At 40.9% G+C, this 72089-nt stretch overlaps 2 protein-coding genes and 2 non-coding genes across 4 annotated transcripts in view; 2 read left to right on the forward strand and 2 right to left on the reverse strand.

Annotated features, from left to right (window-relative positions):
- The window catches only part of MYO5B (myosin VB), a 385029-nt gene extending 364069 nt beyond the window's left edge, over positions 1-20960 (forward strand). The window contains exons 34-40 of the mRNA XM_025364941.1: positions 874-1025; positions 2794-2883; positions 4965-5115; positions 6457-6742; positions 7363-7537; positions 8822-8902; positions 17179-20960. Of these exons, the coding sequence (XP_025220726.1) occupies positions 874-1025; positions 2794-2883; positions 4965-5115; positions 6457-6742; positions 7363-7537; positions 8822-8902; positions 17179-17331 (1088 nt within the window). The 3' untranslated portion in view covers positions 17332-20960. The remainder of the gene's footprint in view (positions 1-873; positions 1026-2793; positions 2884-4964; positions 5116-6456; positions 6743-7362; positions 7538-8821; positions 8903-17178) is intronic.
- A 5007-nt stretch (positions 20961-25967) lies between these two features.
- On the reverse strand, positions 25968-26050 carry LOC112611749. The gene has a single exon (XR_003116729.1).
- Positions 26051-26134: 84 nt separating this feature from the next.
- On the reverse strand, positions 26135-26278 carry LOC112611754. Its single transcript, XR_003116732.1, has one exon.
- Positions 26279-26474: 196 nt separating this feature from the next.
- On the forward strand, positions 26475-55407 carry ACAA2 (acetyl-CoA acyltransferase 2). The gene is made up of 10 exons (XM_025364943.1): positions 26475-26957; positions 38411-38577; positions 41757-41885; positions 43430-43546; positions 44883-45030; positions 46837-47012; positions 47560-47689; positions 51818-51888; positions 53615-53769; positions 54995-55407. Exons 1-10 carry the CDS (start codon positions 26942-26944, stop codon positions 55077-55079), a joined length of 1194 nt encoding a protein of 397 aa, XP_025220728.1. The 5' UTR covers positions 26475-26941; the 3' UTR covers positions 55080-55407.
- The last annotated feature ends 16682 nt before the right edge of the window (positions 55408-72089 follow it).

Consider the following 72089-nt stretch of genomic DNA (forward strand, 5'->3'; position numbering starts at 1 on the left):
CAGTTCTCTGGCCTCCTACCACCACTTGTTACCTTAAGCCTGGCTCTCCTGGCATGGTCTGAAATAGAAAATGGTCTGACAGCTGCTTCCTGTCCCTCCAGGGCCTTTTGCAAGAAAGGGCCAAAAGGCTGAGTCTGCAGTTAATGGGGAGACTCACAAGGCCCGTCCAGTCCAGCCAGAGCAGCCCTTGCCCAGGCTGTATCTGTGGGATACAGAGGAGAGCAGTTGGGGGAAGTAGGATAGCGGCTGGAGAGATGCATGCTGAGCAGTGGCACTGGGGCTGGGGAGGGGGGCCTGCCTGATCTATTTGGCTGTGAGGCTGGGCAAGTACGGCTGGGTAATTTGTTCCTGAACTGATGGGCTAGAGGTTGTTCCAGCTTCCCCAGCCCTCAGCAGGCTGGCTCTGTCTTTGGGAACATACAATTTGTCTAATTCTGGAGCCAGCCCTTGCCTTCCGGAAGTGGTGGTGCCCACAAATCAGGAGTTCCTGCCCCCGTGTGGGAGCTAGGTCCTGTCCTCAGCCTTCCTCTTGCCATGGACCCCTGTTGACTGTGGACAAAGGCATCTATGTAACTTGCAGGCATTTTTCCTCCCTGTCGTTAGGCTGAGGCAGAAGCCTGTTTCAGTGTTGTAGTGCAAATAATTAGGAATGTGGTTTTGTGTTTCTAACCACAGTGTCTGAAACTACTGGTAGGTAGGCTCGGGAGTTCGGTTACCCTGGGTAGCTTCTCTCCCCATCCTCTTTGAGACATCTATTCCTAGATGAGCTATGGGGGAATACTGAAAACGTCTCTATTCAGATGAGGATTCTGACAGCCTCCACTGTTCCCCATAGATCTAACTCTTGCCATTTGCTGCTGTCATTGCCCTTAGACTTGAAGCCCCAGATGCTGTCGGGCGCAGTGCCCTGTCTCCCCGCCTATATCCTCTACATGTGCATCCGGCATGCGGACTACACCAACGACGATCTCAAGGTGCACTCCCTGCTGACCTCCACCATCAACGGCATTAAGAAAGTCCTGAAAGTAAGCAGCCCCTGCAGAGGGTCATGGTTTGTGGTGGGTGGAGCGAAGCCAGCCCCTCACTGTTGCTTCTCTGTGTCTGGATTTGGCTGTAGTGAATTCTCCCAAGGCTCCAACTTTGAAGGTAAATGAGCCACAGAAGCATCCATGTAACCGGGATGCCTGGCAGTTCCCAGAGAAGGATGCTCAGGCCCAGCAATGGCAGGAAGCCCAGGACTCTGGCGTAGGTAGCCCTCCAGCTCCTCCCTGCTGAGCCTCCAGACCTGCCCAGTGCTTACAGAAGTCTTGGCCTGCCCACTGCCAGAGGTGCTAGGGAGACATCCTGCTGCAGCCAAGGATGTGTGGTCCTCACCCTAGAGCAAGTTCAGGGACACCCCTGAAACACAGGCCCTCTCCACCTTTCCAAGGGTCCGGGTGCTTTCTTCCCTAGGGATAACACAGGGAGGGCTGTGACATTCCATCACCTCCCAAGGTGAGGCAGCCTGGGCCAGGACAGGGCTTGCCTCAAGGTGTTAAAGGTGCTCAGGAATGCCACCTGAAGGCCCAAGGCTCTTCTTGAATGCAGTGCAGACACTGCAGAAACAGACTGGCCTACAGGGAGGTGAGGCTGTCCACACAGGGGCGAGAGCCAGGCCGTGAAAGGTGAGATTCTTGAGGGAGATGAGCCCTCAGTGAGAGGGATTTCTGCCTGCTAGCCGGCCTGTGCCCTGAGTATTACTGCTCTTAGAGACCATCTTTAGTTCTCACACACTGCTGCTTCCAGGACGTAAGCCATTCTCAAAAGCTCTAGTCTGAACCAATTCTGGGGTCCACTGAGCTGCCGGTTACTGCTCTAAGAATTCCAGAGCCAGCCTGGTTTCCTGCCCTCAGTAGCTGCATTGCCCTCCACAGGCAATTTTATTCACTCATGGCTCTAAAACATGTATCTGCGTGCTAGTGGCTCTGAGATTTGTGTCTCCAGCGTTGACCCTCTTTCATGAGCACCATCCAGCTGGAATCTTGGGCCAGTCTAGGCCAATTTAGAGCTGATACAAATGTCACTTCCTTAGGAAAGCCTTCTCCAATTCTGAGCTAAAATAGCATGTCCCAGCCCCACCAGTCACTTTCTATTCAACCTCATTTCTTTTTTTTTTTTTTTTGTCGTATCTCATACCACTCTGTCATTTGATAACGATAACGCTTACTTGACAGCAGGAGCTGTGTGAAGTCATCAGTTTTAATGCAGCAGCTGTCTCATAGCTGTTTGGGTTGCTGAGCAGGCTTTTTCACCTAGTTCGGGTTTATAGCTGTTTTCTAGAGAGTTAAAGCCACGATGCGTCTGACGTCTAGATAAATGGGACACCAAACTATTTTGCTGTTGTGCTCTTTAGCATCCCTTGTGTTGGATAACTGGCAGTTGAGAAACAGAGCCAGCGAGCCCACGCAGTTAGACGAGAGCCCAGGGCTGCTGGGGCAGAGCCTCATCTGTCACTCAGCTTTGCATTCATTCTTCAGCCATAGAAGGCAGCCTGTCCTTTATGTGTGTCCCTGTATGTGCACCACTGATCAGGGGACCAAGACGGGGGTTCTGTGTACCATCCCTGGTGGCAGAGGAACACTCATGCAGCCTCAGCAATGGGTCTCAGCCCTGTGACTGGCAAGTGCCCTGCCCAGCCTCAGGGCTGCTCAGGAACACTAGGTAAGGGTAGGAAATGTGGGGAGAGAGGCACTGAGGAAGCATTTCACCAGACGGGAGCCACCTAGAGCTGAGGATGTCCTTTTCTTTTCACAGAAGCACAATGATGACTTTGAGATGACGTCATTCTGGTTATCCAACACCTGCCGCCTTCTTCACTGTCTGAAGCAGTACAGCGGGGATGAGGTGAGTGAAGAGCCGGGCACCCAGGAGGCGTTCCTGCTTCATCCAAATGCGGTTGAGAAGTGCTTTGTATCCCCTCAGAGGTCGGGGGGGTCTTCGGAGCACCCTTGGGGTCCTCAGACCGTGGGCACACCTTATCATACCTCGTGGCTGGAAGCAGGAATAAGGCCGGCCACAGTAGACCTGCCTCCAGGAGGCCTTGATGAGCCCAAGGGGCCCCAGAAAGCACTCCTGGGTTATGTAAGTAGAGTCTACATAACCTTTCATCATCAATAGAGGCCCTGGGAGTCTCCATGAAACTCTTGTAACCTGACATTTCTATATCAGCTCTAGAAGAGCCCCACTGCAATGGATACTGGCAGGAAGCTCAGTTGCCTACTGGGTCACCGTCTCTCCTAAGCCAACTGATTAATCTGTCCATTTCAAGATAGACAAAGATGGCCACAAGAAAAGAGGCATGCCGTAATCAGAACTATGTGTGTGCAAACTGACCTGGAGGCCCAGCTCCATGCATCTATCCAAATTGGATTCCTTGACCTGAGGCCCAACTAACCCCATCACTTCACAATCCACACCGGACCTGTAAGGCCCAGCTTTTTCTGGAACTCACATTCCCAGCTTTGGTCCCTGAAAGAACTTCTCCCATGCTCTGCACTCTGCCCAATGACCTAGTAATATGTAGCTTGTTTCCATTCTAGTTTCTCTGGTGAGAATCCCAACTCGTTCCAGACATACCCACTCACAGGTTCCTGTAGTCTTCCCGACTTTTCTTCCCCTTCCTTTCACATATCTCACCATCTACCCTTCCCAAGGTCAAGACATAGTGTAAACCAAAATAGTGCGACCATTTTTAAAGCTTTATTTCATCTTTTGTGCCAGAACCAATTTTGACAGACTCTTCTCCCTGGGTTAGTAAGAGGATATGCCCTTTCAGTCTTACCTTCTTTGCAGTTGGCTTGACTCCATCTCTCTCCTAAGAACCAGCACTTCATTTGATGGCCTGCTTTTATGATAAAAGGGATGGGCCAAAGGTTAAAGAAATGGCCATTTCAAACCACATGTCTTCTGTTACAAAATTGTAATATCCAAGCATTTACTTGAAGCATAGAACTACATGTAATGTTATTTCATTGAGGTCCATCACTTTTCCCAGTGTTATACACATTCTAAATTGTAGGTTATATAAGGCTAGAGCAGGACCTAGAACTCCATTACATTAGGCTGTGGTGCTCATGTTCTCTGGGTCAGAGAATATGAACCTGGGTCAAGACCTGAACCACAGCATAACCAGATCCATGTGGTCCAAATAACAAGGAAGAATGGTTGACTCTATCTTTATGATTACAATTATCCCCTTTTCTGCCTGCTTTTGTTTGTATTAAGATGGCTTTGTATTTGACACAGTACAACAGGCCTTGCTGAAGATGGTTGCCCTTTTGGGAGCACTAATGTTTTTGGCTGCTATTGGTTTCCCTCGGCCTCAATGAAAAGGACATTGGTCACATGAGTCCTCCTGATATCAGCAGTTGCGTTAACTTACGTGTTATTTCATCTGATTGATACAGAAAGCTAAGAGGACACAGTACTGTAGCTATGAAATCACTTTAGTTCATCTATTAATTCTGATACCCAGTGATAGAATCTATATAAACCTTCTCCTCATACAAGCATATAATCTGGCCCATGGCCACACTCCTGTAGAGGCTGCACATCATCTAACATTTTAGGGGGACTTGGTATATTGGGGAAAGCACTGGACAAAGTGAGAAAGCAGGGATCCCTTTCTCTGGACCTGGTACCAACCTGGGTTTTGCTACTGTAGGGAAATCACTTCGCCTTGGGGATTTGGACTGAGCGATTCAGGCTTTCTCTCTCATGTTGAGTTTTTCTATTACCTTCAAGTTCAAGGGTCATCAATGAGGCCTCAAAGAACTGACAGGGTTTTGTAAAACATCATCTACATAGGAAGGGCCTGAGTAGGCCCCCTGCCCACCAAATAGATGACTAAAGTTACCGGAGCCCCGGAAGTTGTGCTGGGCCCAGCAGACCACAGAACTCAGTAGTGCACGCCTCTCCCTCTGCAGGGCTTCATGACTCAGAACACTGCAAAGCAGAACGAACACTGTCTTAAGAACTTTGACCTCACCGAATACCGTCAGGTGCTGAGTGACCTTTCCATTCAGATCTACCAGCAGCTCATTAAAATTGCCGAGGGCATGTTACAGCCGATGATAGGTAAGCTGGCAGCAGGAGAGCTACATCACTCATCATGGGGTCTGAAACGAGGGGAAGGCGTGGTCAGCACCCTCTGCCTTTCGGGAACCAGATATATTAGCCATGACCTCCAGATAGCCAGAACCTTCCCAGTGAAGGCAGAACTGAGGTGTGCACATCATGCTTAAAAAGAGCAGTGAAAGTATTTGACACAGTGCCAGAAGCATAGACGACTTTCCCTTTATCTCTTTTTCTGTAATATGTTGTATTTTTTCCCAAATTTTCATACATAATAAATGTAAGCTCAAAAGGTACAAATGCATATACAGTGAAGAAACATAACTGTCTCAACCTATTATGAACTTGATTCATGGAAGAAAGCAGGAGTGTTCATGCTAAAGGACACAGCAGTAGGCACGATGCATCAGTATTTATTAGACATTTGCTTTGGGCCAAGCAGTGTACTTGGGCACTGAACATGAAATCAGAATTGAGAAATGAGAGCAGTTACATTTTCAATCGGAAGAAAAATGATGTGTAGATACATTACTCACTGTGCTCCACCAAGGCTGGGAAAGAAACTGTACCTGGACCCGTTCAAAATGCTTTCCCAAGGTTCTTACAATACAAGTAGGTTATGGGTGAATCCCAGGAAGGACAAATCTAGAAATACATTACTTGAAATGAGGTTTATTCCAAACCCTCCTTCCTGTCTGGAAATCTTTTTATAAGGCACCAGACAGAGGGAGAACTGACATATCAAGCTGGAGATACTCAGAATAATGAGAAGGTTAATAGCACCAGTTCTGGAGTCAGACAGACTTGGGTTGAAATCCTGGCCCTGCAACTCCCTATCAGTGTGACCCCAGACAAGTTATTTAACCTCTTTATGCCTCAACTTCCTCATAAAAATGGGTAGTACTTCAGAGAGTTGTTGGAAGATTGAGATACTGAACGTAAAGCCCCTGGTACATAGTCAATTGCTGCTTAGTAAGTATGACAGACCAATGAAACTCATATTTACATAGTCAGTGGCTAGGCCAGGATGACACCCAGGTTGCTCAATTCTCAAACTGTGGACTTCAGCACCGGTGATACTGAATCGAGCTGGTACATGCCCATCATCTTTGTCTAATCGTCAGTAAATTTAAGTGAAAATGCTGTCCACAGCTGTTTTGTTCCATACAGAAATCAACACATTAGAAATTCTTTGCCAAATGTTGTAAGTTCCTGAGCATGTCAACATTGCACATCTCTGGGTGGTATCATTGCTAAAGTCCCGGGCCCTAAATGATTTGAGTGGTCCAATCTTTGCATTGTTAGTGGGGAATGCAAGCTTCTCCAAGTGTGCTTTTCTTTCAGTATCTGCCATGTTGGAAAATGAGAGCATTCAGGGTCTATCTGGTGTGAAGCCCACCGGCTACCGGAAGCGCTCCTCCAGCATGGCAGATGGGGATAACTCATACTGCCTGGAAGCTATCATCCGCCAGATGAATGCCTTTCATACAGTCATGTGTGACCAGGGCTTGGACCCTGAGATCATCCTGCAGGTATTCAAACAGCTCTTCTACATGATCAACGCAGTGACTCTTAACAACCTGCTCCTGCGGAAGGACGTCTGCTCTTGGAGCACAGGCATGCAACTCAGGTAAGAGAGGAGCACCCCCCAACAACACAGATAGAGTGGGCCCTCACTGACTAGAATCAGAACACAAGACTGCTGTTTCTAAACATGAAATCCAAATCTAATTGACAGTCCTTGTCTCCATCAGTCTGTGACTCAAATCCATCACCTTTTTATCTGTTGGTGAAATCCATCAAACACTGAGATGGTTGACTTGGTAAACAAATTAGTTCAAAGCTTAAAGATATTGATTGACACACGCTAAGTTAAAGACTAAATACAAAGCAGATAGGTCAGAGAGAAAATGAGTTAAGAGGCATGAAGACTCACATAGAAGTATAAATACATTTGTGAATATTAAATATAAATACTTACAATTCAGTATATTTAATGCCTGTTTTTCCCCGTTAACTTAGACACTTCAGGTGTTTCATCTTTGCTTGATTTTAAGTACCCACTCATTCATTTGTTCATTCTTTATTCAACAAATAGTTCCTGAGTGCAAGGCACTTGCTGTGCTTTTTAACCATGTGAGATAAATAATGACACTAGCTGCAGCTGGCCTGCAAAACTCAACAGGTGTACCCTTCTCAGTGAATCAGGAGGACCGGCTTAACATGGCTTGCTTTCTACCTATGGCTAAGGTACAATATAAGTCAGCTTGAGGAGTGGCTTCGGGGAAGAAACCTTCACCAGAGTGGAGCAGTTCAGACCATGGAACCTCTGATCCAAGCAGCCCAGCTCCTGCAATTGAAGAAGAAAACCCAGGAGGATGCAGAGGCCATCTGCTCCCTGTGTACCTCCCTCAGCACCCAGCAGGTACAGTCACTCTGCACCTCTGTCAACCATGATATTCCAAGCAAGCCCAGCATCCATTCCAAGTCTGTTCTCGTTAGTGGTTGTTAGTGTTGCACTCCCACCCTTTATATACCCCTAAAGATACAATTTTGAAGTACAGCTAATGGGATATTCCTAGATGAACCAAAAACCATTTGGTCTGTGAAAAAGGATGCCACGGATACTGTTTTCTCGTAACTCTATCCATCTTACTCACTTAAAAAGATAAGATAGCAAACCCACAAAACGTCAAGTTTAGGTAAAAACTTTTTTAAATGTAATGAATTCTGGAATGTTTCTTACATAGAAATCCACAAATTTTCATAAATTGGCAGCATCAGGTATTTGCTTTCTTTACAACTGTAATTGTAAGAAAAAAAGTTTTCTTTAAAACTAATTTCAATATGGTCATATTTTCACTCACACTCATTTATATTGTTTTAAATGAAGTCATTAAGAACTTAGGGGCATTTAAGTATTACTTTCCTTTTCCCTAAAAAATGTGTAACAATGACTCTGTTGCTGATACATTGCCAGTCCCTGAAAGATAAACAACAAAATCCAAACTCAGTACAGAAAAACACATCTTAATATAGCAAAGTAAACACCTTTCCTTACCTCCTCCACTTACTACTAAAATATTATATATTGAACTCTTAAAAAAAAACTGCTTCCTTCTGTAAACATTTCCAGAAAGTCTTCAAACATTTCTCTCCTCTTTAAATACATTTCACTTGACATAAGTTTGCTTCTAGAATGCAGCTGGCATTGCATTTGGGCAGTCTACTTCTACCAAACCAGTGGTAGGCAGACAAAAGAGTATCTCCTGTTCAAATACTCATTTGTAAATAATGTTGGGGGATGGGGGTAGTTAGGTATTAAACAAGACCTTTCTCATCTAAGGTAAGATCTCCAGTACTCTTCAGAAGAAACCTTTAAATTACTAGTAGATAAGAGGCTAAGGATTTCAGGCTACCGCATTCTAAACTCCTCATTGTGTATACCAACGAGCATAGTGGGGAGGGGCAGGTGGGTTTACAGGAGACATTAATTCGGTGAGAGGGCTCAGATCCACCTGGCAAAGCTGTGGGCTCTAGTTTACTGGATGCAGGCTCCAAGTGTAAACGTTAGTCCAGCTCCATCTGTGTTGTGAGCCTTGTCTAAAAAGGATCATACTCTTGTTCCAATGTCACATATTCTTTAAAGTTCAAAAGTTGTCTCATGTTCATTTAGCTGTGTGCTAAGTTCTGTTTTTACTCCCAACAGATTGTCAAAATTTTAAACCTTTATACTCCCCTGAATGAATTTGAAGAACGGGTAACAGTGGCCTTTATACGAACGATCCAGGTGAGTTTTAAAATAGTAATTTTATAAAGTCCTAGTCTAAGACTATAAAGGAAATTGAAAATTTGGGTTTCAACTTTGCTTCTCTTTATTACTAAAATACTGGTTACATATATGTTAGGAGACCTTACATTCCTAGGTTTTCTACTTAGGTAAACGTGAACCGTATCACCCATGAGTAACTTATTTACACACAGAAAACTCAACTTTTACAATCTCTGCCTCTCAGATTATAGACATAGTTTAAGCATTATTTCATTTGCCACTAGCATGTTACTGAACTATTAGCACCAAATGGAATTAACAATGTAAGCAGAATATCAGTCCTAACCATAAATTGAACTAAGAAATATTCTTTAAAGAAAACAATTTGAGCTCTTAAATCTTTGTCTAAGACTTACAATATTTGCTTTTAGGAAAATGCTTGAAAGAAAATGTAATAGGGAAAACGGTTATTTAAATCTGTATTTTCCTAAGATGGAAATTTTTTACTTCAAGATGAGCTTCCTCAAGCCGAGCCCAAGGTGATTTTGGCTGAGTGCCTGACCTTTGCATGTGATAGTAACTGTGACAGTGTTAGAATGATAGTCATGTCGCAATGATTCAGAAAACAGGCCACTCTTCTCCCATGATTACCTGTGGGGAGCACCTCAGGGGAGACATAGCACTCCCTCAAACTTTGAAATGACCTTATTGGCCAGTGAAGTGATGTTGACACGAAACAAGGATTAAAAAGGGATGCAGGGGGAAGCGATCAGAGGAGGGAGAGTCAGGAAAAAGGGGACCAAATGGAGGTTTATCAAAGACACTGAAGAAACGTGAGGAAACATGGAGCTTTGTACAAGAAGCTGTTCCCTTTGGAATACTCCTGGAATTTTATGTGGAGCTCCTTACAGTATTTCAATGTAGATCCAGAGATTTAGAGGGCCCTGAAAAGGGCTAAAAAGGGGTTTGAAAAGAGCCATGGCAAAAACAATCTAAATGAACTTTAGCCCAGCATCTAAGTAGGGAACAGAGGCCAAACGTCTGGGAAGGGGTGCCTAGTCAGACTAAAGGTTATTCTCCTAAGGGCAATGACAGAAACACAGTTGATTGTTAAAGACACAGGCCACAGAGCGGGGCAGGCAGAGTGAGTCTCTACTCACCAACATGAATACAACAACCGGGTTGCGGGTGGTGCTGACAGAAAGTATCCAGTTAGGATGCTCATAGTCAGCTGCTGAATGGGAAGAGTTTGATGACAGAAGCCACTGAGATATCTGACCCTGGACCCATTATGTGGATTTTTATGGAGGGCTGATAATTTACACAAAAGTGCAAGTTTAGAAAGTCTTGTTTGGTTTTGAATATCTGAGACACACATTAGAGGTGTGTAACTGCTCATAAATTGGCAACCCCACTGTTCATGAGAATTCAGGTTAAAAAATACATGCCAAATCATACTGCAGGTTTAATGGATTAAGGACAAAAAAATATAATGGAGGTTAAGCCCAAATATTCTCTGAAAGTGTATACAGTCAGATTTTGAATCTTACTCAGTAATCAATTTCAGTGTCTCGCAGTTCCATCAAAAGTTTTTTTTTGTGAGCTATAGTTTTATGTTCTGTTTCTACCTATACAATGCTCAGAAGAAATGGTGAACAATCCCACCCTCCCACATTTGAACTCACCTGTGTGATAAAGACAAGTTACTTGTTAAAACAAACCATTGCTTGGGCACTGTGGGCTTTTTATAGCTTCATACTGACCTTTAAAAATGTAAATTTGAAGTTAAACTCACCAAAGCATTCACAGGAGGATTTCTGTGAAATGACCACCTTGTAAATTTTAATTGATTAAATGTATACATGCCTTTTGCTGTTGAATTGTGATAACAGAGGTAATATTTCACTTTCTTTTCCCATTTTTATACTCTCTAAAATTTCTTCAAACCTTTTAGGTAGTGAAGTCTACTGTCACATCTAACTAATGTGGAGAAATACAAGGGTCCTTAAGTGCTACAAAGATGACTTTTCCCAGAGCCTCCTGCTATTTCACATTTTACATACATATGCCATGCGATAGGTTCGTGATAATAAATGCAGCAAAACTCAGAGTGGGATGTGTGTGAGCCTTCAACAATCCCAGAGAATCATTCTGCCAGGCCATATCAGAGCCATCATTGAGTATCTTGAATTAGTGAGGCTTGTTGTTTATTCCTCCCTAAATGCCTTTCTCTCCTTTAAACTTCTCTCCCATTATTTCAAACCTCTTTTTCAAATGATTAAAATTACTTTAAAATTTTGGTCCATCTTTCAAGATGCCAAACACATGGGTACTGGAAATTTAAGTCATGCTTTCTATTCATAATTCAGGTAATGGATGAAAACATGGGCAATTCTAGGTTCCCCTGCCACTATAGAACCATCTTACAATGCCATGCTCAAACTGACTTCATTCTGTAAACCTGTTTCCCAGCACTTTTCAAATGCTGCTATGTATTTACTGACCATGGCCTGTTTCGAGGTTTGAGAAAAATAAATTGTGTTTTCACAAAATCAGTATATAATTGATTTTCCTTTTTGGCAGTACTCCCACAGTTAACCCTATTGACTTTTGTAAAAGTACAGCTTCTACCAGCAGTTCATGGTTCAGAGATTAATGGTTAATGCATGGGCAGGAGGAACAAAGGAGCATATTATAAAACCGATAACAGCAAATACAGCACTTACTATGTGCCAGTGATGGTACTCTGTTCTTTATACCTGTTAACTCTTTTAATCCTCACAACCTTACGAGAAGGGAACTCTTCCCCATCCCATGGTTTTGGGGTATGTGTGTTCCATTTAACCATTTTTAAGTGTACAGTTCAGTGGCATTAAGTATATTCACAATATTATATAACTATCACCACTATTTCCAAAATTCTTTCATCATCTTAAACAGAAACACTACCCATTTGCACAAATAATATTCTCCCTTCCATTCAACGCTGGGTAGGCTTCTATATTAAATTATATGTAAATTCTAGATATCACATATAAGTTGAGTCATACGATATTCTTTTGGGTCTGGCTTATTTCACTTAGGTTCTCAAAGGTCATCCCTGTTGTAGCATGCGTAAGAACTTCATTCCTTTTTTTAGTGACTAATATTCCCTTCATATATCACATTCTGTCTATTCGTTGGCTGATGGAAACTGCACTGTTTCCACGTTTTGGCTATGGGGAATCATGCCGCTATGAACATTGCTGCACAAGTAGCTGAGATCCATTTTTCAGTTCTTTGGAGCATATATTTAGAGGCAGAATTACTGGGTCATACGGTAACTCTATATTTTAAACTTTATGAGGAACCTCAAACTTTTCCATAGCAGCTATACCATTTTACATTCCCATCAGCAATGCATGAGAGTTCCAGTTTCCCCACATCCTCACCAACACTCGTGATTTTCCAGCTTTTTAAAATTATAGCCATCTTAATGGGTGTGAGGTGGTATCTCATTGTGGTTTGGATTTGTATCTCTCTGATGACTAGCATCTTTTCATGCACCTATTGGCCATGTGTGTATCTTCTCTGGAGAAATATCTATTCCAGTCTTTAATTCATTTTTAAATTAGATTGTTGCATTTTTAGTATTGAGTTATAGGAGTTATTTGTACAATCTTGATATTAAATCCTTATCAGATATGATAAGAGTTTTACAGATTTAGCTCCCTTTAAGTTTTTGATCCATTCTGAGTTAATGTTTGTATATGGTGTAAGATGAATGTCCCACTTCATTCTTCTGTATGTGGATATCCAGTTGTCTCAGCACCATTTGTCAAAGACACTGCCCTTTCCCCCATTGAATGGACTTGGCACCCTTGTCAAAAATCAATTAACTAAAAATATGAGGGTTTTTTTTTTTTTCTGGGCCCTTATATTCTATTGGTCTATATGTCTGTCCGTATACCAGTACCACACTGTTTTGATTCCCATAGCTTTGTAAAAAGTTTTCAAATGGGAAGTGTGAGTCCTCCATTTTTTTTTTTTTTTTTTTTTTTTTTGAAACAGTCTCACTCCACCACCCATGCAGTGCAGTAGTGCAATCTCGGCTCACTGCAACCTCCGCCTCCCAGGTTCAAGCAATTCTCCTGCCTCAGCCTCCCAAGTAGCTGGGATTACAGGCATGTACCACCATGCCTGGCTAATTTCTGCATTTTTAGTAGAGATGGGGCTTCACCATGTTTGCCAGACTGGTCTCGCACTCCAAACCTCAGGTGATCTGCCCACCTCAGCCTCCCGAAGTGCTGGGATTGCAGGCATGAGCCACTGCACCCGGCCAATTTTGTTATTTTTCAGGATTGCTTTGGCTAGTCAAGATCCCTTGAAGTTTGATATGAATTTTAGGATATTTTAGATTTCTGCGAAAAACATCATTGGGATTTTGATAGGGATAGCATCGAATCTATAGATTGCTGTATGTAGTATTGTCATCTTAAGTCTTCTAGTACATGAATATGGGGTGTCTTTCCATTTGTTGAGGTCTTGGCTCTTTCAGAAGTCTTGCACCTTCTTGGCTAGATTTATTCCTAAGTATTTTATTCTTTTTGATGTTATTGTAAATGGAATTGTTTTTCTTTCTGATTATTCATTACTAGTGAATAGAAATACAACTGATTTTTATGTGTTGGTTTTTTATTATGTACTTTCCTGAATTCATTAGCTCTAGCAATATTTGTGTGTGGATTCTTTAGGTTTTTCTACATGTAAGATATGTTGTCTGCAAAAGGATCATTTTACTTCTTCCTGTCCAAATTGGCTGCCTCTTATCTCTTTTCTTGCATAATTGCTCTGGCTAGAACTATGCTGAATAGAAATAGTAATAGGCATCCTTATCTTATTCTTGATCTTAGAGGGAAAACATTTTGAGTATGATATTTGTGATGTTGAATGTGGGTTTTTACCTATGGTCTTTATCATGGAGGGATTTATCTTTTTATCATAAAAAAAGTTGGATTTTGGCAAATGCTTTTTCTGCATCAATTGAGATGATGTGGGTTTTTTCCTCTTCATTCTGTTAATGTGGTATATTACATTGATTTTTATGTTGAACTAACCTTGCTTTCTGAAGATAAATCCTACTTGGTCATGGTGTATAATCCTTTCAACCTTTTACTGAATTCAGTTTGCTAGCATTTTGTTGAGGGCTTTTACATCTATATTGATAAGGGATGAATATAGTTTTGTTTTCTTACAGTGTCTTTATCTGGCTTTGATATTAGGGTTATACTGGTCTCACAGAATGAGTTAAAGTGTGCCTTCCTCTTTGATTTTTAGGAAGAGTTTGAGAACTGGTGTTAATTCTTCTTAAAATGTTTGATAGTCTTCACCAGTGAAGTCCATCTTGGGCTTTCCTTTGTTGGGAAATATTTAATTACTAATTCAATGTCCTTACTTGTTACAGGTCTATTCAGATTTTCTATTTCTTCTTAAATCAGTTTTGGTAGTTTGTGTGTTCCTAGGATTTTGTCCATTTCATCTAGATTATCCAATTTGTTGATGTTAAATTTTTCATAGTATTCTCTTATAATCCTTTTTATTTCTGTAAAATTAGCAGTAATGTCCTCACTTTCATTTCTGATTTGCTAATTTCTCGTTTTAGTCTTCACACACACCTGTAATCCCAACTACTCAGGGGGCTGAGGCAGGAGAATCACTTGAACCTGGGAGGTGGAGGTTGCAGTGAGCAGAGATCACACTACTGCACTCCAGCCTGGGTGACAAAGCAAGACTCCATCTAAAAAAAAAAAGGGGAGGGGGGGCTTGTCAATTTTTTGAACCAACTTTGATTTCATTTGTTTTGGGTATTGTTCTATTCTCTATTTTTCCATCTAATTTGTGTTATTTCATTTCTTCTAGGTTTAGGTTTAGTTTGCTTTTTTTCTGATTCCTTAAGGTATACAGTTAGGTTATTGATTTGAGTTTTGTTGTTGGTTTTTTTTTTTTAATGTAGACATTTACAGCTACAAACTTTTTTAGCACTACATTTACCCCATCCCATAAGTTTTGGTTTATTATATTTTTATTGTCTAATTCCCCCTGTGATTTCTTTAGCCCATTGGCTATTTAAGAACTTATTAGTTTTCACATATTTGTGGATTTTGCAGTTTTCCTTCATTTATTGATTTATAGTTTCATTCCATCATAATCAAAAAATATTTCATATGGCTTTAATCTTTTTAAATTTATTCAGACTTGTTTTGTGTAACACAGGGTCCATTGGAGACTGTTCCATATGCACTGAGAAGAATGTGTATGCTGCTAAGTGGAGTGTTCCATATGTGTTTGTTAGGACTAATTGGTTTATAGCATTGTTCATGGCCTCTATTTTCTTATTGATCTATCTGGTTCTATCCATGATTAAAAATGGGGTATTGAAATGTCCAGCCATTACTGTAGAACTATTCTCCCTTAAAGTCTGTCAGTTCTCACTTCAAATATTTTGAGGCTCTGTTGCTAGGTGCAGATGTTTATTATATCTTCTTGATGAGTTGAACCTTTTATTAAAATATAATGTCCTTCTTTGTCTCTGGAAATGACTTAATTTCTCCTTCATTCTTGAAGGGTAGTTTTGCCAGATTTAGAATTCTTAGCAGACAAGATTTTTTCCTTTCTGGATTTGAACTGTGTCATCCCATTGCCTCCTAGCCTCCATGGTTTCTGATGAAAAAACAGCTGTTAATCTTATTTGAGGATACCTTATACAGTCAGCCCTCCATATCCACAGGTTCCATATCTGCAAGTTCAGCCAACCACAGATTCAAAATTCAGTATTCACAGGATGCAGAACCTGTAGCTATGGAGGGACAACTTTTTGTATCTATGGGTTCTACAGGGCCAACTGCAGTACTTGCATATACATGGATTTGGGTATCTGTGGGAATTCCTGGAACCAATCCCCCATGGATACTGAGGGATGACTGTATGTGACAAGTCACTTCTTTCTCACTGCCTTCAAGACTCCCTGTCTGTTTTAGGGTTTGACAATTTAGTATAATGCGTTTCACTGTGAATCTCTTTGCCTTTATCCTACTTGGAGTTCATTGAGCTTTTTGGATGATTACATACATGTCTTTCATCAGATTTGGGAAGTTTCAGGCATTATTTCTTCAAATATTTTGTTGCCCCCTTCTTGCTCTTTTCCTTCTGGTACTACTGTAATGTGTATGTTGGTACACTTCATAGTGTCCTGTAGGTCTGTTAGGCTCTGTTCATTTTTACATTATTTTTATTTTCTTCTCAGACTGGATCATTTCAATTGCTTTATCTTCAAGTTCACTGATCTTTTCTTCTGCCTGCTGAAGTCTACTGTTAAACTCCTCTAGTCAATTTTTCATTTCAGTTTTTGTACTTTTCCTAAAATTTCTGGCTTCAAATAGGAAGCTGGGAGGGGCTCTGTGCCTTTAAATTTTCTAGTTGATGCTACTAGTGGAAGCCATTGCATCCCAAGAAATGTCTAACCAAGACAGGCATCTGCTGGGACCCACCAGATCAACCAAAGTGCACAACCCCAAATTTTTGGAGGACAGTGTCCCACTGCCTGCCCTGGCCAGCTAGCTACTCCAGGAATATGGGCTGCTATCCCCATAGCTTCAGGGGAGCTGAAGAGAGGGGGATAGTAGCTGGCTCACACACACAGTTCTCTTCGCAAAGATCAGCAGCCTCTCCCTTTATCAATCACTCTCCCAATTGTTATAAATGTCCAATCAAGTTCCAGAGTTACAAGATAGTTGACAATCACTGTTTCTAGTTAAGGGTAGCTTCAGTGGAGGGACCAATCCCTAGAGCTTCCTACTCTGCCATTTTATGTGATGTACTCTTCTCCCATTCCATTCTACATGTAAAGAAACTGGGGCATAGAAAAATTCAGGAATTTGCCCAGGGTGGTGCCAGGATTAGAGCTCAAGCTGTCTACCTAAAAAACCCATGCCCTTGGCCACTCCACTACAGTGCCTCTCCATATGGTTTGCACCTGAGATGTATTTTATATTCTCCCTTAGATAGAAAATTTTTTAAAGAATGCTAGAATTGGGAGAGTGCTTGTAGCCCTCTGATCTCCAAGAAGCCTAAGTCAGGGCTTCTCGCCCCACTAAATACCTCAAGGGTAAGGAGATCACATTCTCCTGGTCCTGAAGTTTTACCTAATTGTCTTAGAAATCTGTCCATGATACATGCCAACTCACTTTCATGAATTTACTTAAACTGGCTATTTTTAGGGGTACTCAAACTTTCCATGGTCTTATTCTTCCCCATAGGCACAGCTACAAGAGCGGAATGACCCTCAGCAACTGCTGTTAGATGCCAAGCACATGTTTCCTGTTGTGTTTCCATTTAATCCATCTTCTCTAACCATGGACTCAATCCACATCCCAGCGTGTCTCAATCTGGAGTTCCTCAATGAAGTCTGAAGATATATGTTTCCAGCATTAGTTTGATTCCCAATGTGAGCAAAAAGGAAGTATATACAGTAAAGTAAATTCAAAGATCTGTTAAATCTGGTAAAAGTAGATCAAATCAGAGATTGACAGCCTGTGGAGGGGTGCTGAACTATACAGAATTAGACACAACTATGTCATTATTTTTTTGTACCTACTGCTCAGAATAAAAACACTTGAAATATGGAAGATTTTAAGTTTGATTTCAGTCCAACACATATGCATAATTTATAGACACCAAGCGGTCCCCATAGACAATAAAAGGTGCCAATTCTATAAAATGAAGCTGCCTAGTTTTGATCTTTGCATATAATTGGAGAATGTCCAAATTAAAATATCAAATATATATAAGTCACATAAATTGCCTTCAAAGGGCTTTTAACAAATAATGGTACTAATAACCATCATAATGGCATATACTGACATTTCCCAAAGTTTGCAAACTATAGGCGTGGTTGAGTTTGTGGTGAGATGTTTTAAGAACAAAAATATGGGGATGAGACTTCTGAGAAATGTTCCCAAAATATTTTTTAGTGGCTGATTATACAAAGACAGTGGTGTAAATGACCTCCAGACCCGACATTTTGAGTACTGGTTTCTGAAGCAAAATTAGAAGTGCCAATCCTCAGTGTGCTCAAACGCTTTTGTGTAATCTTGGTTTAATGGAAGAGATTATTGAAATGCTGCTATCCCAAACTCCAAGTGAGAAAGATGGAAAAATACTTTGTTTCTGATGCTAGTCCATACACTTTCCAAGTCCCACAAAACTTTCACAAAAATGTATATAAGCTAAATATTAGAAAAGGATAACAACTTGTTTTATTTATAGATATAAAAACCAAACAAGTCAATATGAAAACTTTTAATCTCTTAATACCATTAAGCCTCCAGTAAGAGCATCACATAATGCTCTACTATTCTAGAAACCAAATAGTAAAACAAACTAAAACTTGCACATCAGATCATCTGAAAAACCTTCAAAAATAATCAGTTCAGGGATATTATACTAAAGTTTGGGGTTTTTTTTTTTAAGAGAATAAAATGGTTTAGGTCAACTTTCCCTCTTCAGGTTATTTTCAACATTTTTCAAATTTAGCACACAAAAAAATTGTAAATATCTCTCCTACAAAATAAGGATTTTTAAAAAGTAATTCAGTAATAGGCTTAGATTTTTGCTGCTCTTAGAATTTTTTTTTAACTTGTTTTTGGATTCTTCAAAAGCAAGCATTCAACTGGAAACCCATATTCTTTCCACACTTTTTTTTTACTGTCTTTTCCCTATTTCTTGATAGCAGTATGCTGTTCCCATAAGAAAAAATGGTATTTGCAAATCATAGCAGAACAGTCTTTGTATTACATTGAGAAAATAGGGTTTATACATGAAATGGCAGTAGAACAGCCTGCCTCCACCCTCTTTTACTCAACCACCCAACTTAAAAGGCTCTTGGAAACACAGCACACTCCAAGCTACCTTCTGCACTTAGAGCACAGCTTCCTCAGTCCTTCTCTACATCTCCTGGGGCTTAGCCCAGTCTTAGCCTGGGTTAAGGCTGCTGACAGTTGTGTTCCAATCAGTTGTCATGGGCATTATCCCCTCTACATCCACATTAAACATGCCAGCTTCTCTTGGGTGTCTGCAGAGCTGTGCCTTTTTCTTTCATTACAGTTACATAATCACTGACTTCCAAGACACTCACCCATGGATCCATGTGCTGACTTCATTTAGAAGGCCAATCTAAAACAACTGGGTTTGTGGCTACCTCTTTAAAGTTGTTTGTGAAGTATAATTTGCTTTTTAATGCACTTTAGTTTGAAACTGAGTCTCTTATGTAAGGACTATCCTTAATCTTAAAAGACCAAAAATGCCTTGTTAGAGTGTTAAGGAGTTTTGACATGCAGTGGTTCCACAAATACAGTGGTTTACTGTCCTTATATACTGTCTCATACCATCATTCTCTCCAGCTCTCTTGGTCACTACTGTCTGCTGTCTCTGGTTAATCACTAGGTGCCAAGAGCTTACTGAATAAAAGCTTGGCAATTAGAATAAATAGGGAGGGAAGGACCTTATGAATAGTCCATTTAGCCTAAGAAATGGCAGATTTAGTTCTTCTCTTCCAAAAGATAAAGGTGTATCACTGGAATTGTACTTAAAATTTATAGATGACTAACAAATATATACTTTATATGTAGTTAATATTTAGATCTATCTTATTTAATACTTGGAGGCTAGAAGAAGCATCTTTAGGGGAACTATATAATCTTTTGTTAGCATTTTCGCTGCATTTTAAAAAATCAATTCAAACATTTATCAGTGTCATGAAATCATGACTAACAATTCAACATATAGGTTTGAACTCTGCATTAGATGTCTCTTTAATTTTTTAATATTTAAAATTTAGTTGACGCTTTTCTCACCAGGTGCCTTTAGCGGTTACTAAGATAACTGACTTATCAATTGTTTCTCTGAAATAAGTGTTGCTGTGGGAATAATTTTAATGTTCAATGTGATATCATGGGGAGTTTTGTCTTTTAAAACATTAGAAGCATTTTAAATATTAAGAATCAAGTATTTATAGATCAAAAACTTGTGTTTTAAGTATTATATGGGACCTGTTTACTTATAGTAAATGTGTATGTACACGAGTTGTTGAAGCCGACAACATATTACATCATGAATTTTCCCTATGCCCTGATAGTTGCAGTTAGAGTTCCAGTACCTGTAGGCTCACCTGGGAGGCAGATTAGACCCAAAGGTAGATGTTTTTCCCTTTTCCATGAAGCATGTCAGTGGGAGTTACTTTCTTTGATCTCCCTAGTACTAAATTTTAAGGCTTTTGTAAAAACAAAAACAAAACAAAACTAGGAGCTTGGAACATTTAAAAATCAACGCTGCTACCATCAATTCATCAAATATTTACTTAGAGCTTTCATACATTAAGATTCCAGTAACCAATAAATTAGAATTCATTTATTCTGCATAAAGTAAATTTTCATACACTTGACCTACTAAGACAGCAAGGGTGTCCTAAATTGAGGCATTTGTATAATGCCTACATAACTAAACGGTCACTAAAATGGGACAGCATGGGGCAAGACCTTGTAGTTCTTCACAGAATATTTGTGGTCAGTTTCTCCAATTTGCTGCATGAGCCAAATAACCATAATTCACTTTTTATACCCACTGGTGCCATAATTAGAGAATTAGAGGGTGTAGACAGAGGTTAATGCCAATGACAAACCCAGGTCATTAGATAGAAAAGATTGTTTTTCAAAGAAAGAAAGTTTCTAATTCTAACAAAGGGGATCAATCAGAAATGAAACTAAGCTACTTTCTAAAGTGACACCGTATCAGAATAATCCAGATTTGAATATAACATTTTGCCACCAACTGACGTTTAGATGAAGGAGTGCCTCTCCGAAAGAGTTCAGATCATATTCAGGGGTGAATCTAACACCGTGGAAGAAAGACTACTGATGAAAATATTTTTCCACTTTGCACAAATCTGTAAACTACACGTTTGTTTATAGAAAAATGCTTGTAATAGTCACTGTAATATTTAGCTGTGGATAAAAATTTGTGGAAATAAATACTTTTGAATAAAGTGGTGTGCCAAATCTAAATGAAATTTAAAACTCTGCAGCTACAGGTTGACAAAGTTTCTTTGTAATGCTCTCTTGAGGAGCTTCATTATGGGGCCTATATTCTAATATGTGTCATGATCATTTAAACCAGAGGTCAGCATCTTACAGTCCAAAAGCTGGCGGCAGGGAGAGACTCTCAGATAACAAGGCTTATTGAGCAATTACTTTAAAGCTATGGAATTAAAGGCAGTTTTGGTGTAGGCAAAGACAAGTAGATCAGTGAAACAGAATAGGGAGTGCAGGGATAGACCCAATCCTATGTATAACATAGCATACAGTAGAGATGGCATGAAAAATCAGTGGGAAAATAGTCACAAGATCTGTATGGAGGAATTTGTAAAATATAAGTGAAAAACGATGACAACATGAAAATGGAGAAATAATTAGGTACATGGATTCAAAGACTCCATACCACTAAAAGTTGGTCAGTTGTCCCCAAGTTGATCTATAGATTAAAAATCAAAATTTCAACTGTTCCGATGTGAAAATTGACAGTTCATTATAAGATTTATACGGAAGAGCAAAGGCCCATGGATAAGGAAGACCCTCCTTGAGAAGTGGGAAGCTTTCCTTAGCAGGCATCGAGACTTACAAAATTTCAGTAATTAAGATGCGTGAGAATGAGAGACATGGAAATTTTTTTTTTTTTTGGAGATGGAGTTTCACTCTTGTTGCCCAGGCTGGAGTGCAATGGCATGATCTCGGCTCACCGCAGCCTCCGCCTCCCAGGTTCAAGCGATTCTCCTGCCTCAGCCTCCCTAGCAGCTGGGATTACAGGCATGTGGCACCACACCTGGCTAATTTTGTATTTTTAGTAGAGACGGGGTTTCTCCATGTTGGTCAGGCTGGTCTCAAACTCCTGACCTCAGGTGATCCGCCTGCCTCGGCCTCCCAAAGTGCTGGGATTATAGGCATGAGCCACCGTGCCCGGCCCTGGACATGGAAAAATTGAGCAGTGGAACAGAATAGCCCAGAAACTGAGCATCTATGTGGAAATACTGATACGTTTTTTCTTAACTAGCACACATCAGAATCACCTGGAAATCTTTAAAAAAATTTACACCCAAATTTATGGAATAAGACATCTCCAGAGATGGTGCCCTTCCACACCCATTGTTAACCTGACCCACCTAAAAATATACAAGAAGACATCTCCAGGGATGGTGCCCTTAAGCACCCATCATTAGAGACCACTATGGAAATATTTCATGATCCAGAAAAATGGTCACAGTATAATTAGTCCTCAACATCACTGATAGGTTCTAGGAAACCACGAGTATAAACAAAATAACATAATGACACCAATTTTAACATAAGCTAGTTGATATAAACAGTTCCTACAGCATATTTATGATCATACAAACAACAAATTTTTTTTTTTTGAGACGGAGTCTTGCTCTGTTGCTCAGGCTGGAGGGCAATGGCAAGATCTCAGCTCACTGCAACCTCTGCCTCCTGGGTTCAAGTGATTCTCCCTCCTCAGCCTCCCGAGTAGCTGGGATTACAGGCGTCTGCCACCATGCCTGGCTAATTTTTTTGTATTTTTATAGAGATGGGGTTTCACTATGCTGTCTATGCTGGTCTCAAACTCCTAGCCTCCAGTGATCCGCCTGCCTCGGCCTCCCAAAGTGCTGGGATTACAGATATGAGTCACCATGTCCAGCCAAAACATCAACAAACTTCTAAATAAAGACCAAAACACTTCTAGTATTAAACACTGAAATGAAAGCTATACATACATTTAAGAAAGATTAATAAAAACAAATGAGAAAGTTGCCCACTTATTCCATTTCAGAGTCACTGAGGGCCCACCTCTCCTGGCAGCTCAGGGTGCCTGGACGGGACCCCATTCTGTCACTGGGTGTGCTTATAACCCCACACTCAGACTGGGATCACTTAGACATACCCATTCACCTCACGTACACAGCTTTGGGACATGGGAGGACACTGGAGAATCCAAAGAAAACAGTCATGGGGATCTCACCAGTGGAACATATCCATGTCTCTATGAATGAGGCAGCAGCCTCAATTCTTGCCACCTCAGAAGAAAGAATTTGAGGGGCGTAGAGCAGAAGGAGAGACCAAGTTTTAGGACAGGAGTGGAAAGGCAGGAAAGTACACTTGGAAGAGGGCCAAGTGGGTGACTTGAAAGAGTCAAGAGCGCAGCTTAACCTCTTGACTTGGGGTTTTACATGTTGGCCTACTTCTGCGGTCTTGTGTTACTTCTCTCAACTCCTGGGATCTTGTCAGGAAGTGGCTGATCACCAGTTTCACATGTTTTCTATCGGGAGACTGCCTTTCTCTGATGCTGGCTGTGACCAATGACTACTTTAGAAAGATAGTTAACAACTGCCTTGACCATCACTGGATGGTCACCCGATGCTCTGGGTGTGTGTGTGGAATGGGGAGCTCTCTCCTGTCCTGCTCATGCCTGACTAGTTACCCACTGTAACAGGGAGAACCTGCAGACTTCCCACACCCAGTGGCCCTGGCCAGGAAGCAATTCTTTTTTTCTCACCGACATTATGTCAAAATGACAATGAATGAAACAATGTTATGTAGGGACCTGCTGTATACTATGCAGTGAAAAGTTGACCTTTGAATCCACCTTCCAACCTAAAGATGGATTCACTTTTTTGAGTGGCTGACCAAAGAATACCCTTATGTGAGGAAAGCCTTCAGCTCATACTCAAAGAGGTTTAGGCCTAGCTTCAAAGCCTCAACAGGAAAACCACATTTGAAAAGAAGCAAATTTCATACAAGACACACTTAGTTCAGAAAGAGAAAAGCAGCCTGACTTCCAGGAACTGATCTGAAATTCCGAGCTAGGCCTGGGTCATGCTGGAAGCTGGCCTGGTCCTCTCTGCTGGGCCGTGTTGTTGTTTTGCTATGAACAACCTTACAAAACACCAATATCAGACGGAGTCCCTCTGTGACTACACTAAAGTGATATGAAACAAGACTGTAATTTTGCCCAGGCACAAAAACAAGATCACTGTGTAAACCATATAACACCAAATATGCCCTGTCCCAGGTAATATGAGGGAATGTAGCCACTTTCCCAGGTGCAGCTTGAGCCTGGCTCTAATCGGCCCTCCTTCAGGATAAGATGATACTGTGACAGTCAATATTAGGTGTCAACTTGATTGAAGGATGCTTAGATAGCTGGTAAAGTATTGTTCCTGAGTGGGTCTGTGAGGTTGTTGCCAGAGGAAATTAACATTTGAGTCGGTGGTCTGGGAGAGGAAGACCCACCCTCAGTGTGGGTGGGCACCATGCAATTGGCTGCCAGTGCAGCTAGAACAAAGTAGGCGGAAGAAGATGGGATAAGCTGGCTTGCTGAGTCTTCCAGCTTTCATCTTTCTCCCATGCTGGATGCTTCCTTCCATTCCTCCTGCCCTTGGACATCAGACTCCAGGTTCTTCAGCCTTTGGACCCTTGGACTTACACCAATGGCTTGCCAAGTGCTCTCAGGCGCCCTTTGGCCACAGACCGAAGACTGCACTGTTGGCTTCCCTACTTTCGAGGTTTTTGGACCCGGACTGAGCCACTCCGGGTGAGCCTGCAGACGGCCTATTGTGGGACTTCACCTTGTGATCCTGTGAGTCAATTCTCCTTAATAAACTAACTCCCTCCCTCCTTCCCTCCCTCCCTCCCTTCCTGTCTTCCTTCCTTCTGCCTTTTTTTTTTTTTTTTTGAGATGGGGTCACGGAGTCTCACTCTGTCACTAGGCTGGAGTGCAGTGGCACGATCTTGGCTCACTGCAACCTCCACCTCCTGGGTTCAAGTGATTCTCCTGCCTCAGCCTCCCAAGTAGCTGGGACTACAGATGTGCGCCACTACGCCCAGCTAATTTTTGTATTTTTAGTAGAGACGGGTTTTCACCATGTTGGCCAGGCTGGTCTCAATCTCTTGACCTCGTGATCCGCCCGCCTCAGCCTCACAAAGTGCTGGGATTACAGGTGTGAGCCACCGCGCCTGGCCTTAAACTCCTATATATGTAAACCTTTCACTGAATGGTTTTAGAATCCACTCACTAGTGACATTTCCAATTAGAGAAAACACAGTACATTTGTAAAGACCTACTGATGGTGATCTGCAGTGGGAAATTGTGATACTTAACCTTTCTTAAATATGTAGAGGGCAAATTGAAAAGTGTGTATGAAAATGAACACTCTATACATGAGCAGCACTTTTTTTTTTTGAGACAGAGTCTTGCTCTGTCACCCAGAATGGAGTGCAGTGGCACTATCTCGGCTCACTGCAAGCTCCGCCTCCCAGGTTCACGCCATTCTCCTGCCTCAGCCTCCCCAGCAGCTGGGACTACAGGCGCCCGCCACCACGCCCGGCTAATTTTTTTGTATTTTTAGTAGATACGGGGTTTCACCGTGTTAGCCAGGATGGTCTCAATCGCCTGACCTCGTGATCCCCCCACCTCAGCCTCCCAAAGTGCTAGGATTACAGACGTGAGTCACGGCGCCCGGCCTATACTTATATAAGCATTTGTGAAGCTTGTCTAAGATTTGTACATTTGATTGCGTGGATATTTTGCCTTAAAAAGAACTGTAAATGAATAATGTGTGCTGATGTGTTCATGGGTGTAGAGTACTAAGGTCTGCGTTAAAAAGATGGTTTGATGGAAGAACAGGTGGTCAGCAATATAGCAAAATGTTAACAATTGGGTCGATATGCGTCCACTGTACAAGTCTTCCCACTTTTCTGTAAGTTTGAAAGTTTTCATAATACAAATTTGGATTTAAAAAAACCCCCACACTGCAAGAGTGTCACCAAAGCGTTTGAAAAGCAGGATTCTAGAGGGGGCATTCGCTAACGACTCAGAAAAACCGTCCATGCCACCCACCACCCCCACGCACTCAAAGAAGCCCTCGCTAGGCAACCCGGCCCTCCGAGCCCTGGTACCGAGGGGCTCTCCGCTTCTCCCTTGCCCCAGCCGCCTCCTGCTCGCCCGGCCTCAGTCTGTTCTCAGAACACACTCCATCACGTGGTTCCCAGAACTCAGATTGCGCAGTGGTCTCGTCATCATCGGCCAGGGCTCACAGTGACCGCGGCAGAGGCCTCCCTAGACCTCCCTCCCGTCCAGCCTCACCTGCTGCCCCCTCTCCTCACGCCCCCGCTCCAGGTCCCCTGACCCCACTTCGCTCGCCACGTTTTCATAATCCTCTCAGGCTCCGGGCAAGCTGCGCCGCCCGCAGTGGGACCTGATCATATAAGGAAAATACTACGGGCTCATCTGGGGGCTGCAATAGGGACCCGAAAGCGCCCTAGCCTACTACACTCACCGCACCCCAACTGCCGCCCACCTCTCCGCCCAGCCCTCAGTACAGCACCCAAGCGCAGTCGCGCGTCCAGATCGGCGACCGCGCGTCCAGATCGGCGACCAGAGCCTCTGCCCAGCGGACTGCGCAGGCGCCCGCTCCAGCCAATCCCGTCGCGCCTCCGCCGCGCCCCGCCCCCAGGACTTTCGGTTCCGCCCCCAGCTGGCGGCCGCCAGCGCGCCAAGTCCCTCAGGCTTGGGCTCCTGCCAAGTGTTTAGGGTTCTGGCGGAGACCAAAGGGAACAGTCATTGCCTCTCGGGGCTGGGATATGATGGGTGAGAGGTGTCAAACCAAATTCTCTCGGTTTGGAAACGGAGAAAATCTAAAAACGAGGACGTGAGGAAAGAGTCCGCCCTCAAGACGCGTAGTCGTCTACCCGAGCCCCGACCCCCGGGCTCCCTCGGGCTAGGGTGAGGCGGGCAGCCACGCGTGGGGTAGGATCATCTTACGCTGGGGCCCGGCCAGGCAGCTCCGGGAAGTAGGTGAAAGGGCAGGGGCGTGGCTCCCGGGGCGCCACCCACGCTCTTGAAATCTGGGTGACTGCAAGTGGCCGCTCTGCGTCCCCCAGACCAGAGACCCGCGCCGCCGACGACCCAGCCGCAGCCATGGCTCTGCTCCGAGGTGAGCGCAGACCCCTCCTCTCCTCGCCCCTCGGGGTCCTGCCCTCCCCCGGCCAAGCCTCCGCTTCCGGCCGCCGCGGAGAGTCGGGGGTCGTGGGGTGAAGTTCACTCAACCTCCTCGGTTTTGGAGCGGAAGTGATAAAAACCCAGCCCGAAAGGCTTGTTTGGGTTAAGGAGAACACCCTTACTTGTAAGACGCTAGGGACAGCGATTTCGATGCAATTTCCTGTTGACTTGAGACCAAAGTTTGCTTGCATGTGACCTTGGAGGTCATTCCTTTCTTCGCCTAACAGTGACCCCATTAGTTCGAGTCCAAGTATTAGGAAAAATGGGGCGGCGCCATAGGCCGCCGGCGCCTGCTGCAGGGCAGCTGCACACAGGAGCCGGCTGCTGGGCCTCGGTGGGCAGGGCTCCCCGGGTGAATCGATGGCGTGGCCTGGCCGCAGAAATGGTAGCTGGTGTTCTGCTGGAAGACCTGCTCTGCTCCCTTTTCCCTTCTGTTGCTTTAGTTTAGAGCAGTCACTCTATACGTAAGCTCTAGGGTTATGAACTTGTTTAAAACAACTGTGTAATAAACTCCCTTTTCAAAACAAATGGGCACAATCAATGGAATCTTACTTTAAGGATATACCGAGACGGGCGGATCACAAGGTCAGGAGATCGAGACCATCCTGGCTAACACGGTGAAACCCCGTCTCTACTAAAAACTACAAAAAACTAGCCGGGCGCGGTGGCGGGCGCCTGTAGTCCCAGCTACTCGGGAGGCTGAGGCAGGAGAATGGCGTGAACCCGGGAGGCGGAGCTTGCAGTGAGCTGAGATCTGGCCACTGCACTCCAGCCTGGGCGACAGAGCGAGACTCCATCTCAAAAAAAAAAAAAAAAAAAAAAGGATATACGTGTCGAAGAGCATTCAGGAGGCCCTGAGACAGGAAAAAGCTTGGCAGGATCTAAGAACCAAGCATTTTGGTGCTCCAGGGCCCTGTGAACTCTGTAAGAAGGTGGGATTTTGTTCCAAATTCGGTGGAAGGCAATAGAGGGATTTAAAGCGGGGTAATGACAGGATCTGATTTCCGCTCTGTCTGGATTTGGGGCGGTCTGTGTAATGGCGAAGAGACCATTTAAGGATCTATTGCAGAGGTCCAGGGAGCAGCAAATGATGGCTTTGACTCGTGTGGGGCAGTGTAATTGGGGAGAAAAGGGGAGGGATGAGTTGAGATAGATTTGGGGTGGTTTTGATAGAAAGTAGATTGGGTGTGGTGGAGTAAATATAAGCAGGAAATGTCAAGAATGATGAAAAGTGCCTGGTCTGATGAACAGTGTTCATGATGATGCCACTTACAGAGTGAGGAAAATTGGGAAAGGAATAGATGTGGAAAGAAGGATTGAGAATTCAGTTTTAGGCAGAAAACTTTTTGGTGCCTGTGAAGCAGCCAAGTGGAGATGCCAGCTAAGAATTTGTTAGGGGGATCTGAAAGTCAGAAGAACCAAAGTGGCATGGAAACAAATGAAGGGAAAAATCGGTATTCTGGAACCAAATGCAGTGTTTACAGTTTCCTGCAACATGGATTTCATTTGCCAGTGCCCTTCCTGACTGAATTTACTACGTTTACTTCATAAAGCAGCATGGTGAATTTTTTTTAGACGAGGCATTTCCACTTCATTTAAAAGGTGCATTGTCATGAGCTATCTTCTTAAAAAGGAAATAATAGTTTTACTGATGTCATTTTAATATTTTATCAGTGGTTCTTACCCTTTCTTGTAATACAGACCCATTTGAAAATTTCACAAATACTATGAACTCAGAAAGGAAAAAAATGCACATTGACATCTGTATTAAGGAAGTAGAAAGTTTATAAATTTCTGGTACAATTTACTGTAGTGTTAGAGCTAGTGATCGTATTTTTTTCCATTTCCTTATCATAGCAATTAGGACGCTCATGTGGAGAGAGGTAAAGTGGTTGTGTATAATAACACAGGTAGTTAGTGGCTGTGACTAGAACCCAAGCCTTGAGCTTGAAATAGTGATGTTACAGGCCGTCTAGAATCATTAAAGATAGGCTTCTCTCAAGCAGCATACAAAGTGTTTGCAGGGTGGGTGGGAAGAAAGAAGAGCATGTGACTGATTATAGGGAAAAGGACACATTTGAGTTAAAATTTGTTAAGGATTATCATTAATTTGTCAGATTTCACTCAACAAGAAGAACAGTTCTAGGTTTTTATTAGCTCCCATCCTAGTACTTGGCAGGAGGTTTTCACTTAGATCTTAGCTCTCCTACTGCTCCTGACTTTGTTGGGAATGTTTGTGTATTTTTTCAAGGCGAGTGGGCAGGGCTGCTAAATTACCTTAATCCTGAAACACCGGGATGCCACTGCAGCTTTTCTTAATTTGCCCTAGTTGCTGCCTGAAGTCGCTGGTACTAAGTGAATATTTACCTAACAATGTGATAGAAAGGTAGAGCTGTTTCTTTCCTAGTGGTGCTTTTCCTGTACTGTCAACTCAGCACATCTTCCCAGGCCCTTTCTTGGAGCTACTTGGACTCACTACACTCTGGGTTAATATGTCTCTTCACTGTCTTTCGGTCTTGGGAAATTTTTAGCCTCTGAATTTTCAGGGTGTTTTACAAATGAGATTTCAGTTTGGTGTTAAAGATTGTTAAGTTTTAGACCTTTTAGTATCCATGTAAAATTGACATCAAATGAAAATTGACATGGTATACAATTTATGAAATTAAAAGAAAAAACCTTTAAACCTTTATAGTCTTTGTATCTGCGCATCCCAGATTTTTTGTTAAAATATTTAAAATAATAGTAGTAAAAAATTATTTTTTAAAATAGAGAAACCCAGTCTCTACAAAAAATACAAAAATTAGCCAGGCATGGTGGCACTTGCCTGTAGTCCCAGCTACTGGGGAGGCTGTGGTGAAGGATTGCTTGAGCCCAGGAGGTTGAGGCTGCAGTGAGCCGAGATCACACTACCGCACTCCAGCCTGGGTGACAGAGTGAAACCCTGCCTCCAAACAAACAAAAAAAAACCCAAACCAAAAATATATGATTGAGAACATTTTCTCTGTTCAAAATAATTGTATTAGTTCAGTTAAGGCCTTACTTGAGCTAACCTTTACAGTCTGGGAGCATCAAATAAGAAGTAATATAGGTAAAGGGGAGGTTCTTTTTTTGTTTTTATTTTCCCACGCACACCCTTTCCTTTGTAGATATTGCATATTTCACTACTAGCACTGCCGTCTAACAAACGCTTTCTTAGAATATGAGACATAGGGGAGAAACTCATAAAAGGAACTTTATAGAGAGACAAATGAAATTAGACTCTATTGTTTCTGAGGAGAAGTTGGGGTCATTTCCATGTGTGCAATATGTCATTTTTATTTCTGGATGTTTTATATATTTTTGTTATCTTTGGATTTCAAAAGTTTGACAATGATGTGCCAAGCTGCAGGGGAAGGGGGTGTAGAGTGTTGTTTGGTGTTTATTAGAGTTGAGGTTTACTAAGCTTTAATCTATAAATTTATGTTTTTTATCAAATTTGGACATTTCTTCTTTATTATTTCTGCAAATGTTTTTTAAAATCCATTCTCTGTCCTCTCCTGTGACTGTAACTTGTTAGTCCTTGAGGTTCTGCCATGTCTTTTTACTTTCTGACTTTAAAGAAAAAATTAACAAACTTTGTTTTTGAGCAGATTTAGGTTTTACAGAAAAATTGAGCAGAAAGTACGGAATATACCCTATGCTCCCTCGTCCTGTCCATTTCCCCTATTATTAACATCTTGCATTAGTGTGGTACATTTGTTACAATCGAGCTAATATTGATACATTATTATTCACTGAAGTTCATGTTTTGCATTCAAGTTCATTCATTGTATTATATAGTTCTGTGGGTTTTGACAAATATGCAAATGACTGATGTCAGTATTATAGTGTCATGCAGATTAATTTCACCACCCTAAACATAATCTGTGATTCACTTATTCATCCCTGTCTCTGAACCCCTGGCAAGCCCTGATCTTTTTACTGTCTCCATAGCTTTGCCTTTTCCAGATATCATATAGTTGGAATCATATAGTATATGGGCCCTTCCAGACTTTCTTCTTTCACTTAGCAACATGCATTTAAGATTCTTTTTATGGCTTGATAGCTCACTTCTTCTTATTGCTGAATAATATTTCATTGTATGGCTGCACCACAGTTTGTTTATCCATTCACCTGCTGAAGGACATTGTTGCGGGAAGTCAGGGACCCTGAGCAGAGGGACTGGCTGGAGCTGTGGCAGAGGAACATAAATTGTGAAGATTTCATGGACATTTATCACGTCCCTAGTAATATTCTTATAATTTCTTATGCCTGTCTTACTTTAATCTCTTAATTCTGTTACCTTCGTAAGCTGAGGATGTATATCACCTGAGGTCCACTGTGATGATTGTGTTAACTGCACAAATTCATTGTAAAACATGTGTTTGAACATATGAAATCAGTGCACCTTGAAAAAACAGAATAAGAATAACAGCGATTTTTAGGGACAAGGGAAGACAACTATAAGGTCTGACTGCCTGCGGGGTCGGGCAAAAAGAGCCATGTTTTTCTTCTTGCAGAGAGCCTGTAAACAGACGTGCAAGTAGGAGAGATATGGCTAAATTCTTTTCCCTAGCAAGGAATATTAAGACCCTAGGAAAAGAATTACATTCCTGGTGGGAGGTCTATAAACAGCCGCTCTAGGAGTGTCTGTCTTATGCGGTTGAGATAAGGACTGAAATACGCCCTGGTCTCCTGCAGTACCCTCAGGCTTATTAGGATGGGGAAAAAAACACTCCCTGGTAAATTTGAGGTCAGACCGGTTCTCTGCTCTTGATGCCTGTTTTCTGTTAAGATGTTTATCAAGACCATATGTGCACAGTTGAACATAGATCCTTATGAGGAGTTTTTGATTTTGCCCTTTGCCTTGTGATCTTTGCTTTGCCCTTTGCCTTGTGATCTTTATTGGCCTCAGAAGCATGTGATCTTTGTTCTCCTTTTTGCCCTTTGAAGCATGTGATCTTTGTGACGTACTCCCTGTTCATATACCCCCTCCCCTTTTGAAGTCCTTAATAAAAACCTGCTGGTTTTGCGGCTCAGGTGGGCATCATGGACCTACCGATATGTGATGTTAGGCCCAGCGGCCCAGCTGTGAAATTCCTCTCTTTGTCTCTTTGTACTCTTTCTCTTTATTTCTCAGACCGGCTGACACTTAGGGAAAATAGAAAGAACCTACATTGAAATATTGGGGGTGGGTTCCCCCGATAGGACGTCATGGTTGCCTTCGAGTTTTGACAATTATGAATAAAGATTTGTGTGCACATTTTTGTTTGAACATAAGTTTTCAAATCATTTAGGTAAATACAAGAAACATGATACATATGGTTAGGTATGTTTAGTTTTATAAGAAACTGCCAAAGTGTCTTCCAAGCTGGCCATACCATTTGCATTCCCACCAGCAATGAATGAATTTCTGTTGTTCCACATCCTCACTAGCGTTTGGTATTGTCAGTGTTTGGGATTTTAGCCTTTCTAAAATCCAAAAGACTAATAGTTATGTAGTAGTATCTCATGTTGTTTTAATTTGCAATTCCCTAGTGACATATGATGTTGAGCATCTTTGCATATGCTTATTTGCCATCTGTATATCTTCTCTGGTAAGGTATCTGTTCAGATCTTTTGCCCATTTTTAAATTGGGTTGTGTGGGTTTTTTTTTTTTTTTTTAATTGCTGAGCTTTAAGAACACTTTGTATGTTTTGGGTACCAGTCCCTTATCAGTTAGGTGTTTTTATAAATACTTTCTCCCAGTCTGTGGCTTGTCTTTTCATTCTTTTAACAGCATCTTTTGCAGAGCAGAAGTTATTTATTCATTTGTTTTTAGAGGGTCCCACTCTGTTGCCCAGGCTAGAGTACAGTGGTGTGAACACGGCCACTGTAGCCTTGACCTCCTGGACTCTAGCAGTCCCCTCGCTTCAGCCTTCCAAGTGGCTGGGACCACAAGCACACACCACCACGCTCGGCTGATTTCTTAATTCTTTGTAGAAACAGGGTCTCATCATGTTTCCCAGGCTGGTCTCAAACTCCTGGGCTCAAGCAATCCTCCCACCTCGGCCTTGCAAAGTGCTGGGATCATAGGCATGAGCCACTGTACACAGCCAGAAGTTTTCAATTTTAAAAAGTCCAACTTAAGTTTTCCCTTCATGGATCCTGCTTTTGGTGTTAGATCTAAAAAGTTATCACCAAACCAAAAGCCATGTAGATTTTTCTCATATGTTCTAAGAGTTTTGCATTTTATATTTAAGTCTATGATCTCTTTGTTTTCATTTCTGGTTTTTTTAGGTAAGAGGTCTCACTCTGTCACGCAGGCTGGAGTGCAGTGACTTGATTGTAGCCCACGGTAGCCTTGAACTCAGCCTCCTGAATAGCTGGGACTACAGGCACATGCCACTATACCCAACTAATTTTTTACATTTTTTAGAGATGGGGATCTTGCTGTATTGCCCAGGCTGATCTCAAACTCCTATCCTGACACAGTCCTCCCACCTCAGCCTCTTGAGCAGCTGAAATTATAGGCTTGAGCCACGAGACATTTTTGCCTGGATTCATTTTGTTTGGTATATGGATGTTTTGTTGTTGCAGCACTATTTGTTGGAAAGACTATCCTTTTTCCAGCGAATTGCCCCTCCTCCTTTGTCAGACCTTGAGGTTCTGGCTTTGTTTTTTAATCTTTTTTTTCATCTGTTCTTCAGATTGGATAATTTCTATTTATCTTCAAAGTCGCTGAGTTTTTCTCCTTTCATTTCTATTCTGCTGTTAAGCCCATCCAGGGAATTTTTTATTTCAGTTATTTTTCAGTTTTGGAATTTCCATTTTGGATTTTTATAGTATGTATTTCTTTGCTGAGATGTCATATGTTTTATTAGGAGCATATTTTCCTCTACATCCTTGGGCATAGTTATAATAGGCAGCTATTTTAAAATCCTTGTCTGCTAATTTCAGCATCTGGGTCTTCTTGGGGTTGGTCTCTGTTGATTGTCTTTTTTCTTGAAAATGAGTCATATTTTTTGTTTCCTCATATGTGGATTAATTTTGAATTGTATTATGAACATTGCAGATGAAACATTGCGGAGACTGGATTCTGTTGTAATCCTGCAGACAGAATTGACTTATTGATCGGTTGGCTATTTATTTTTTGTACACAGAATCACCCCCATGCACCCCCATGATAAACTGTGTCTCCCCTTGTAGTGGGCAACAATTTAAATCTAAGTTCAGTTTTTTAAGGCTTGGCTTAGGTGCTTGTGGTCTGACCTACACATAAACGGCTAAAGAGTCAGCCAAATATTTTGGCAGAGTTTATATGTGAAATTTGGAATCTCCCTCTATGGTGCTCCTCTTTCCCAGATTCTCCTTCACTTTCTAGTGGCTGTGCTTACCATGAACTTTATTCTCTGATTCTTCAAGCCAGTAAGACTGTGTGTGTCAGAGTTCTAGCCATTCCATGCATCACGGACTGTTAATCTTCAAGTTAGTTGCTATAAATAAATTGGGCACTTACCCTGTTCTGTTCTCTTCCTCTAAGTATCAACTCTTCTCCTTACCTGTCTAGTTTTGTTCATTTCCAAGACCTTCAGGTAGTAGTTGTTCTCATATATTGTCCTGAGTTTTTCATTGTTTTCTGTTGGAGGATTGGTCAGATACGAGCATAGCAGGCCATGACCAGAAGCAGAACTAATGAAATTAGGAAGAAGGCATGGAAAGAGGAAAGAAGAATGAAATAAAGCAACCACTGATAGACCAGGTGCAGGAGCTCATGCCTATAATCCTAGCAGTTTGGGAGGCCAAGGTGGGAGGATTGCTTGAGCCCAGGAGTTCGAGACCAGCCTGGGAAACATAGCAAGAGCCCATCTCTACAAAAAATAATACTAATAATAAGTAAAAATTAGCCAGGTGTGGTGGCACACACCTGTAGTCCTACCTACTTGGGAGGCTGAAGCAGGGGGATCACTTGACTTGGGGAGGTCAAGGCTGCAGAGGTCGAGGCTGCAGTGAGCTGTGATCACACCACTGCACTCTAGCCTGGGCACAGAGCAAGACTTTGTCTCAAAAAAAAAAAAAAGAAAACACTGATATAAAAATAGGCAGAGACTGTTAAGGTAGGAGGATGAGAAGAAACTTGAAAAGATTCAGGAAGGCATCATGGTACAGAATAACCCATTTACCGGAACAAAACATTTGTAATGCACCCAACTAGTATTTATGGCCTTTTGTAACTATCTGAATTTGTATCTGTAAAAAACTGAGTGGATCTGTTCTAAATTATAGTTATATATATTGCTCCTGATATTCCTTTCAACTGCAAATTTCTCAAAGTAGGAATGAAAAGAGAGGTTGAAATAGAAATATTTTAGGCTAGGTTTGGTTTGTTTGATGAAAGAGATCATAGACATAAATTGGAAGATTATACTTAGATACCAATAGTGGTATAATGCTTGAATAGTCTAATTTGTAGGTCAGTATCTTATCACAAACCCATTGCCAAAAGTCCCATAATTTCTTGACAAGATGTGGAAATGTGCACTTAGATTGTTTTGGAGAGAATAAAGTTAGTATATGCAAAGTGCTAGCATGAAGTCTATTGCATAGTAAGTGTCCCCTCTATGTTAGCTATAATATTTACCTTGCAGAGTTGTTGGGAAGATTAGGTTTTGTGTGGAAAGTGATAAAATGTCTGGTATTTAGTAGACGCCTAATGAATGTCAATATGATGAAATGGCTATAACTGATGCTGCTTACTGATATGCCAGTTTTGCACTGTACAGCTCTAATGATGATGAGTGAGTACCACTCACATCATAATCATATATTTGTATAGTCACAAGTTTTTTTGGCAGATGGTAGGTGATTGGGAAGGGGTGATTTTCATTTATTCGTACAAGGACACCGATTTAACTAATAGCGATGCTGCAAATGTATAGTCTTAGTGTGTATTAATAGATGTATAGATAATTCCTCTGTATTCTTTGTGTTTAGATAAAATGCATGCTGTTTTGTTATATTCTAAGGGACACATTTTAATAGGATGTTGGCAAACTACAGTGTCTTTAGAGGAAAGCAGTCAGAATTAATGTCAAATAAAGAACTATTGAAAGAATGCCTTTAATTTACCTGAGATGAGAGTTACTGGGTTTGGGGACTTACAGGTTAGTTGACTTCAGATACTGGAGGTGGGGGATACACATGTAGAAGGTAACCTGTTTTGCCCATTTTTTTTCTAAAAGTAAAAGATAATAGTGTTGTACCTGAGCGAGTTAGAGAAACGCCACATTTTGAGACAAATTTAAGAGTCCTTTATTAGCCGGCGACCGAGAGACAGCTAACGCTCGAAATTCTCTCCGGCCCGAGGAAGGGGCTTGATTTTCTTTTATACTTCGAGTTAGGAAGGGGAGGGGGAGCTCAGTTGCAACAATTCTACAGAAGTGAAAACATGTAAAAAAGTTAAAAAGACAAATGGTTACAGAGAAACAAACAGTTCCAGGTGCAGGGGCTCTAAATCTTTCATAAGATGTTATATATGTGTGCTCTGCCGGACACAAACTCAAGGCTTTATGGTGTTATCTCTTGAGCAAAACCCTGGGAACTTGTACATTGCTTGCTTCAGTACCTTATCCGTTAATTGGACTCTTTGGTATGAAGGAGTCCTTGAAACCTTGCAAATAACGGAGCCAAATGGAGTTCGTCCTCATCCGCTGTCTCAGCTAAGGAAGAGCTTATTCATGTGGAAACAAGGCTAGGTGATTAAGGGAGAAAGGGAGAGTCTAAAAACAAAGTTAGTAAAAAACAAGGTTAGGTATTACAATAGTTCACCTTATTATTTGCAGTCTGTAACTTGAGTCATCCTGTGACTCTAGAACTGGTGGCATATATAATTCAAATTCAAAGCAGCATATGTTCTATAAACTACATCTCTATCTGTGTTGGTGCTTTTGGATAGAACTAGAATTGGTGGATGGAAGACTTTGTAAGCTGAGTTAGTTCAGTATAAAGAAATATCATTCGTTGGGGCCGGGAGCAGGTGCCTCACACCTGTAATTCTAGCACTTTGGGAGTCCGAGGCAGATGGATCCCCTGAGGTCAGGAGTTCAAGACCAGTCTGGCCAACATGGTGAAACCCCGTCTCTGCTAAACATACAAAAATTAGCTGGGCGTGGTGGCAGGTGTCTGTAGTCCCAGCTACTTGGGAGGCTGAGGCAGGAGAATCACTTGAGCCCGGGAGGCGGAGGTTGCAGTGAGCCGAAATTGCACCACTGTGCTCCAGCCTAGGCGACAAGAGCGAAACTCTGTCAAAAAAATAAGCAATATCATTAGTTTATGTTGTCCATTGATCTCACACTGCTTCATGCAGTAGAGTATGTCCTCCTACTGAAAGTTTTCTGGCAGAGGTTTAGAGAGAAGCTTTTGTCAGGAATTTTTAGAGGGAGTTCTTAATAGAGTGAGTGGTTGACCTCAGACAACCCTAAGGCACCTTCTAGTTTGGAGATTCTTTTATTGTAATACTTGACAACATACTCCAGCACATAGAAGGATTTTAGTTCTCAACAAATGTTTCTAGCATTGTGAAGCATCAGAGAACAAGAAAGTTGTCTAACCAGAATGGCTTTACATCACAGCGTAGCAGGACGAGCAGCAGTCAAAACTCCTCAGACACCGGCTTAAAAAAGGAAGAGGCTTTATTTGGCCGGGAGCGTCCACAGACTTGCATCTTAAGAGCAGAGCTCCCTCAAAAAAAAATTCTTGGCCCTTTTAAGGGCTTACAACTCTAAGGGGTCCACGTAAAAGGACGGTGATAGCTTGAGCAAGCGTGGGGAATGTGACTGGGGGCTACATGCATAAGCTAACACAACAGAAAGTTTTGCAATGCTTTTTCATACAATGTCTGGAATTTAGAGATAACACAAGTAGTTTAGGTCAGGGATTGATATTATTATTATTATTATTATTATTATTATTATTATTATCATCATCATCATCATCATTATTTTAACTACCAGGGCCGGGTGGTAGCACTAGGCCATCTGACTATTTATCTTACTTCTGTTTCTTTTTAACTTTTTGCTTTTTTCTTTTCCTACTGTCTTATAAACTAGGCAAGGGGTGGGGGGTGGTGCACAGGAGAAGTGGTGGTCTCCTTCCTTAACAGCATGCAGTGCAGTTCTTGGTACCTGTACGTAGGTAAAGATCAAACTGTCAAACTAGTGATCCTTAAGACTCTGCTTCCGTGGGTGTGACTTATTCTAGGTATTATTGCCTAACAGAAATTTCCGTCATCTAATTTTAAATTGTGTAAGGTTTCATGGTGAGATTATTTGAAGCATTTAGAGGTATTTACTAATCTGTGATGGCTTACAAATCTCTTCTTGTTGCAATAGGTGTGTTTGTCGTTGCTGCTAAGCGAACGCCCTTTGGAGCTTATGGAGGTCTTCTGAAAGACTTCACTGCTACTGACTTGTCTGAATTTGCCGCCAAGGCTGCCTTGTCTGCTGGCAAAGTTTCACCTGAAACTGTTGACAGTGTGATTATAGGCAATGTCGTGCAGGTTAGTAGGGTAAAGGAAGGTGTTCACTCCTATTGCTTGTTTGATCAGTTTCTAAAAATAATTCCTTTAACATATCATAATGGTAAACAAGTTAATAGTTATAGACCTTTTTTTTTTTTGGGATGGAGTCTCGCTCTGCTGCCAGGCTGGAGCATGGTGGTGCAATCTTGGCTCACTGCAACTTCTGCCTCCCAGGTTCAAGCGATGCTCCTGCCTCAGTCTCCTGAGTAGCTGGGATTACAGGTGTGCACCACCAAGCCCAGCTAATTTTTGTATTTTTAGTAGAGACAGAGTTTTACCATGTTGGCCAGGGTGGTCTCAATCTTTTGACATCGTGATGCGCCTGCCTTGGCCTCCCAAAGTGCTGGGATGGATGACAGGCGTAAGCCACCACTCCCAGCCAATAGTTACAGACTTCATACATTTGTAATTTTAGTAATTTCTGTGACTCCAGAATCAATGTCATGCATAATTCAAAGCATCATATGTTCTAGAAACTGTATGTCTATCTGACTTGGGATGCATTTCAGTGCTTCCTAAATAGCAGATTGACTTCCTTGGCTTTCTTGAAGTTAATTGATTTTCTCCATATGCCACCTTAGTAAACCCAAGCAATACAGCACACCTCCCCTAATTTTCTTACACATTGTAGGAGCTTGATCAGTGTTTGTTGTAAGAAATAAGATGCTTCCTTACCCTCTGTCTTGCTATGTGTGATGTACAAAATCAATCACTCATATGCAGGTAATTGAAAATTCAGAATTCCTTTAAAGTATAGAAACATTTATTGGATACCTAGTTAGAGGCTATTATAGGTGCTATGGTACCCAAGGTGGACTAAAAGGAGGTAATAATCTAATGAAAAAGATTATATATATATAGATATATATTTGATCTGTTTCTATATCTTTCATATATACACATATGTATATATGATATATATATTTAAAGATGTCAATGATGTGATCATTGCTAAAGGAAAGAGAATGACAATGGACACAGAAATCACTAGGCCTTGCATTTGAACTTGATTCTGTTCATCTTGCCATTGTGTATCTTCACATCCAGAAAAAGCAGTGACTTTTTTTCTTTGGCAGTTATGTCTGTTGAACCTAAAATATTTTCGTAAAGAATTCTCGATATTGTCTTTTGTTATTTTTATTTTATTTTGTAGCTTTTACCTCTGACCTAAGAAGGCATTAGAACAGATTAAATAGAAATTGGATACTTTTGGTTTTTGTGTTTTCTAGAATTTTAAAGTTTTCCTTCTAAAATATTTTTTTTTCCCAGCATGTATTCTCTCAAACTTTATAACACAAAGTCACTCTAAATAGTATTAGTTTAATTGTGTTTGTGCCTCTGTTCCTAAAGACAGTTTTTCTTGCCTTGAGTTTTCTCTCAGGCCAAGATAGAGTTTTCTTGTAAGGATGTTAAGTGCTTAACAGGTAAATATTTGGGGTTAGGCTTTTATGGTTAAGAGAGAACAGAATATGCTTCGAATGACATTTGACAAATACCACAAAGCTGCTTTTCTAATTGAGTTTAATATTATTAAATATCATTTGGAATAAATGAGTTTTACTTATTTTTTAAGAAACAATGAAATCCAGTGTGGATTCTTTTTCTTTTTCTTCCCTAATTACCCTGGCTAGAATCTCCGATGTTGAATAGAAGTTATAAGAAACGGGTATCTTTGTCTTATTCCTGATTATAGGGGGAAAGCATCTGGCCTTTCACCTTTACGTATGATGATAGCTGTGGATTTTTTATAGATTCCCTTTGTCAGATTGAGAAAGTTGCCATCTGTTCCTAGTTTGTTCAGTGTTTTTGTCATAAAAGGGTGTTGGATTTTGTCAAATGCTTTTTCTGTTGACTGAGATGATCGTGTAAATCTTTTTTATTCTGTTGATATGCAATATTTGACAAACCTTGGCAAAAGAATATCCATTGACCAAGAAGTTTTTTAATGACATTAATTTGTAAAATAAGATAATTTCATCTCAGTCAACAAATGAAACAGTTAGTAGATTAATTGATGTTATACTGAGTTCCTCCCAGTTTCATCTGCATTCAAAACCCTTAACTTATAAATGTACTGAATTTGTTGAGTTTTGAAAAACTTGAAACCTACACAAAAGTTAAAAGAATAGTACAATGAACATCCTAAAACCCTGTACCTTGATAGACCAATTTTTTACATTTTGTCAGACTTGTTTTTGCTGTTGCTAACAGCCTCCAAAACAGGCTGTTAATGTTTTTGGTTGTTACTGGTTTTTTTTTTTTTTTTTTTTTTTTTTTTTTAAGGCATTCTTTTTATTCAAAGTGTGGTTCTTGGACTAGCAACATCAGCTTCACCAGGGAAATGGTTAGAGATGCAGAATCTCAGGCAGACATAGACCTGCTGATTCAGAACCTACATTTTATTATAACAAGATGCCCCTGTATGCATTTTAAAGTTTGGGGAGCGGTGGTCTACTCCTACTTCTTACTCTCCTGACCAATCATTCATCTGTCTTCTCCCTAAGTATGCAGTCCTCAGCCTGCTTTACATTAGAATTACTTGGGATGCTTTTTAAAAGTGACTACTGATGCCCAGGCCCCACCTCCAGCCTTTCTGGTTTAATTGATTTGCTTAGGAACTTGAGCATGAGTATGTAATAAAGCTTCCTAGGTTATTCCAGCCTGCAACCAAGGTTGAGAACCACAGCCTCAGATACTTCCTCTGTTAAGGAGCATACTACTTTAGGATAGCCTATTCCATTTTTAAATAACTCTAATTGTTATAAATTTCTGTCTTATATTAAGGACTTAGTGGGATTTCTCTAAGTGGCAGTTATCTTTAATATATTTGAAAACCAATTGACTATGGTTACACATTATGAATGTATTTAAATAATACCATTGAACTATACACTTAAAAATGGTTAAAATGGTAAATTTTGTTATGTGTATTTTACCCCAATAAAAAAATAGAAAAAAACTCTATTGACTATAGTTTTTAGTCAAATTGTAAACATGTATTAGATATAATATGCTGTACTTAGATGTATTTTGTCCTACCTTAGAGCCATATAGTTTATCATTTTTGATAGATTGCCAACATTTCCATGTATTTGGTGCTTGTTCTTAATTACTAGATTTATAGAGGATATTATTTTTATTTTCCTTCTCTCTTCTAGAGTTCTTCAAATGCTATATATTTGGCAAGGCATGTGGGTTTGCGTGTGGGAGTCCCAAAGGAGACCCCAGCTCTCACGATTAATAGGCTCTGTGGTTCTGGTTTCCAGTCCATTGTGAATGGATGTCAGGTATGGACAACATTTTTTTAAATTCTCTGAAAATATGTTAATAGTTACTAGAAGAAATGTCCCACTGCAATATAACACTTCAGCTTTAGGGAGGATTGCTTGAGCCCTGGAGGTCAAGTCAACCGTGATCATACCACTGCACTCCAGCCATGGGCAACAGAGTGAGACCCTGTCTCCAAAAAAAAAGAAAAAAAAAAAGCTAAAAATGAACCTGAAAGTGGAATAAGCTTGTCACAAAAGGACAAATACTGTATGTTTCTACTTCTTTGAGATACCTAGAGTAGTCAAATTCATAGAGACAGAAAGTAGAATGGTGTTCCCGGGGGCTGGTGAGGGAAAGTTAGTGTTTAATGGATATGGAGTTTGTTTTGCAAGATGAAGAGCGTTCTGGAGATGGGTGGTGGTAATGGTTGCATCACACTATGAATACACTTAATGCCACTGACCTGTACACTTAAAAATGGTTAAAATGGTATTATATACATATATACTTTACTACAATATTTTTAAAAGTTAATATGTTCATCATTCTTTTCGAGTGCTTCCTACATGCTAGGCACCCTGCTAGATTTACATTCAATATCTCATTTAATCTTACAACCATCCTATGAAGCAAGAACTATTATTATTCTCATTTTACAGGCAAGGAAACTGATTATTAAAGCCATTAAGGTTACTGAGTCGTAGAATTTGAACCCAGGTCTGTGAGCGTTAACTGTGAGGCACTGAATAAAGACTGTGAGGCAAGCAGGAACTCTCAAGAATTTAGGAGAGGATAAGGAAATGTGTTTTATTTCAAAGGAAGTGAATGATGCTGTTAGAAGTACAAACTAGTTTGACCTTTTTTAAAGGATGGTTGGTTAAATACATTTGTTTCTTTGAACACAGGGAAGAGAGTAAAGTGAAATTGAATTTCATTTGTAAAAGTCTTCATTTTATTACAAACAAAATAAGAGACAGAGGCGTATTTTAATAAACAATTTTCACATTAATTTGTTTCTATAACGATATATTTTAAATACGGACCTCATTTTTCTTAGTAATAATTTTAAGAAACATCAGGTTTTCTTAGAGGCTCATTATTTGCTGCTTTTCTGAGAAAGGCAAACAGTGGAAAGTGTTGGAAGAATGAAATGATTTCCTTGTTATGAGCCACCTAGATTGAACTAGTTCTTGTAAATCTCTGGTCTCGTTCAGATACCTCCATTAATGGGATAAATTTTTCTTTTGCCTTTTTAAAGGGTTTGTCCTTTATTATCTGCTGTACATTTATGCCAGATATTAATATCTCTGTTGATTTTCAAGGTTTATATTGTGTTAAGTATTACTATTCTCATGATTGAAACCTTTTAGTTTCCCCCCACTACGTCTTGGTAATGGATACGTTAGCGTTTGCTTTACAGTTACTTTAAAAGCATTTCCTTTTGAGACACTGTAAGCTAGGGTACAATATTTGTTGGATTTACCATTAATTTGTAAAATCAGTATGTTTCTTAATACATTGGGTACGGTTAAAGGAGTTTTTATTGTTTGTTTTTAAATAGGAAATTTGTGTTAAAGACGCTGAAGTTGTTTTATGTGGAGGAACCGAAAGCATGAGCCAAGCTCCCTACTGTGTCAGAAATGTGCGTTTTGGAACCAAGCTTGGATCAGATATCAAGGTTGGAACCATAAAAATTTAAAAGAATTAGTTCTTATTAGCATTATATAAGTACTTTTAACAATATACCTTTTTATGGGAGTGAAAACTAATTTTGATACCAATTTTGTTGATGAGGATTGGCAAGATATGAATGATTAGAAGTTTGTAAACTATTTCAAAACTCTATTTTGGTTGTTAGTTTTGACATTTTTAACCCATATGAAATTAGATTCTATCTCAGCAGACCTCTAGTAGTATAATTATCCTGTGTAAGTGGCCATAGGCATGGGAGAGATGGAGGAAGGGAAGAAGTGGATTAAAAAGATAGACAAAAGGGTGAATTAATCTCCCTACTAAACAATAAGTAATCTGAGTAATTAAATCTTTAATGTGACTTATAGAAGTTTTATTTCTGGGACAATCTCAGAATAGATTTCTTCTTCATCACACAAAACGTCTTTGAATACAGATTATATTGTCCCAAATCAAACAAAAACTGATTTTATCTTTGAGAGCTACAACTTGAGAATGATAGTACAATACTGATAAAGAATTATGTTTTCTTCTCATTCCCATGTGAAAGGGCTACTGACATTTTATATTTTTTAGCATTTTCAATAGTAATGTTTGACTTACACTGTTCACCCGGTTTCTCACCTGACCTTTTTGAAAGTTGAAAGGAATGAGACTTAAGAGAATCTATGTGGATTTTAGCCATGAAACACATTTGAGATATCCTTTATAAAGACAAGTCAGTGAGTCAAACGTTGATGATGCAGCAAAATGGGACACACTTAGCAGAGACTCTAACTACTTGAATAATAATTAACAACCTTTCTGTGACTCTGAGAGCCTGTCCCAAGTTCTTTTCAGCCTCATAGTAACTGATAGAACCAGCTATTCCTGTCACTGAGGCACAGGATGAGAAAGATATACTCTTTATTACAGAACTCAGGGCTGGTTTACAAAGGTGGCTATAAGAAAACATTGCATGAAGACTCATTGTCAGGTTTTCTACAAAATATGACCTTGAGGATTTAGTTTTTGATTATAGGGTAACTTCTGTGATCTCACCATGCACGTCTAGTCCTGTTGGCTGTTCTTAGACCCATATTTAGAGAGGGACAGAGAATGTGTGCATTTTATTGTGTGACATTGAATGTTCTCAAAAACATTGCATGTTTTTAGAAAATATCCCAGAACCGAATAGGAATATGAAAATAGTAAATGGTTATCAGAAAGTCTTAATTTTACTTTTGTTTATTGGAAGTGTTATTTAAATTTAAAGAACTCATGACATATTACTTTTAAAAGGTAATGCCTTAACAAGTCACTTTATTAATGTCTTTTAATAGCTGGAAGATTCTTTATGGGCGGGATTAACAGATCAGCATGTCCAGCTCCCCATGGCAATGACTGCAGAGAATCTTGCTGTAAAACACAAAATAAGCAGAGAAGAATGTGACAAATATGCCCTGCAGTCACAGCAGAGATGGAAGGCTGGTGAGTGAAATTGGAAAATATCAGTATCTATAGAATAAATATCTATAGGAAATATTTTCATCATTTCTATTATGGTTATATAATATTTACAAATCATACCTTTAAGAATTATTACATCTTTTCATTATTCGTTTTTAGATGATTAGATATTTTATTAATTATTGCAAAATTAACTGGGAATTTCTGTTTTGAAAAAGTTAATACTACTTAAAAAGTGGTATTGCTACTTGACCCTAGATGGACGCTTGAATTTTGTGCTGAACTGGTCCTGTTGTCAGTAGAACATGCTGAGGAATATGATACACTCTGTCAGAGGTGATAGCTCACTGTGGACTGGAATATAGAGGATGTCCTCTCCCACAAGCCATATCATAATCATAAGAAGGGGTAATGTGTTTGGAAAAGACCCACTGGGTCTTTTATGCTTTCCTTCTCGCATTCCTAATTAAGAATCATTGTACCTGACTCGGAGACTTAGAACTAGTCTGAGACTCTAGTTAGAGCGCCCTGGTGTAGCACAGCAGGTTGCTATAGCGCCAGTCCAAAACAGGCAATGTGACAGCAGTTCAAGAAATGTGATATTTTCAAAATTAAACTGTTAAAGCAAGTGGAAACTCTTATTTAGGAGTATTAAATGCTTGAAGTAATGAGGATAAAGTCCATCTTAGCATTTCAGAAGGATAAGTGGAATAGAGCTGATGCCATCCAACTCATCTGTGTTTTTTTAGTTATATGTTCATAGTAGAAGAGGATTGGTCTGGAAGTCAAGAGTTATCGGTTCTGTTTCTACTTCTACCATGCACAAGTTATCAAGCTCAGTCAAATCATTTATTCACTGAACCTCTGTAAAATAGAGATAACAATATTTGCTTTCCCTATTTATCTAATAAGGTTGTTGTAAAATCACATAAGGGCATATAAAGAAAGTATTTTGCCAATTGTAAAGTGATACCCAAATTAGGTTAGTATGATTCCTGACCCTCTTTCCGAAGCTGTAGATTACTACAGTACATTCTAGTCAGTGGAGGTCAAAGTAGGTAAGATGTATTACTTATAATTGTATTAGTGATTGCTCCCATAATTTCTTCGGGTTGCCTATCACTGTGAAGTTTGTTAGATTACTTTGTGGCATAGATAACTTGGTAACTTTTTAATTGCTTATCTCACCAAAAGAAGTTTAAAAGGGGCATTAAATCCACTTAGTGCCTTTACGTCTATAGCTAACAGACAAATGCTGCTAACACTCTTAGCAGTACCTGGTTAAAAAAAAAATTGTAGTGAAAAAATTAAAATATAATTTTTAAAAGATGCAAAATGCATCTACATAAACACATGATGGTATCATGAATCCTCCAATATGGAAGATAAGTTGTGTAAGTAAGTAGTAAAGACTCAGGCTGAGTGTGGTGGCTCACATCTGTAATCCCAGCACTTTGGGAGACAAGGAGGGTGAATCATGAGGTCATGAGTTCGAGACTAGCGTGGCCAACATGGTGAAACCCCGTCTTTACTAAAAATATTAAAAAATTAGCCGGGCATGGTGGTGAGCGCCTATAATCCCAGCTACTGGGGAGGCTGAGGCAGGAGAATTGCTTGAACCCGGGAGGTGGAGGTTGCAGTGAGCTGAGATTGTGCCATTGCACTGCAGCCCGGGCGACAATGCAAGACTCCATCTTAAAAATAAATAAATAATAAAGACTCAATTTTAAAGTAGACTGTGAGGAAAGGGTAGATCAGAAATTGAATATGTTTGACTTATATTCATGTTTCTTTTATTCTTATGATAGTCTTTCTACTATTTTTCAGCTAATGATGCTGGCTACTTTAATGATGAAATGGCACCAATTGAAGTGAAGACAAAGAAAGGAAAACAGACAATGCAGGTAGACGAGCATGCTCGGCCCCAAACCACCCTGGAACAGTTACAGAAACTTCCTCCAGTATTCAAGAAAGATGGAACTGTCACTGCAGGGAATGCATCGGTTGGTATCACCACACAGATTAGCTTCAATTCTTCCTGATGTGTTCAACGCAAGATAATCATGAAGTATCTTGTAAATACTTTTTATGCCAGTCTTTAGTTGTTTCGCTTAAACTAATAGTGTTCATATTCAATCAATGTAGGTTTTCCTAGTCCCACACAAAATCTTTTCATATTTATATAATACTCTTCTGATTTCTTAGTTTTTTCCGAACTAAGACATTTCAGAAACAAATCTAACTGGCTTATTTTGGTTTTCAAACTTTTTTTTCTCATGCATGCAGTTCATCGTATTTTTTCTTACATCTACTCACATCTAGAAAGAAGTTTTTCCTTGACACCCTTTTCCTTTTTCTTTAGTAAAGTTGTGTTCTGTGCCTTAAAAAATCTCCTTCATCCACCAGAGTACCACTTTTCTAGTTGTATCTCAGATTGTGCACTGGCTTCCTATGTCCTGCCATATTCCTGATACTGCTACTCCATTAGTTCAAACCTTGATTAACTGGATTATTTTAGCCTTTAGTTATTCTAGTATTTTTATTTTCAAGGGGATAGCTGATGGTGCTGGAGCTGTTATCATAGCTAGTGAAGATGCTGTTAAGAAGCATAACTTCACACCACTGGCAAGAATTGTGGGCTACTTTGTATCTGGATGTGATCCCTCTATCATGGGTATTGGTAAGTTTGTAGTAAAACAAACCGGTTCTATAATATTTCTGGAGATAAGTCTTCTTTGGCATTTAGAGTCCTGAAAAAGTGGCCAAACCAAGGTCACCTGTAGAGAAAAGAAGATTGGTGATCAGTTTAAATAAAAAATCTTTATGAAGAACTATCCTAGACACAATAGAAAAACCAAGACCCTGTAAACTCCATGGAGGAAGTAATCATATCTTAGTGTCCATTTGAGATTTAAAAAATCAACACACAGTAATCATATCTTATTGTTCCTTTGAGAGTTTAGAAATCAACACACAGAAAATAACAGAAATAATCGAAACAGAAACGTGATCCTGACAAGATAAAATAAATTATGAGATGGGAGAAATCCTGGGGTGAAATAGAGAAGGCTGTGTGGAGAAGGTGGTACCGCAGCTCCTTGCTGGTTGTTTTACACACAATGAAAGTACCTCATTCAGTCTTCCCACGTCTCTAGTAAGGGAGACTTCTTTGTGAATTAGAAAATTGAGGCTTAGGGAGGTTGTCTTGTAAGGTTCCAAATCAGTAAGTGACAGCCAGGGTATGAATCCAAGTCTCTGAAATCAAGTGCTCTCTTCACTGTGAGTTAAACGCATAGTCTCAGGAAGTCAAAATAATATTCCTCTTGCTCAGGTGAGTATTAGCAAAATAAAGACTTATAAATAATTATTTAGATTGGTAAAGTACTAGCTGGAAAAAATTTGGAACTCTATTGCTGGATGCACTCCTAGGAACCACACATGATGCTGAATTTTAATAGTTCCTGTCATTCTCTGGGGGAATAGGGAACCAATTAGTTGCCTCACTTGGAAAAATAAAATTTGGTACTCAGTAACTTTGATCTATCCCACCTACATATAACCTCCCACTCTAAGGAAAAGCCTGCCCTAGGGTATAGATTTCAGATTGTTTAGCCCTTTTTTTGAGTAACTAAATTGTTTTGAGGTAGGTTCCAAGAGAGAAGGAGGAGAACCAGTTACCAACCTGTCATCTCAGAGATCCTTCAGTGTAAGCCTACGGGTTCTACTCGAACAATACCACTTACGCTGATTTGGGATTAATACTTAACCATATTTGCTGCCATGTCCCTTAGAGAAGACATATTTCTGTATAGAATTCCTAAGAAAGCTGGCATGTTCATAGCTTGTCGTCTCTCACTATGTGTCTCAAATTTATGTCAGCAAGAACTGCAAGATATTTTGACACCTGTGAAAAGTCAATCTTAGAAGCTTATTAGCTTTCGGCTATCCACTATTGGCAAAACATAACTTTTGTCTTAGAAATGGAAGGTGGTGGAAAAATTAAACATCCATATGTTGTTATGGCATTTATTATTTTGATATCTAGGGCAGTGGTTCCCAACCCCAGATGATTGTCAAAATCCGCTCATAATCCCACATCTTTAGATTTTGTTTCAGTAGGTTCAGAGTGGAGCCCAAGAGCAGAGCTGGGTTTTGTTTTTTGTTTTGTTTAGTTTTGTTATTTTTTGACACAGAGTCACTTTGTCACCCAGGCTGGAGTGCAGTGGCGTGATCTCAGCTCACTGCAACCTCTGCCTCCCGGGTTCAAGTGATTCTCCTGCCTCAGCCTCCCCAGTAGCTGGGATTACAGGTGCCCACCACCACATGTGGCTAATTTCTGTATTTTTAGTAGAGACAGTTTCACCACATTGGCCAGGCTGGTCTCAAACTCCTGACCTCAGGTGATCCACCCGCCTCAGCCTCCCAAAGTGCTGGGATTACAGGCGTGAGCCACCACGCCCAGCGCAAGAGCAGAGTTTTTTTGGTTTTTTTTTTTTTTCCCCCATACACCTAGATGCTTTTGATGATCAAACAAATGTATGTGACATGGGTTGGTTATTTTATACTTCTTTTACAGTTTAACCGTATTTAATAGGTTCTGATAGATTAGCATAGCCAGTGAGCAAAGAAAGGGTTGTTTTCCTTCCTTCTGTTCCTGGGCCTGAATATTTGCCCTAAAATACAAAGAATGCCACTGTGGTAGGACTGTCATTTTTCCTCAGGGCTTGAACAGAGCTGTACATTCCAGGTGTCCCACAGTATCAGCTGCCCCCTTCATCTAGAAGCTTGTCTGTCACTTGTGTGTAGTGATGGGATTAAACAAGGTAACTACTTGAAGCATCCCAGTTGAATAAGCGGGGAGAATAAGTTGTTGAGTATCAACTGGTTTGTTAATCTAACTTACTTACAAGAATAGTGGTCCTCAGTCCTGTGATTACCTAACGACTAGCAATCCTTAGCCCTGCAGAATAGCTGCAGACCAAAAAAAAAAAGTGGGGGAAAGCCATGACTTGAAGAGAATAGTAGTGTTCTGAGGAAGTACACAGCTACAGAAAGACAGCACTCCCTGGAATTCCTCAGGGGTGGCAATGGTAGAGGGTGGTGGGTGGAACTTTGAGCCTCTTCAGCTGGAGCAGTTCTGGCATTATCTATTACTCGGCTTCCTTATGCAGAAAGAATCCTGATGCTTAAAGAGAAAAAGGTTGAAAACCAATTCAGAGCATTATTGATGAGTAGCTTGATGCCCAGAGAGATGCACAAAGTTGCATAGCTATTAGTGACAGGAAACAGGACTAGAAATAAGGTCTCCTTTTCCTAACAAGAATACTAAACCTTCTTGAGTCCCAGTAAATAACAGTGGTCTGGGAAGAGTCCTTTAAAAATCAAGTTATGGCCTAGCGTATTGTTACGGTGGATTCTGAGTTAAAGTGAACATACTGAGTCATGCTTGCTGTGTTGTTTATGCAGACAAGGAAGTGTGTACAGTGGTCTGAACATTGTCCACCTTTTATGTATCTGTCACTACTGTTGGCTACTTCATCCCCTGACCAGGCTGGATAACTGATGCTTTACTACTGAATACCCATCTCATTTTCACATTTTCATGCTTTAGACATACAAAGAGAATCTGGAATTGGATCCTGTAGTAAATCAGTAGCCACATGAAACTGGCATTTGAAATTGAAATGCATTACCTGGACAGTGCTAATCAATAAGCACACGGTTTGTTGTCCAAAGAGCATTTTAACTGCGTGACAAAATAAATATTATATTTAGGTTTCATTATACCTTTCTTGTAAATACTGATTTTTGTGAAACTTGATGCTGAATATTTGACTACTTGCATTCAGCAGAACATACCACATATTTTTCTTTGTAGACATTTTTGGCAGTTTCATTCTTCAAGAACAAATAGAAAAGTAGATAATCATCTCTACCCAAATTTTTTACCTTTTGGAAAAAAATATGGATTTACTTAAACTATGAGCAATATTAAACTCTCATTAGATCATCAGAAATCTGGGAGCTAAAGTTTATTTCAGAAGTCTTATTAGATGGCATTGCATTTCTTAAATTAGAAGTTATGTTTTATTTAAATTTTCTGCCTACCCTTGGAGTTGTAAACATCACCTTACTTGATAAAACCTTCCCTCAAGTGCCTCGTAGCTTCCCATCTCTCTGTGCCCATGTGGCGATACTGCTGCTATTTCTTGCCTTTTATCCAAATGGGCCTGAAAATTCAGAGTGTAGCCACAGTAACTTCTGTGCTATGAATGCATATGGCTTGGCTCCCAGGAGAGCACTCACTCTGCCTTGGTCTTTGATATCAATTATGATCTATTAATATAACTGACTATAAAATCCCATATATGATTCCTTTGGCTGTTTTAAATCTTAAAGCTGTTTATGGTAGAACTTTTCATGTAATTCTTTTATCTGCAGTTTGAATGTATAAACAACTTTTCACCTTCGTTCCAGTTTATTTTTATTATTATTATTTATTTTTTTTTTTTTAAGAGACCGGGTCTTGCTGTGTTGCCAGGCTGGTCTTGAACTCCTGGCCTAAAGTGATCCTCCCACCTCAGCCTCCCCAAGTACTGAGATTACAGGCATGAGCCACCATGCCCGGGCCCTTTTTCTGCCTCTTTATTGTCACTTCATTTAATAGGTACTGTCAAGATAGTAAGGTTTATGGCTACTAATAATTGCTGCATTATTTCTTCCTTACTTGGAAAGAAGGAGAAGCTTGATACATAAATATAAGATGACATTTATTTCTATATTTTTATAGAAGATTTTTATTATATAGGTCCTGTCCCTGCTATCAGTGGAGCACTGAAGAAAGCAGGACTGAGTCTTAAGGACATGGATTTGGTAGAGGTAAGTGTTCTTTCTTTTTTTACAACATGAATAAACCATGTACTTTTATAGCATAAATGACTTTAATTTGGTCTCATTGCTCTTTGAATTTCATTGTAGTTAGCCTTTCCAAATGATGTACATCTAAATAAATAGTACCTTCATTAGATGCCTTGTGTTGATCCTTTTCCCCACCTGGTTAAAATGCTTTACTTTTATTTGAATATTCAAACTGCCTGATTTCTCCTACTAAAGTATAAATTCCTGGAAATTTCTTACTACTGTATAAAACTCTGTTACATTTTAGACTACTAACATCCCTGTTGAATATTATATAAGGTGGGAGAAAAGTAACTTTAACTTAATTTAATAAAGAAATGTAAAACAATTGACATAATAGAAAAGCCATATCTAGTACCAAATCTATAAGTTTCTTGCCCTTCTCCCCAAATAGAGCCCCCTCCCTTAAATGTATCTAAATGTGTCTTTGGCTTTTATACGATAGTCATAGCTTGATTTCGGATGCACCTATCATAATTTTTGACACTAGAACTTAAATTTATTGAGTGATTTCTTTTTAAATGTTAGTATTAGCACTAAAGTGTCTTAAGCATTTAGCATAATTAAAAGAAGAGGTGGAGAAACAAAGATGGTTATATACGTTCCACACTTTTGGAGTATTTGAAAATTTTAGGTGATTAAGCATGTGATGTTGGCATTGGGAAATAACTAACAGAACAAAGGAAATCTGACTATATTTAATTCAATAGAGAAGGCGTAGGCACAGGTGTGATTTCCTCTATGATAATCTCTCACATAGGAAACCATGATTTCAGACAAGTGGTTTATCCTTAAATCTCTTCTACTTTTAGTAGATCACAGATCAGAGCCTCAAAGAGGCTGCTTAATTTATTATATTTGTGTCAGCAAATAGGTACCACTAAATTTCTCACTTTAGACTTCACATTTAAAACTATTGAAGTATATCTACTCTGGAAAGTTGTTCATAATCATTTGTAAATGTATACATTCTCAAGGACATAACTCAGAACAGTTTTCCTAGGTTCAGAAGCCTAGTTTCACTACCTAGTCTAGGTCTCTTAGTATCTCCTTGAAGATGGCTCTGTAGAGTAGAAAGATAATGGTGGATCTCAGCACAAATGAGGCACCATCTTGAGAGACCACAGAGTATAGTAGGAAAGAGCACAGAATGAATTTTATCCCAACTCTGCAAAAGTTACCTTTCTTAGAATGAGTTTCCTTATCTATAAAGTTCCTGAATTAAGATCATATGATAATACAGTACTATAAACTTGAAGTAAGGTAATTGCAAGTTTGGGTAAGTATAATATGATACTTTTCAGTTCTGCCACATTGTGAATTTAAAGAGTTTAAAGAATACACACAGGGTCACACCCTAACAAATGATATAGCCAATATTTGAACCATCCATCCAGTTCTAAAACCTGTGGACTTTCTACAATATCCCACTGTGTCTGGTATGTGTCAATTTACGGGATTACTGATAATTTCCTCTAAGGGATGCATTTGACTAAAATTATTTAGTAAATGCACACATTTCAAACCTGATAGCTTTATACAGAATGATTGTAGATATAATAACTTTGTGAGGTAACTTAAACAGGAAGAAACAGCAGACTTAGCTATTGATAGGACTCGACCATTCTCATTTAAAAATTAGTTTGTGAGTAAGGATTTTTGTTAGTGCTTTAATTTTTGTTTTAAGGTCAATGAAGCTTTTGCTCCCCAGTACTTGGCTGTTGAGAAGAGTTTAGATCTTGACATAAGTAAAACCAATGTGAATGGAGGAGCCATTGCTTTGGGTCACCCACTGGGAGGATCTGGATCAAGAATTACTGCACACCTGGTTCATGAATTAAGGTACTTGCTAGAAATAGCTGCATTTCAGATTTGCTGTTTTTTATAGAAATGCATGGGTTTAGGTTTCCCCAAAACACTCCAACATTTTTCATTCTTCGTGTCTCCTGCACAGGCTCTTACCAGGAACAAGTTACTTGGGTAGTGCTTTTCATCTGGTCTCTTAGATGAGTCAGTCAGCTTGTTAGTGGCTCTGCACTTAGGAACCAAGCTCTTCCTCTGTGTGTCCAGTCTTTATGCACCACTCAGCTTGTGTTCACTGCATGAGCAGATAATGAGGCCCTGCTTCTCATGGCACGTGTGTTTTAGTGCCAGTTACAGGAGTGAAATAAATTTATTTTAGAAAAAAAAGTACTGAGTACTGATCTAGATGCCATAATTTATGAAATCTAAGCAAACTGACAATTTGGGTCTGAGCTAAGTTTTTCTTTTCACTGCTTCCAGGGTTCCACAGGAACCTTTTGTGTGTTCAGTACTTTTCAGTTTTGATAGAAGAGCTCCTCCTTCTGGTACTATCTAATTTTGGAACATTCTGCTCTGTTTGTACAAAAATTGCAAACAAAACCAAGTAAGTCAGGCTGAAAAATTACTCTGACTCCCTGTTAGGGCAGGGGAAATGTGACTCTTATTTCACTTAATGATTCACTGAGTTGAAATAGGTGATTGACATATACAGAAGTTTGACACATACAGAAATAATTCCTGGATAATTTTCTCAAAGTCATCATCTTAGGAGTGATGAGTACTTTAAAAGAGTCTAATTTTTATGAAAGGGACATGGATAGTTTCTAAATTATCTGCCCTTTCATAGGGACAAACTTTAGTAATTACATTTCTTCTAAGGTGCCATGAGGCTCTCACTGTATAAATTAAAGGAGCTGAATGTTCATCCCCTTCCCCAGCTTCCCCTGTTTATCCAGTTACTTCCTCTTCTCACTTCTTTCCCATAACACATGCAAGCTTGTGTATGTGTTTCAAGTCCTCTAACCCTAAATCCACTCATCTCCTTTTTAGTTTGCCTCCCTTTTTTCTTTTTCTTTTAAATTAAAAACTTTCAGCTTTCCAAAGTCTTTTCCTGTTGTAATCATACCAATATTGAGGACTGGGGAAAAGATTGAGCAGATGAGCTGAATAAGAATGAATAATGCAAATGGGATTGTTATTAGTTCTATTTAATTAATCTAATTTTTAAATTAGAGTAGATTTCAGTCACTGCTTTCTTTTTCAGACGTCGAGGTGGAAAATATGCCGTTGGATCAGCTTGCATTGGAGGCGGCCAAGGTATTGCTGTCATCATTCAGAGCACAGCCTGAAGAGACCAGTGAGCTTACTGTGACCCACTCTTACTTTGCTTGGCCAGGCCACAGTAAAACAAGTGACCTTCAGAGCAGCTGCCACAACTGGCCATGCCCTGCCATTGAAACAGCGATTGCATTTGATCAAGCCATGGTGACACAAAAATACATTGATCATGAATAGGAGCCCATGCTAGAAGTACATTCTCTCAGATTTGTACCAGTGAAATATGATTTCTGAACTAAAGAAGACATTAAAAGAAATTGTATTCTTGCCAAGTAACCACCACTTCTGCCTTAGGTAATATGATTATAAGGAAATCAAATAAATGTTGCCTTAACTTCAGTTAATGTTTTCCTGTCATTTATATTTTTTAAAATGTTAAATTGTGATAAAATACATATTACATAAACTTTACCATCTGAACCCTTTTTTAGCGTACAATTCACTGGCATTAAGTACATTCACATTTTTGTACAAACATCACCACTTTTTATCTACAGAACTTTTTCAATCATCACACACGGAAACAATAACTCCTCCTTCCCCCATCCCCTGACAACCACCAGTGTATTTTGTCTCTATCAATCAATTTGATGACTCTAGGTACCTTATAAGTGAAATTATAAATATTTGTCCTTTTGTAACTGGCTTATTTTACTTTATATAATGTTCTCAAGATTCAGCCACCTTATGTTGTAGCATGTGTCAGAATTTCCTTCTTTTTAAAGGCTGAATAATATTCTGCTGTATGTATAAACCTTACTTCCTTTCTTCTCAGCTTAAAGGCCATTTTTCATCCTTTATTTTCTCCCTTTAAAATGCCCCAACACATCTATTGCTTTGTCTATCTGTTCTAAGACTGGATATGTAGTAGGGCAAGGCCCTATTGTTAACTTCATGAAAGAGCCATTGGAAATTTTAATTGAGATTAAATTGAATTTATGGGTTATACATTTATTAGGGAAAAGTTTTTTCTTTTCTTTTCTTTTTTTTTGAGATAGCATCTTGCTGTGTCACCCAAGGCTGAATTACAGTGGCACAATCATGGCTCACTGAATGATAGACGTTAAATAATACTAGATAATGTTAAATAATAGTATCATAAGTACCTACACTGTTTCCTCAACTCTTTGCTCATATGGTTTCCTTCATTTGATTAAAAAGTTGGAGTGGCACATACATCCCCCTTTCTGTCATAGAGAGGCAGATGACAAGCGGCCCACCCATGTTTTGGGGTAATGGACTAGTGGCAACAGGCAAGTCCAGCTTTTTCTTGTTTGGGATCCTTACCGAGAAGCAGGCTTCCTCTAATGTCATAAAAATATTAAAAAGTAAGAACCCTGTATAATTTCTCATAATAAAACAATGTTTTGCGGAACATTTTTTTACATTTTCTTCTTTTGTTGTAACTTATAATAAACTTTCTCTGTGGGATGAAATGACCAAGGCCACATGTTACCATTTTCTAGAAACATTAGTGATCGTTTATCAAGCCTATGAATTTCCAGATGAAGGAGGAATTGTCGCCAATTAAATGGCTGAAGCAAGCCCCTTCCCAGGGCATCTCCTGGCACAGGCCCTAAGGTTTATCACTTTTCCCCATAAAGGTCTTGGGTAGTTTTGTTATTCAATTGAGACCTGTCTCCTATTTTCTTTTACATTTGGTTATTGCTAATGAATAGCTTTTGTATATTATATATCTAGCCAGCTTGCAGAGCCCTTTTATTAATTTGAATCACGCAGATAGTATCTCATTTATTTTTATTGCCTTTTTGCCTTGGGCTGAGATCACTGGCACAGTACTGGAGGAAATAAAATGTGGTTAATGCTCATATTCGTTACTCACTAAGTTGATGCTTATAGTAGGTTTCTGATAGATAATACTTTATCAAGGTCAGGAAGTTTCCTTCTATTCCTAGTTTTCTTAAGAACTTTATGAGTAGTTCATTCATTCTTCACTCTAATCTCACTTGGCTGCCACCACTTAAGCCACAGTTCTCTTACTCATGCCACCCTTTATGTTCATATTGCCAGAACTAGTGGAGATCTTTCTGTCTTCACCTTATTTGATTTCTCCAAAACATGACCCAGTTGACCATTCCTCCTTGAACTGACTTCTGTTCATGTCTCTGCTTTTCCACTGCCTCTCAGGCCATTCTTTTTCGTCTTCTTGGGCAACTGCTCCACTGCTGTGAGTTTCTTGGGATTGGTTTTTGGATTTGTGGCGATTTCTTTCCATGATTCTAAATGCCATCACATTTGGCTGGGTACAGTGGCTCATGCTTGTAATCCCAGCACTTAGGAGGCCAAGGCCAGAGGATCACATGAGCCCAGGACTTCAAAGACCAGTCTGGGCAACATAGTGAGACCACATCTGTACAAAGCAAAAAACCAGAAAAATGAGCTGGGTGTGGTGGCATGTGCCTGTAGTGCCAGCTGCTCAGGAGGCTGAGGTGGGAGGATTGTTTGAGCCCAGGAGGTTGAGGCTGCAGTGAGCCGTGATTGGGCCACTGCACTCCAGCCTGGGTGACAGAGTGAGACCCTGTTTCAAAATACATACATACATACATCATCACATTTACATCCCAGCACTGGTCTCTACCTCCAGACTCCTGTAGCAAACTCCCCTCCTGACTTTCTCACAGATGTCTTCTTAAACATGCCCTGAACAGTAACTTTTATATCCCACTTAACTAGCTCCCTCTTCAAGTTCTTCTCAGTGCCAGTAGCTCAACTCATAAATCTGGGCATTTCCCTAATTTCCATCTTCTCCCTCACTCTTCATCTCCGGTCCATCAGCAAGTATTATGAATTCTTCCAAGGTATAAATACAAGCTCAAATACAACCATGTCTTCCCGTCTCCACTTCCACTACTGTGGTCTAAGCCACCAGAATCTCTTGCCTGGACAACCACAAGAGCTTTTAGAGGCTCCTACCTCCATTCTTACCCCTCTTCAGTTATTCTCTAAGAAGCCACCAGGAGCGTCTTTTAAAAACTCAAACTATGGTGACTCTAACATGGTCTCAGGCCGCTCCTCTAGCTCCCAGTGTGTCACACAAATGGCCTTTCTTGGGACAGCTCACACACCATGCTCTTTCATGCTGTAGGGCTTTGGCAGATGTTCTTTCCTGTGCCTTCCTGGGCCCGGGTCCTGCTCACCTAGTCTCACATGCTTCCTCTTCCATCAGGTTCTCTGTTCACCCTAAGTTCCTCTCCCTGAGACTTTCCATTGTAGCACCCTGACCTTTATGGAACTTTCCTGAATTCATATTCTCTTAGTAGTCCATTTACTGTCTCACTCCCTTATTAGACTGTAAATTCCATAAAGGCAAAGACTTCATGTGTTTAGCACAGCGCCTGGCCCATGGTAGATGCACAATGTTGTTGAGGGAATGAGTGATTGGATGAATGGGTGAATGAATGGACAAATGATATTTGAAGAAATTATAGCATAAAAAATTGCTTAATCTTCAAAGGATTAAGATGACAGATAGGGGCTGGGCGCCATGGCTCAACGCCTGTAATCCCAGCACTTTGGGAGGCCAAGGCGGGTGGATCACCTGAGGACAGGAGTTCGAGACCAGCCTGACCAACATGCTGAAACCCAGTCTCTACTAAAAGTACAAAATTAGCTTGGTGTGGTGGTGCATGCCTGTAATCCCAGCTATTCAGGAGGCTGAGGCAGGAGAATCACTTGAACCTGGGAGGCAGAGGGTGCAGTGAGCCAAGATTGCACCATTGCACTCCAGCCTGGGCAACAAGAGCAAAACTCTGCCTCAAAAAAACAAAAACAAAAACAAAAAGATAATGGATAGGAGGCAGGACTAGATTACAGCTCCCGCTCAGACGGAGCATTGTGTAGAAGCTAACATCATGAACTTTTGCTCCAAGAACTATGGCAGGAACATACCAGGAAAGCTGAGACAATCCACAGACCCCCCTTGTGAAGGAACTGGATCACTGCTGCAGGCTCCCTGAGACACCAAAAAACTGTGAGTCTGCTTGCTTTCTAAATGGGAAGGCTCGTGGTCTGGGGCAAGTTCTCAGCCCTGGTCTCCAGCTGCCTGGAAATAGACTCAGTGCTGTTGGCAAGGCATGACCGGAGTGAGACCAGCCTTTAGGACTGTGGGCTGTGTGGAAGCGGGGTGAAGCCTGTGACTGCAGGCTTTCCACCACTTCCCTGACGACCTGTATGACTCAGCATAGGCAGCCATAATCCCCCTGGGAACATAACTCCATTGGCCTGGGAACTACACTCCTATTCCTTACAGCAGCTGCAGCAAGCCCCGCCCAAGGAGAGTCTGAGTTCAGACATGTCCAACCCTGCCCCGACCTGGGGGTCTTTCTCTGCTTGCCTTAGTAGCCGAAGACAGAAGTTATAATCTCTTGGGAGCTCTCTGGCCCTGCCCACTGCCTGAGAAACCTGAAAACCGGGATTCCCCAGGGCAAGTTTGCATCCTCCCTATAATACTGCAGCTGATGTGATCTTGAAAGCGCCACCTCCTGGCTAGAGGCCAACCAACACAAACCAGCACACTAAACCAAAATACAACCAAGGACCCTCACAGAGCCCACTTCACTCCCCTGCTACCTCCAACTGGAGCAGGTGCTGTTATCCACGGCTAAAGACCTGAAGACAGATCACATCCCAGGACTCTTTGCAAATGTTGCCCAGTACTATCCCGGAGCCTGGTAGCTCCCCTGGGTGGCTAGACCCAGAAGAGCAAAAACAATCACTGCAGTTCGGCTTTCAGGAAGCCCTATTCCTAGAGGAAGGGGGAGAACACCACATCAAGTGAGCACCCCATGGGACAAAAGAATCTGAACAGCAGCCCTTGAGTTCTAGATCTTCCCTCTGACGCAGTCTACCCAAATGAGAAGGAACCGGAAAAACAATCCTGGTAATATGATGAAACAAGGTTCTTTAACACCCCCAAAAGATCACACCAGCTCACAAGTAGTAGATCCAAACCAAGATGAAATCTCTGAATTGCCAGAAAAAGAATTCAGAAGGTTGATTACTAAGCTAATCAGGGAGACACCAGAAAAAGATGAAGTCCAACTTAAAGAAATCAAAAACATGATACAGGATATGAAAGGAAAAGTCTTTAGTGAAATACATAGCATAAATAAAAAATAATAATGACTTCTGGAAATCAAGGACACACTTAGAGAAATGCAAAATGCACTGGAAAGTCTCAGCAACAGAATTGAACGAGCAGAAGAAAGAACTGCAGAGCTTGAAGACAAGACTTTCAAATTAACCCAATCCATCAAAGACAAAGAAAAAATAATTTAAAAAATGAACAAAGCCACCAAGAAGTTTGGGACTATGTTATATGTCCAAAACTAAGAATAATTGGTGTTCCTGAGGAAGAAGAGAAATCTAAAAGTTTGGAAAGCATATTTGAGGGAATAATAGAGGGAAACTTCCCCAGTCTTGCTAGAAATCTAGACATTCAAATACAAGAATCTCAAAGAACACCTGGGAAATTCATCACAAAAAGATCATTACCTAGGCACATAGTCATCAGATTACCTAAAGTCAAGACAAAGGAAAGAATCTTAAAAACTGTGAGGCAAAAGCATCAGGTAACCTATAAAGGAAAACCTATCAGATTAACAGCAGATTTCTCAGCAGAAACCCTACAAGCTAGAAGGGATTGGGGTCCTATTTTTAGCTCCTTAAACAAAACGATTATCAGCCAAGAATTTTTTATCCAGCAAAACTAAGCTTCATAAATTAAGGAAAGATTCAGTCTTTTCCAGACACATGCTGAGAATTTGCCACTACCAAGCCAGCACTACAAGAAGTGCAAAAAGGAGCTCTAAACCTTGAAACAAATCCTCAAAATGCACCAAAATAGAACCTCCTTAAAGCCTAAATCTCACAAGACCTAAATAACAATAACAAAATGAAAACAAACAAACAAAACAAAAAAAAACCACAAGATATTCAGGCAACAAATAGCACAATTAATAGAATAGTGCCTCACATCTCAACACTTACGTTGACTGTAAATAGCCTAAATGCTCCACTTAAAAGATACAGAATGGCAGAATGGATAAGAATTCACCAACCAAATTTCTGCTGTCTTCAGGAGACTCATGTAACACATAAAGACTCACATGGACTTAAGATAAGGGGAAGAAAAAGATATTCCATGCAAATGGACACCAAAAGCAAGCAGGAGTAGCTATTCTTATATAAAACAAAAAGAACTTTAGAGCAAAAAAAGTTTAAAAAGACAAAGAGGGGTGGCACGGTGGCTCATGCCTGTAATCCCAGCGCTTTGGGAGGCCAAGACAGGCAGATCACAAGGTCAAGAGATCGAGACCATCCTGGCCAACATGGTGAAATCCTGTCTCTCCTAAAGATACAAAAATTAGCTGGGTGTGTTGGTGGGCCCCGTAGCCCCAGCTACTTGGGAGGCTGAGGCAGGAGAATCGCTTGAACCCAGGAGGCAGAGGTTGCAGTGAGCCGAGATCTCGGAACTGCACTCCAGTCTGGCGACACAGCGAGACTCCATCTCAAAAAAACAAACAAAACGCAAAAAGGGACACTATATAATGATAAAAGGACTAGTTCAACAGGAAAATATCACAATCCTAAATATATATTCACCTAACATTGGAGCTCCCAAATTTATAAAACAATTACTACTAGACCTAAGAAATGAGATAGATGGCAACACAGTAAGAGTGGGGAACTTCAATACTCACTGACAGCATTAGACAGGTCATCAAGACAGAAAGTCAACAAAGAATGGACTTAAACTATACCCTACAGCAAATGAACTGAAGAGACATTTAAAGAACACTCTACCCAACAACTACAGAATATACATTCTACTCATCGGCACATGGAACATTCTCCAAGATAGACCATATGATAGGCCACAAAACAAGTCTCGGTAAATTCAAGAAAATTAAAATTACATCAAGTACTGTCTCCGACTACCGTAGAATAAAATGGGAAATCAACTCCTAAATGAACCCTCAAAACCATGCAAATACATGGGAATTAAATAACAACCTGCTCCTGAATGATCATTGGGTCAACAATTAAATAAAGATAGAAATTTAAAAATTATTTGAACTGAACGATAGTGACACAACCTATCAAAACCTCTGGGATACAGCAAAAGAGATGCTAAGAGGAAAGTTCATAGCATTAAATGCCTATATTAAAAAGTCTGAAAGAGCACAAATAAGACAATCTAAGGTCACACCTCATGGAACTGGAGAAACAAGAACAATCTGAACCCAAATCCAGCAGAAGAAAAGAAATTAACAAAGATCAGAGCAGAACTAAATGTAATCAAAACAAAAAAATACAAAAGATAAACAATCTGGCTCTTTGAAAAGATAATAAAATTGATAGATCATTAGAAAGATTAACCAAGAAAAGAAGAGAGAAGATCCAAATAAGCCCAATGAGAAATGAAATAGGAGCTATCACAACTGATACCACAGCAATACAAAAGATTATTCATGGCTACTATGAACACCTTTATATGCATAAACTAGAAAACCTAGAAGAGATGGATAAAGTCCTGGAAATATGCAACCCTCCTAGATAAACCAGGAAGATACAGAAACTCTGAACAGACCAAAAACAAGCAGTGAGATTGAAATGGTAATTTTAAAAATTGCCAACAACAACAACAAAAAAAAACAAGTCCACCAGAAAGGTGCACAGCTGAATTATATCAGATATTCAAAGAAGAATTGGTACCAATCCTATTGACACTATTCCAAAAGACAGAGAAAGAGGGAATCCTCCTTAAATCATTCTACGAAGCTAGTATCACCCTAATACCCAAACCGGGGAAGGACATAACAAAAGAGAAAACTACAGACCAATATCCTTGATGAACATAGATAAAAAAATCCTCAACAAAATACTAGTGAATCAAATCCAACAGCATAACAAAAAGATAATCCACCATGATCAAGTGGACTTCATACCAGGGACACAGGGATCGTTTAACATACAGAAGTCAATAAATGTGATACACCACAAAAACAGAATTTAAAACAAAAATCACATCATTATCTCAATAGATGCAGAAAAGCATTTGACAAAATCCAGCATCCCTTCATGATTAAAATCCTCAGCAAAATCGGCATAGAAGGGACATACCCTAAGATAATAAAAAACATCCATAACAAACCCACAGCCAACATTATACTCAACAGGGAAAAGTTGAAAGCATTCCCCTTGAGAATTAGAACAAGACAAAGATACTAACTTTCACCACTTCTATTCAACATAGTACTGGAAATCCTAGCCAGAGCAATCAGACAAGAGAAAGAAATAAAAGGTATCCAAATCGGTAAAGGGGAAGTAAAACTGTCACTGTTTGCTGATGCTGTGATTGTATACCTAGAAAACCTGTGATCATATACCTGTACCTAGGTATAGATCGTATACCTAAAGACTCATCCAAAAACTCCTAGAACTGGTAAATGAATTCGGCAAAATTTCAGGACACAAAATTAATGTACACAAATCAGTAGCTCTGCTGTATACAAACAGCAACAAAGCTGAGAATCAACTCAAGCTTTTATAATAGCTGCAAATATACTTAGGAATATACCTAACCAAGGAGGTGAAAGACCTCTACAAGGATAACTACAAAACACTGCTGAAAGAAATCAGACAACACAAACAAATGGAAACACATCCCATGCTCATGGATGGGTAGAATTAATATTGTGAAAATGACCATACTGCTAAAAGCAGCCTACAAATTCAATGCAATTCCCATCAAAATACCACCATCATTCTTCACAGAACTAGAGAAAACAATACTAAAATTCATATGGACCCCACCCCCCCAAAAGAAAGTCCACATAGCCAAAGCAAGACTAAGCAAAAAGAACAAATCTGGAGACATCACCTGACTCAGCTTCAAACTATACTACAAGACCATAGTCACCAAAACAGCATGGTACTGATTAAAAAAAAAAAGGGTACATAGCCCAATGGAACAGAATAGACAACCCAGAAATAAAGCCAATACTTACAGTCAACTGATCTTTGACAAAGCAAACAAAAACATTAAGTGGGGAAAGGACACCCTATTCAACAAATGGTGGTGGGATAATTGGCAAGCCACATGTAGAAGAATGAAACTGGATCTTCATCTCTCACCCTATACAAAAATCAACTCAAGATGGATCAAAGACTTAAATCCAAGACCTGAAACCATAAAAGTTCTAAAAAATAACACTGGAAAAACCCTTTTAGACATTGGCTTAGGCAAAAACTTCATGACCAAGAACCCAAAAGCAAATGCAACAAAAACAAAGATAAACATATGGGACTTAATTAAACTAAAAAGTTTTTACACAACAAATGAAATAATCAGCAGAGTTAACAGACAACTCACAGAGTGGGAGAAAATCTTCACAATCTATAGATTCAGCAAAGGACTAATATCCAGAATCTACAAAGAACTCAAATCAGCAAGAAAAAAAAATCCCATCAAAAAGTGGGCTAAGGATATGAATAGACAATTTTCAAAAGAAGATACACAAATGGCCAACAAACATGGAAAAATGCTCAACATCACTAATGATCAGGGAAATGCAAATTAAAACCACAATGCAATACCACCTTACTCCAGCATGAATGGCCATAATCAAAAAGTCAAAAAATAATAGATGTTGGCATGGATGTGGTGAAAAGGGAACACTTTTACACTATTGGTGGGCATGTAAACTAGTACAACCACTATGAAAAACAGTGCAGAGATTCCTTAAAGAAGTAAAAGTGATCTACTGTTTGATCCAGCAATGCCACTACTTGGTATCTACCCAGAGGAAAAGAAGTCATATACAAAAAAGATACTTGCACATGCATGTTTACAGCAGCACAATTTACAATTGCAAAAATATGGAACTAGCCCAAATGCCCATCGATCAATGAGTGGATAAAGGAAATGTGGTATAGCTGGGCATGGTGGCTCACATCTGTAATCCCAACACTTTGGGAGGCCGAGATGGGTAGATCACCTGAGGTCAGGAGTTCGAGACCAGGCTGGCCAACATGGCAAAACCCCATCTCTACTAAAAATACAAAAATTAGCCGGACGTAGTGGTGCAAGCCTGTAATTCCACCTACTCCGGAGGCTGACGCAGAATTGCTTGAACGTGGGAGGCAGAGGTTGCAGTGGGCCGAGATTGTACCATTGCACTCCAGCCTAGGCAACAAGAGTGAAACTCCATCTCAAAAAAAAAAAAAAGACCTATTGAAATAAAAACAAAATAATAAATTGCTCAAAATCATACAGAAGTAGAACAAGTAGCTGCTCACACAATTTCCTTTACCCTCATCTCTCTCTATAGATTATCATGGAGTGTGTGTATGTCTGCACATACACACATGTGTACCTATGTGTTTTCAAAAGAGACGGAGTGGAGAACTGGGGGAGATTCCAAAGATGTTGCCACCTGGTACTAAAGATCAATAGAAAGTGGGGTAACTATGGGAAATTTACTTCTAACCCATCTACATGCTATAGAGAGAGTTGGGAAATAAAGCCAAATGCATCAGAGGTTGCTCCTAGGATGACCAGTGAATTTATCATCCAAACCAGGTCAGTCTTGAAAAGTGAAAGGTGACATTATTAATAATCACCCTCGGACAAAAGGTATAAACTGGGACTGTCCCAGGCAAACTGGGACCTAGAGGCACTCTGAACCAAAGTGCATGCAGTGATTCCACCTCAAGTTCAAGGAAGCTGAGCACATATATTAATTATGGATTTTTGGGTATGAAGATGATAAACTAGTTGGTCAGACTAGGATTCATTGAGTCCTTGACATTTGAGCAAATGCTTGGAGGTGAAAGGTGGCCACACAGGTGTCTGGGAAAAGATCAGGGGAAACGACCAGTGCCCAAGCTGAGGCAGGAGCATGCCAGGTGTGTTCAGGGAACAGCAGTCAGTGCGGCTGGAGCAGAGTGAGCGGGGTGCATGTCACGCAGAGCCTTGTAAGTCATTAGGAGGGACTTTGGCATTTATTCTGAGTACAACCAGGAGCTACCACAGGTTTTTGGGTAGAGAAAAGACATCATCTGACTTGCATTTCTATTGAAATGTTCTACTGAAATGAACTTCAGAGGGACAAAGTTGGAGGCAGAGAGGTCAATTAGGATGCTATTGCAGTCATTCAGGCTAAGGAATAATGGTACCTCAGATCTGGGAGTCTGCAGTGGGGGTGGTGAGAGGTTGTCAGATTCTGGATATATTTTGAAACAGTCTTGAGATTTTCTAATGGGTTGATTGGCTGTGAGTTGGCAGAGAGAAGTCAAGGATGATTCCTGGGCTTTTTGTCTTAGCTTTTTCTCTTTCTCCACTGAGATAGAGAAAGCTTCAGGCAGAGCAGGTTTTGAGGGGAGTTCAGACATTCAGATGGAGACGCCAAGCAGGTCCTTAGGTGAAGGAGTCTGGAGTCTGAAAGAATTTGGGATGGGGACATAGACTTGAGAGCCATCAGCCTATAAATAGGACTTGGTCAAGAATGGGTGGCCTCTGTCCTAGATGGATATAAGAAATAAAGATCGATTTCTCTTCTTATAACATTCCTAGGTTTTCATTTTTATGACTTTAAGAAAAATATGAATGAGAAAAAAAAACATAAAATCAAATATATCTGTATTGCCCTTTGGCGGACACCATCTCTTGCTCACTTTACACAGTTAAGTGCCATTTCCTTCACCTCCATGGAAAACATTTTGTAAATTACTAAGTTGAATAACTTAAAATATAGGATGGGAACATACATTTTAAAGGAATGCCTTTGTAAATGAGAAATCGTTTTTATAAAGTGAATGATGACTTTTCTTTCCCATTCTCTCCATTCTGTCTTTTATTTTAAATTTTAAATGTGAGTCCTGGAACTTCATTGACTGGGTGACTTGCAATAGTCCAGCAATAAGCCTGGGCACACCTTGTCCCCTAGGTGGCGCCTGAGGCTTGGGCTCACTCGGTCACTTTCTCATCAGCATCTCAAAGAAGCATCTCAGCGAAATCGGCCTAACTCCTTCCTTCTCACTTCCTGGGACTTGAAGAGAGAAAAGGAGCCAGGAGTAAAGAAACCTACGGTAGCAGGTGGGGCGCAAATGCCCCACCTCCTGGCCACTGCCCCAGTACTCTCCACCAAAGTCACTGCCTTTTGTTTCTCCTCAGTGAAAATGCGCAGTCACAAAGCCCCCAGAGCTGGGGAGTTCGTGTAACACAGCCCCTGAGCCAGTAACAGACCGCAGGCCCTCCCTGAGGTGCTGAGCACCAGGGCAAGTGAGGACATGGAGGGACACAGCGGGGAGCATGGTCTGGAGCAGCAGAGAAGATGGGGTGACAATCATGGCACTCCCCACGCTTCTCTCCTGGAGCCCCTGGAGCCAGGGTGGCTCCACTTCCTCACCCTGGCCCCTGTACTTGAGAGTCCACAGCTGCCCCCAGCTGCTCATGTGCAACAGAGCAGGGCTGCAGGAGCTGCCTGTCTATCCCTCCTCACTTTCTATGACATCAGCTGATGGAGCTGTCACCAGAGAGGTCTGGGGGGCATGAGGAGCAGCAAAAAGACAAGTGTGGGGAGATGTGTGTCCTGTGCCCTTGTCTTCCTTCCCCACTGAGCTGCCCAGCTCCCAGGACAGGAGCCCTGCTGCAGACTCCGCTCACACAGCCTAGTGCCTCTGGTATGAGAGCCTCAGCAAAGAAACAAGCACCTGATGGATGCAAAACGTTCCAGGAGCACAGCCAGCATGGAACGCAAGTCCCCACCTGTCTGTGCTGCAGTGTCTACTCTCCGCGAAATCCACTAGTTCCAATAAGTGAAAGCAAAGGAAGTCATGAGATAAGCTCCCCCAGAGCCAAACCCCGGACAGGTTCTCAGCACAGTCAGCACGTAGACGCATCTCAGAAGCTTAGACCTTCTGGTGTGTTGTAGAAACAAGGGGCATTGGCAGAAGTAAAATGCAGAATTGGATCTTAAACATGAAGTTCCTTGGGAGCCTTTTGAGTAATACAAGATCAAATTAGAAACCCCACAATGAAGGAACATGCTGATACCAAGAGCAAGCTATTCTAGCTACACACACACACACACACACACACACACACACGTATGTATTCCTCAGACTACATTTCTAGATTGCAAAGAAAAGCTACGTCCCCATGAGCTGAGGCCCATGGTACAGACGAGATGGAACTCATTCCATGCTGGCCTATAGGTTTATACCTGGTGTGAACATGAGCCTAGTGCTGGGACCCTACTCTGACCATCACCCAGGAGTCTAGGCCTGTGTCTTCCAGAGAGAACTAGCAGCACCCCCAGCCTTGCTGTCTCCCAATTCTATGCATCAGGTCATTACCCAGGCTGCTTTCTGGTCCCCACATGTAGCTCAGAGCCCTGAGATCACACGGATCTGCCCAGTCCTGGGAGGAGGCAGTCGCCCCACTGGAGACATTCTCTTCCATACACTTCAATACGTCCATCATAGATGTGAATTCCAAGAGGGTCTGGAACCCCCAGACTGTTGTTCTTACTGCACATGGTAAGTGAAGAAAACAAAATCTCCCCTGAAAAGACAATGGCTGAGACAAGACCATGTTATGAAGGATACATTTGTGTTTAGTCCCTTTGAACATTCTAACAGGTAGTTTTAGAACAAATAGGATGAAGTCCTCTTTACGTGGGTGCAAAGTAACTTTAGCAACTTGTTTTCACCAAGCAATAGTACAAGATGAAAACAGAAATATTCTTAAGACCAAAAACATTTAAACATTTCTCAGTGTAATGAGGGGGGGAAAAAGGACTTTAAGCTATAGTACATAACTTTATACCTATGTTTAAAAATGCACACGCAGTTAACAACACTGTATTATATACTTAAAATGTTGAAGAGGGTAAATTTCATGTTAGCTTTCTTACCACATTAAGAGGTGTGGGGTGCGGCACCTAAGCACAGTGGTTCATGCCTGTAATCCCAGCACTTTGGGAGGTCAAGGTGGGAGAATCCCTTGAGGCCAGGGGTTCAAGACCAGCCTGGGAAACATATGGGGACCCCTCTTTAAAAAAAAAAAAAAACCAGAGCAGATGGGGTGGGGTGGCACAAGCTGGGTGCAGAGATATATACCATTATTCCAGCTACCTAGAAGGCTGAGGACAGAGGATCGCTCTCAGTAACATAGTGAGACCCCCATCTCTAAAAATAAATAAATTTTAAATTGGCTGGGAGTGGTGGCTCATGCCTGTAATACCAGCACTTTAGGAGGCCAAGGCAGGCAGATCACCTGAGGTCGGGAGTTCGAGACCAGCCTGACCAACATGGAGAAACCCCCTCTCTACTAAAAATACAAAAAATTAGCCAGGTGTGGTGGCACATGCCTGTAATCCCAGCTACTCCGTAGGCTGAGGCAGGAGAATTGGTTGAACCCAGGAGGCAGAGGTTGTGGTGAGCTGAGATCGCGCCATTGCACTCCAGCCTGGGCAACAAGAGCAAAAACTCTGACTCAAAAAAAAAATTTTTTTTAAAGGGGATAGCCACGAAGAAACTTTTGGGAGATGATGGATATATTTATTACCTTGATTGTGTTGATAGTTTCATGGGTGTTTGCATATGTCCAAACTCATCAAATTATTAAGGCATATATTAAATATGTACTTTTTTGCATATCAATTACACCTCAATGAAGCTGTTACAAGAATTTAAAGTGTTCCCCAGCTGCCCAACAGAGTCACTGTAACCCTCTCCGGAAGAGCTTGACTTCAAATAAGCAATTTTACATCCTGAGTTCAAAGACATTAAAAGAAAGAGCGTCAGAGCATGGATGACCTGGGGTGGCTCTCATTTTATAAAGCATCAGAAAGCAATAAAATGAAAAGAAAATGTGAGTTGCTTGAGTGTCCCTGAATAAGCCTGACCCTCAGAAGCCCCTCAGGTCCTCCAGGACTGTGTCCTTATCACGAACAGCAGACAGCAGTGTAGTGTAGTGTAGACAGCAGACAGCAGTCCCATCTGCTCCCTGTCTACACTGGAGTCAATGCAAGAAAGGGAATTCCTCTGTGTATTTCGTTTCCGACAAGAGACCAGCAGGGGTGAGAAAAAGCTGAGCAGGTGGAAGAAAGGAAGGGCATTGCTTCCGTAGATACGGACTGAGGGCCACTGAGCAGAGAGGGAAGGACGCAGAAACCAGCTGCTAGGGCCCTGGCTCAGGGGACATGCAGTGTAGCCTGTGGTACGGACAGGTCACCATCGAGTCCATAGACACAGCCCCCAAAACTTCCAAAAGGTGCTCCTGTGCCTCCTGCACAGGTCTGGGGCATGAAGGTCCCTTCCCTGAAGGAATCATATCCTATCTGGAAACCCATGGAAAAAGCCCTGACATAATTAAAAGTGCAAGACTGTCGAGAACCGGACACTCTAAACTCTGAGTCAGAGAAGGGAGAGGTCAGGTCACCTGAGGAAGATTTTGTTTGGTTGTTTCTTGTGTCTTTTGCCTTTTTGTTTGTGAAGAGGTTTGCGTAGAGGAGGTGGGCTCTGAAGGGCCTCAAAGGATGAGAGCCCCTCCTGAAGCCCAAGGCTGTGAAATGTGTACCTCCTGGTGGGAATGCTGGGCCCAGGACTGCGGCTACGGGCTCCTCCTGCACACATGCTGCAGGTGATGGGCTCATTCCGAGCCTCCGCCCTCTCTTCCGGGATGTCGTCAGGTGGACGCCCCCAGGCTGCCCCATCTGCAGTGTGTAGACAGTGCAGGTCTCAGCAGCTGCCCCTTCCCCACTCCGGGCCCTGCTCCATGATTTGTCCCCTGCCCCCTAACTGGCTGAGTACCTGCCCTGGGAAGAAGCAGGAGATGAGGCCGAACCCTCCCACACACGCAGACCCATCGATGGAAGGTCCACTGCCCATGGCAGCACCCAGGCCCCACCAGGAGCTGGCTTCGCTCAGTCCAGGGCTCCTTCAAGTCCTGGGCATCCTGGCAGGCCTCATTCCCCGCATGCTTAGTGAACACCTTCCAGTAACAATACAAATGGGGAGAAGGGCACCTTAGGAACATTCCCGTTAGTTTAGCTACTTCTCAAAGGAAGGAAAAAATAAACATGCATGCCGACAAAGCGGCTATGTTGGCAAGGAGGGAGTGTCAGAGACTCCCTTTGCCGTCCACATGGAATCCCATCGCTTGAAGCCTGGTGGGTCTAACTCCCACTTTACAGCTGAGGCTCCTGAGACCCAGAGAGGGAAATGGTCTGTCCAAGACCATGGCTCCCATCAACAGCTGAGCTGGGCAGAAGGCAGGTGCCCTGAATAACCGGCGGGAGGCGGGTGGTCTCCTTGCACTCCACAAGGCTGGATGCTATGCCAGAGGCTGAGCCCCACACAGGTGGCATTTTGTCTCTTTCATTGTTGATAAATGCCCAAAACTCACCTGCTGACCTCCCAGGATGCTTTCAGAGCTAATCAAAATAAGAAATAGAGCCCAGGGGTTCCAAAAACCCTACTGAGGCCACACTTCCCAAGACCCTTTTCCCAGAGCATTCTAACTCCGTACAGCCCTCTCCCAGCACACCCTGACTCCCAGATGTTAAGAAGGTTAACAGAGTCTGTGTCCACACTCGCCTGATCTTTTGCTCTTCCCAGAAAAATCAGCCCGATTCGTGTCAGGCCTAGGAAAACCTAGGCTTATGTGGACTTCTCTTTTCTTTGTAGTTGCTACCTCAGGGCATACCACCTTCTTAGCTTGGGGTTTCCTGAACAAACCTCTCAACAGCAGCCTCCACCTCACTCCAGTGCCCCCCAGACAGAAGAGGATGTTTGCCATTATTACAAGGCCATCCTCTTGGGGGGCTGAGGGAGAGTTAGGGAGGGATGTGGAAAATTGTGAGAACAGAACAAGGAAAGGAAAGAGTGGGCATACATTTCCTTGTTGAAGACAGGGAGGAAGCAGAGATGAGGAAGAAAGGGGGTCACAGACGGGGTGAAGAGAGCAGGAGGAGTGGGGGAAGATGGGG

The sequence above is a fragment of the Theropithecus gelada genome, chromosome 18, assembly GCF_003255815.1.
Source record: "Theropithecus gelada isolate Dixy chromosome 18, Tgel_1.0, whole genome shotgun sequence".
NCBI classification, from domain to species: Eukaryota; Metazoa; Chordata; class Mammalia; order Primates; family Cercopithecidae; genus Theropithecus; species Theropithecus gelada.

Bases quoted from the DNA above. Each gene is read 5' to 3' on its own strand.
- ACAA2 (XM_025364943.1), top strand. The intron at 43,547-44,882 runs GTTGGAACCATA...GTCTTTTAATAG, and splicing joins AGCTTGGATCAGATATCAAG to CTGGAAGATTCTTTATGGGC. The intron at 51,889-53,614 runs GTAAGTGTTCTT...TTTTGTTTTAAG, and splicing joins AGGACATGGATTTGGTAGAG to GTCAATGAAGCTTTTGCTCC.